The 70,281-nt window shown below is 46.3% G+C and overlaps 2 protein-coding genes across 4 annotated transcripts in view; one reads left to right on the top strand and one right to left on the bottom strand.

The window, feature by feature from the left end:
* SGSM3 (small G protein signaling modulator 3) overlaps positions 1-25,145 on the top strand; it is a 30,198-nt gene extending 5,053 nt beyond the window's left edge. For 2 of the 3 annotated variants that reach the window (XM_010564364.1, XM_010564442.1), the window contains 21 exons: positions 5,252-5,335; positions 6,634-6,719; positions 7,948-8,014; positions 9,439-9,647; positions 9,801-9,908; positions 10,887-11,030; positions 11,420-11,615; positions 11,849-11,994; positions 13,521-13,748; positions 14,696-14,750; positions 18,330-18,457; positions 18,764-18,919; positions 19,428-19,482; positions 19,920-19,969; positions 21,285-21,437; positions 21,537-21,607; positions 21,962-22,010; positions 22,347-22,432; positions 22,800-22,922; positions 24,550-24,610; positions 25,019-25,145. In XM_010564364.1, the coding sequence (XP_010562666.1) occupies positions 5,329-5,335; positions 6,634-6,719; positions 7,948-8,014; positions 9,439-9,647; positions 9,801-9,908; positions 10,887-11,030; positions 11,420-11,615; positions 11,849-11,994; positions 13,521-13,748; positions 14,696-14,750; positions 18,330-18,457; positions 18,764-18,919; positions 19,428-19,482; positions 19,920-19,969; positions 21,285-21,437; positions 21,537-21,607; positions 21,962-22,010; positions 22,347-22,432; positions 22,800-22,922; positions 24,550-24,610; positions 25,019-25,102 (2,262 nt within the window). In that variant the 5' untranslated portion in view covers positions 5,252-5,328 and the 3' untranslated portion in view covers positions 25,103-25,145. The remainder of the gene's footprint in view (positions 1-5,251; positions 5,336-6,633; positions 6,720-7,947; positions 8,015-9,438; positions 9,648-9,800; positions 9,909-10,886; positions 11,031-11,419; positions 11,616-11,848; positions 11,995-13,520; positions 13,749-14,695; positions 14,751-18,329; positions 18,458-18,763; positions 18,920-19,427; positions 19,483-19,919; positions 19,970-21,284; positions 21,438-21,536; positions 21,608-21,961; positions 22,011-22,346; positions 22,433-22,799; positions 22,923-24,549; positions 24,611-25,018) is intronic. The other variant, XM_010564530.1, reaches the window with a different exon arrangement.
* Positions 25,146-30,486: 5,341 nt separating this feature from the next.
* On the bottom strand, positions 30,487-58,478 carry MKL1 (megakaryoblastic leukemia (translocation) 1). Its single transcript, XM_010564237.1, has 13 exons — positions 58,267-58,478; positions 43,705-43,760; positions 41,442-41,517; positions 40,615-40,776; positions 38,981-39,156; positions 38,364-38,519; positions 37,607-37,857; positions 37,080-37,251; positions 35,687-36,802; positions 34,336-34,509; positions 31,976-32,149; positions 31,506-31,566; positions 30,487-31,084 (listed from the first exon to the last, which is right to left on the bottom strand). The coding sequence occupies exons 1-13, from the start codon at positions 58,271-58,273 to the stop codon at positions 30,585-30,587; spliced, it is 3,081 nt and encodes a 1,026-aa protein (XP_010562539.1). The 5' UTR covers positions 58,274-58,478; the 3' UTR covers positions 30,487-30,584.
* Positions 58,479-70,281: the final 11,803 nt, after the last annotated feature.

Raw genomic sequence — 70,281 nt, 5'->3', positions numbered from 1 at the left:
GTGTTGTGTAGGGGATTTTTAGAGGCAAGCTTGACATCTGTGGTCTGTCCAATGTGTAAGCAATAAGAAACAGGATTTTGCTTTTTCACATCCTCATTTTCAAAATGGAGATGAAGCAGATAGGAAACTGGAATTTACCTGTTCTGTTCCTGTTGTATAAACTGAAAATTGTTCAGCACCTTCAGCTCCATGGGCGCTCTCTGCCATGACAGCAGGCAGCCTTGCTGGACACTGATCAGTGCACGGAGCAGATCTGTTGCATGGAAATAGCTTTTAGTTACATTTCTGCACGGAATTACATTACATTTCCAATGTGGCCAGAGGCCTACAAGGTGCTTTGTGGCAGGAGACACAGATTTCCATCTTGCTTTTTGTTGTCTCTGTTATGTGTCACTCCAGTAGTGCCCCAGGGCAGTTGGGAGGAGGCACTTTGCCCAGTCATGCTCCTGCAGTCAGTATGTGATCCCAGTCGGTGACTGGGCAGAACTGGAGTCCTGAGCGATGCCTCTGCAGTCAGTGACATAACACTGTCAGCAGCTTGCCATCCCTCCTGTCTCTGTAAGTCCATCACCTTCGATGCTTTCCTGATCTCATGTCCCCCTTCCTAGGCCTGCCATAGGCTTTTATCTCTGGTGCACTTTCTCTGCTATGAGCAAGTGGGCTGAGGGCAGTTAAAGTCCCCCAGCTTTTCATTCCAGGTCATGCGGTAGAAAGCAAGCACGAAGGCTACCGCCTCAGCACCTCCCTCCTGCGTCTGTAGCGTGTTGCTCAACACCCAAAGCGTTGTGAGGCTGGTCGTGGTTTGTAAGCCTGAGCGGATGGTTCCTGGAATGACCCAGGTTCAGCAACACCATCTTGGCTCCTTAACCAGGAGTTGGCGCATGTTGGTGTCCGTGTGGGATTCTGCATCGCTTAAAAAGCCAGGGTGTCAGTGTGCGAGGGGCAGAAATGGTCTGCATCTTGTCCGCTCCTTGGTCAGGCGTGTGGCTGTGCGTTGTTCGCTTACCTACTTGTTCGTGGAGCTTGAGTTTTCTTCTGACTGTACACGTGCAAAGCAAATATTGACTCGTGGGACTAATGGCATTTGCAGCTCCAGGATATGCCTTTCCCTGACCTGAAGGAGAAACTGATGGGGGAAGGGAAGGCAAAGGGCTTCTTGCTGAGATCTCCCCTTGTGCATCTCATTGGGCAAGTCAGAATTGTAATTAGGAAAACAATGCTTTCCAGGTGTGAGGGGACAGAAAGGAACTGCCTGATTCAGTGCAGGGTCTGACTGGTGTCTGGTTTCTGAGAGAGGAAGAGTTGGTCCAAATGTTAAATTGGATGCAATCTACATGGGATTTGAAAAGCTGAGCTGGAAGAGGCTTCTAGAACTACACCTGAGTGCGTGGCCTCCAGATGAGTACTGTGGCTTTGCAATCGTTTTTCTCTCTTCCAAAATGTTTGGTTGTGTTTTTTGTGGGGTTTTGTTTTTCAAATAAAGGAAGAGAATAGAGAGCAGTGGAAACCAGCTGACAGCCCAGAGGTGGCAGTGGGATTTACTGCGTGCAATGCTGCTTCATGTTCAAATTAAGCATAATGGAAAGCAGAGTTTTTCCCCATGCTAGCTTACTGTCAGAGGAAGTGTTGTATATGCTGTTCCTATGACAGTGGACGAAAATCATTCTAGAAAGAATTGTTACGCTGCTTCTGGTCCTTCTGATGATGTTCACTGACAGCTCCTGCGTGGTTACTAGTTGTAATGTTTTCAGCATACAAAAAAATTGGTTTGTACAGTGTTTGTCTTCTGCACAGTCTGTCTGCTAGAGGTGTGTTGCTTTGTTGGTGGCTTTTTGGTGGATTCTTACTTTTTTTGTTGCTAAAATCAGCAGGGGAAGAACACTTCTAGGAAGGAGTTTCTGTCCCAAAATAAAGATCCTACTGAAAGGCTCCAGACAGCGTCATTTCATGCCTTGCACATCCAGGCACTACCACGCTGGGCTTAAATGGAGATCACATGGCAAAAGAGGCCAAGCAAGTAAAACATAGGCAGCAGGAGATTGTTATCTGGTGTTTGCAAGAAGCCAGGTAATTGAAATCTCTCCTATCACAGCTGTGTGGAAGAGCAAGTGTGTCCAGAGGAGGCTTGATATTGCCAAGTGGAAGTAAATTTGCAGGCCTCCTTCATGAGCATCAATTTCTAAAGGACACCTACACTGGAAAAGAAACTAATTGGATATAATCCTGCACGGTGTGTACTTGCAACTCCACCAAAGGTGTAGCAGCTGGAGTGCTTCAAGTAGCTGTACCTGATGCTGACTGCATCCTTTGCAGCCTTCTTTTTCAGGTACACACACTGTCATTATAGCTGTCTTCTAGCAGGCTGGAATCGGTGGTGGTGTGATTTGGTTTAGAGTCTGAACTCAAAAAGTAAAGCTGCAAATAGCAGGTACCATTTGCATTTTAAAAAAAAAAACATTTCTTTCAAAGTGTGAAGACTGCCTGTTGTATGACCAAAATTGCTTTGTATAGGAAACTTAAATTGCCTTTAAACATGGGACATGCTTCTTAATGCATCGGTGAAAACAGGTTTTAATTTTAGAGTTCTGAGGGTTTGGGAGTTGCCATTAATATTTGTTGGATCGGGTGGTTTTTTCCCTTTGTATCCCTTACTGTTACTAGTTTTCAGAAGTGTGTACTGTGCAAATAACACAGCTAAGTTAGCTGTAGCAATTTCACACTTGCAATTTCACAGGCTTCATGGGAGCCCCTTTGTTACTTGCCGTCCTCTGGCTAGGAGAGTTTGAGATTTGCTTTAGGTTTATATCCTTCAGTCCAAGGAAAGAACTTACTGTATCAAACGCATATGCCAGACATCCTCCTCCTGGCTTGCACTGGTGTGTGCCTGGCTGTGTCAGGGAACCTTCCTCCCAGTTCCTGTGATGCTCTACTGGAGGCAGAGCCGGAGGGGGCACAAAGCAGGGTGATGAAGACCTACCGGGCTGGCGCGGTGGCCTCAGCACCTTCTCTTGGAGACACTTGGCTCCCTGGGCAGTACCCAGTGCATCAGGACCTTGTGCCACAGCAGGAACCTTCTCTCCCCACCCTGCCCTTCCGCACAGCCCAGAGCCAGCAGCAGGGTGAGCCTCTCCTGTCCCAGATGGGTGCTTGCAGGAAGGTTTCTATAGGAACCAGGGGCAGGAAAAACCTGCCCACCGAGTTCAGTGCTCTCATGGCAGGGACAGGAGGGCAGGCAGCAGAGGCCAGCGTGTGATGACGTGGGCAAGGGAAGGTGTTCCCCTCTGGTATACCTCTGCTGGGACGATGAGGGACCTTCGGCCTCAGCACTCCCCTGCCCTGCTTCCCAAGCACCATGGTTAACTCTCTTGTTTTGGGGTCTTTTCTCATCTACGTGCCTAACACACTGGCCCCCTCCGTAGCAGGTTGGTTCAGCCGTGATTGTGCAAGCGATGAAGATTAATAACGACACTCACGTGCTTGAGGCACTGAGCAGGGATTCAGAGCACAGGTAACGAGAAGCATGGCAGAAGTACCACGTGGCTGAAACAGTGACTGCATTCCTAATAAAAGTTACTGGAAACAGGCTTAACTGGGCTGAAAGAGGGCAGGGGAGAAGGACATATGGCAGGCTCAGGAACAGAGCAGTTGTGGTACCAGGGCAATGATAAGCCTGAAAAAAAAGCATCAAAACACATTCACAGTGATGTTGAAAGGGGAATAAGTATTGTCAGCAGATTTACCTGCTTGGTGTGCATGCTGTGCATGTTCCCATCTAAAATGAGTGCTCAGGTGCTCATTTTGCAATTCTTCTTATATCTTCAGCTACTGAGGGAAAAGTTGGTGCTAAGAGAACAAGTGGGGCAAGAGTGATGGGAAGGGTGGAAGAGTGTTTACAGAACTCGAGGGTAAGCGACTAGCCATTGTGTGGACAACATTACTTCTCAGAAACAAAAGCTCAACTTTTTCTTGTTTGTTTTTTGTTTTGTTTTGTTTTTGCCCTGAGAGTTGGTGTCAGAAGATCAGAGTGCCTGTTCATCCATGTTGGCCTTTCTCATGCAGAGAGCTGTTTAAATCTGGAAGGACGAAGCCTTATCATTTGTGTTCTCAGACCCAGATGCTTTTTATGCTTTTGCAGTGTTTTACAGCTGTTTATCTTGGAGTGCTGTAGCAAGCCAATTCCAGGCTGTAAGTGCTCAGTGGAAAGCTTACTGAGATGCAAAGAGGATATAACCTTGTACCATTGAGCACTATGAACAACTTGGACAGGGCCTGCTCGTTGAATCCCTGGGGTTCCTTCTTTTAGTGGTTTGCAGTCATAAGTAGCTTTACTGAAAAGGGGAAGCTGGAAAACCCATCCCAAATGTGCAAATGTTAGTTTCTCCCAGGTTCTTTCCCAAGTAAGTGCGAGTGACTGATATATCCCAGCACTAGCTTTATCTGCTTGGTGGAGGTGGCTCTTGCTGTCTCACACACACAGTTATAAGGTTGATCTTAAAGTCCGAAGTATCTCTGATTACTGAACTATTCCATTGTTGTCCCGGAAAACCCCTATAAAAATCTGCTCTGAGCTGATATCGGGAACGTGAGGAGGGGAGCTGTGTGGGCTGTTTCATCATCTGAGCTCGATCACCAGATTTAGTTTAGAGGAGCCTGGCTCATTGCAGAGGTACTCGATTGCATATTGATCATATCCTAGTCCAGTTCATCACAGAAGACCCTTGTCAGAAGCTTTCCCAGCTCCCTTCAGGGAGCTGTATTCCACAGCCTAATACACTTTGCTCTTCTGATTCTACCCCTAAAATCTCTTTCAGGCTTATTGCATCTAATGATACCACCTTATACCGTTTTCACCATTCCAGTCCCTTCTCCATGGGAAGTCTGTCCAGAGAATGATGATGTATGGTGTGATTTTTTAGTATTCATAATTAAATATGGGACTCACAATATGTGATGGAAAAGGTGATGAAATTTGACTTGATTTTTGACATTTTTTCAGTCAGCAATGACGTTACCGTCACAAGGAATTTGGTAAATGACAGTGTGCTCTTTCTAGCTCATGGGTAGATATGAAACCAAGAGGAAATTCCAGTTTCTGGAATTTAATTTTCCTGCAGGGAACTTAAATACCAAGGGACTTGATTTTCCTGTGGGGAAGTTGTGCGAGGGGTCTGTCTGTCCCCCACCATGTTCTTAGATGCTAACTGAATTCTCACCAATTTTTTTGTTTGTTTGGGTTTTGTTTTTATAACAGGATAGTGACCTCTCACCTCTGAGAAGAGCATTTCTGCACCTGCTGACAGCCTCTGCTACTCAGCCTTACCTAGCACAATGTCAGGTGAGCAGACAAAAATGGACATGGTACCTTCTCGTTTGATTGCTTGTTCTTTCTTCAGCTGTAATGTAGTAAAAGAAAGCTACTAGTTCCAAGAGCTGTTCTTTACACTAATGTGTTGTCTGGTCAAATTAGGGGAGAAAAGATCACCCCACTCTTTGTGACCCAGCTGTCTTTTCACTTACAGTGAACTCAGTTCCTTCTTTTACCCTGTGCTGAAGCCTGCAGAACCTGCTTCAGCCATTGAACACAGAAGGAGGTTGAAATGTAGTCTGCTTTCCCCATTTTTCATAAGACTTGCTCAGTTCTGTTCTCCTCCCAAGACTCGCCCCAAAGTAGGTGGCTTGCTTATGATCTGAGAGATTTTTGTTGTAAAATGGTAGCTCTAGGGCAGGCAGAAGACTAAAGACTGGAGTTCAGCTGTGAGCTACTGATATACAAGCTTTACTAAAACTAGGTCCCCTCCAGCATGTCCACTCTTACAGTGGCCCACTCTCCCACCCCATATTTTTGTGTACACCTTCCTTCCCAGTCTAGCTGGTTATTTCAGGGTATATAACCCTGAGGGAGACTGTACTTCGAAGCCAAGTAAACCTTTTTGCAGCGGAAGAGCTGGGACATGCTTATCTGCTTCAATTGCAAAACTTGACATCTGCCATTATTACAGAGGAAGCTGTTCAAGGGAGCACTACCTGAGACTGGGAAGGTGCTTACCTTGAACACAAAAGACCATGCTGATAGGCATACTTTCATTGCTGCAGCTCTTTATGCATGGTCTGACAATCTTGCAGGGAGGGGCAGAAGTGTCCCAGTCCTTCTGCAGCAAAGGGAGGATCCTGCTGAGGGCTCTGATTTCCCATTTTGGTGCCTGGGTAAGAAAGTTTCAGGGAACTCTGGAGTGCTGCCGGTGCTGGAGTCAGTGTCTCTCTAGGAGGGGGTTTACTTCTCCATACTAATTTTTTTTTTAATGGTTCCCCTGGTGTGGCACTGACCACACAGCTTTTCCAAGCAGAAGAAAGATCACATGTTGCCGTGGAACTATTTCTCTTCCCTAAAAGTCTCTTTCTTAAAGAGAACTCCGATTGCCCTTTCTGCTTCTTTTGCTTGATGATAAGGGAGAAAACCATCTGAAATGACTTGCCTCCTTGGTGAAGTGGGAGCTGTCTCAATGTCTAGAGTGGCAGTAGTGACAAACTGCTGATAGAGTCCTTCTCTTGCTGGAACAGTCTGTATGGAGTGTGCATCTTCCAAGGGAGTCCTTCCAGGTTGTCACTGCTGTATGTTGATCTCTTTCTATTTAGGCCATCACACTCCCTCTGCCGGAGGTCCCTTCTCAGCACTCACTCCCAGCATTTGGCCTCAGGAGATCCTGGCAAAATACACACAGGTATGTGTGGGGCAGGGAGGGGGTGTTCTCTGGCTCTGCACAGAAGTAAAGGGACCCTGGTGACTTCTGGTGGTCTCTGAAAGCCACAGGGAAAAGGAGGGAGAGACGCACTCTTCCTCTGGTGGTTTGGTTGTGGATGCTTGTTTGCTACTTAAACTTCACGTGTTTTGCGGCTGCATCCTGGCTCTTGCAAGAGGATCTTGCAGAGCACGAAGAAACTTGTGTGAATTATTGCCCTGCTGTTTTGCAACTATTGCTCCACTGTAAAAATGTTGACATCCTGAGGGAGTCTCTGTCACCATCAAGCTACTCTGGATGGCTTGTGCACGGCAGGAAATGCTAGCCTCAAGACTTGTCACCAGGTGGGCAGAGCAGGAAGGAAGGAAGCAGACATGGAATTTCGTAACTTACCCGCAGTGTTTGCTGAAGGCAGCTGAGCCCAGTGAAGGTTAAAGCTTATTGTGGGGCTATGCTAGAAGCATGCTCCTTGGGTGCTGCCTGGGTGCGATGCTTGCAAGAGACCCCACGGGAAGGGCAGGTGGGCTTGCAGGAAAGAGGAGGTGTCTGTAGGTTTTCATTCCTTAAAAAAGCCTGGTTGTAACCTGCAGCGCCTACATCCCAATGCCAACCATGGGCACAGATGAGGCAAGTTGAGATTTGGGTCGTGGACCTTAATTTCCTTTGCCGTATAATTCGGGCTTGCTTGACAGGTGCAAATTCCAGTTTGGCCTGCTGTCTTGCAGAGAAAATCTGAAAGCAACAGGCAGGAGATGAAGCAATGCAGGGAGCTGAATTTGCAGTGTGTGTGGAGAGGTAACAGAGGACTGCTGTGTATTAGAGATGCAGACAGCAGAGACCACTTTAGCTGGTGTGTGTGTGGATTCCTCAGTCCATAAGGAGGGCTGCGTGCCCCTCCAAGTGGGAAGTTCTGATCTTGATATGATGCTGTGCTCAAGCCTGCTGGAAAATGGATTGCTGGGAAAATCTGTACAGGTGTGAAGGCAGGGCTTCACAACTTCCATGGAGAAGTCAAAATGGGAATGGCATGCAACACCTCCCCACCTGGGAACTGTGGTGGGAGGCATTGAAAATAAAAGGGCAAGGATTCTAGTTGCTCAGAGGGCACAGTGTGGACAGTGGTGGGATGGGGCAATATCCACATGTGTCTGTTCAGTTGTTCAGTGCTAAACTGGTGAAAGTGTCTGTTCTCCTTCCTCACATCTCCCAGAAAGAAGAATCCATCGAGCAGCCAGAGTTCCACTATGATGAATTTGGTTTCCGAGTTGATAAGGAAGGTAAAGTCAGTCCCATCCTTCCCCCTTCCATTGTGTCTTGTGTCCAGCCCTTCCCATGCTTCTAAGTATGGCAGGGTGATTTTGCAACTGTTCTGTGCTAGGTCTCGTCTGCCCAACTGTCATCATCTTTCTGTATCCTACCGTTGTAATCAAGTGCATTAGATGTGCTGGCCTTATGGGAGTCTGGAGCACAGACTATGCAGCAGAGTAATTTCCATCCCCTTATGCTTGTGCCATGGGTAAGAGAGAGAAAAGTTAAGAGGAAGTTACATTTCCTTCAGCAGCTGCATGCTGGGGAAGGGCAACTTTCCCAGTTCACAGTGGGGTCTCTGTCGTGTTCAGTAGCACTGTAAGCACTGATAGCAAGCACAGGGACATGTTCTGTCTGTTGAAAAACTTGTAGCCAAGGTGAGTGCCAGCAGTATGTGTTCTACCCATCCCAGCAGCTTGTCAAAGTGTAGGGCAAATGCTAGGGGCAAAACCCACATCCTAGTTTTTTCTGCAAGATATAGAGGCAGACGACCAAATAGAAGGAGGTGTGGAGAGCTATTGCAGCTGGGCATTGAACTACAACAACTGGCTGCCGTTGCAAAGAGGAAGAGAAGGGAGTGGGGGATGCAGGAATTGCTCTATGTGCTTTGAGAGAATGTTTCCAGGGCACAGGCCATACAGTGCAAGAGCAGAAGTTGTTTGCATGTGTGCCCTGAGACACCTTGAGTCATAGAGGATCCTCTTTGAAACAATGACCTGGAGATGAGGACAGGACACAGTGATTTTCTTCAGCCAGGACATTTGATAGACTTGTGCATTATAAAAATCAGCAGAAAGATTTGGATTGCATTGTTGGGATGCATGATATGATGAAAGACAGAGTGTCTTACGTCAAACCTGTACTTGTGCTAAAGTATCTATTTTAGAAAGCCAGCCTCAGGTTAAGGTGCTCCTTCATTATGAATTTGGAAGTGTCCTTACTAAAGCTTTTTTGGTGATTAAATATCCCCAAAGTTAACATTTTGCACCTCATTACTTGCATGAGCATATAGCTTCTGCTTGCCACCTCTGAGGCTTGCTACGCTTTTGTCAGCCTGATTTACAGATCCTCACAAAACCCAGCAGGATGACTGCTGCCAGGATCTTGTTTAATTCCAGCCACACTCTGCACTAAATCATGAGTAAGTAGAGACTAGAAGCCTGCCGACAGCTTCTTAGTTCTCAAGGCCCCAGTGCCTTTTGCTTATGACCATAAAATTTGCTGTATGGAGAAGACAGTTAGAAACAAAGCTTTGCCTTTCCATGCTCTGACTGGAAGACGTGTATGTTTTTAACGTGCTTTCTTCAGATGGCCTTCCTACTCCCCACCCTGCCCTATGTTTGTTCCCTCTCTCACTTGTCTTCATTTCGTTCTCCTCCCTTTGCTGAGGCAGATGGTGCTGAGCCAAACTCCAGCAAGTTTCTGGGGGTCCCACTGGTGGAGGAGCCACAGCAGAGGCTCAAGTGGCAGGCTCATCTGGAATTCACACACAACCATGACGTGGGCGACCTCACCTGGGACAAAATTGAGGTCACCCTACCGCATTCGGACAAGCTGCGCTCCCTGGTGCTAGCTGGCATCCCACACAGCATGAGGCCACAGGTGAGAGTGCTGCCTGTTGTAGGCAGGCTCTCCTGCCTGGACTAAGAAACAGTGGAGCGAGACTCCTTTCTCTTGGTTGAGAGGGTGCCAGATTATGGTTTTCTGTGGCTGTTTTAGTGACTCTTCCTATCTCTGTTCACCCTTTCCCCTCAGCTGTGGATGCGTCTGTCGGGGGCCTTGCAGAAGAAGAGGAATTCAGAGATGTCGTATCGGGATATCGTGAAAAACAGCTCTAACGATGAAACCATTGCTGCCAAACAGGTAGGAGATGCTGCCTAGTGCTGACTGGGCACAAGGGAGTGGGGAGAAGGGCAAGATTTGCTGCATGAGGAGGAAGGGGTGTCTGCCTAACACCTGCAGCAGGGACAGTTGAGAGGACATGTGTGGCTGAATCCTGCTAAAGCTTAATCCTGTTGGGCGTATTTCTCCTTTGTTTTGTTGGAATAGCAACTGTGCAGCTGCCTGCCTTCCTAGGACAGCAGGGAGGGGTTGGACCTGTGCTACCTGCAGGCTAGAAAACAGTGCTGCAGCTACATCTCAGCAAACATCCTGATAGTCGTTGAGGGAAGTGAAGGGTGAAAGGCTGACAGATGCACCTCTGTTGAGGTAGCGGCAGCTGCTTCCAGGGACTGTCTTTGTTGCCTCAAACACAAAGTCTCTGAACACCAGCAAGACCGTTACAGGGTGTTTTCCCTTTTCCTCTGACCTCTGCCTTTGTGGGAGGAGGCAAAGGCCATGGCAAAAGAAACTGAGCTCTGCACAGGTTCACCTCTCACTAAGAAGCTAGATTCAAGTGGTTGGAAGGAGGAACAACACCACCCAAGGGAGATCTGTGGGCTGTTCACCTCCAAGTTCCCTGTCACAGATGTGGCCAGGTTGTTGGTTTCTTTCTGGGGGAGGTTTGTTGGGAAGCCTTGCTTGAAATCCAAGCAGATGAAATTCCCAACCAGTATGCCTGCTATTCTCAGTGGTGAAGCTAGGGGCTGAGTCTAGGCAAGTATTTCTTGGGAGGCACCAAGTCACCATCTGCACTGACATTTTCCCACATGTCAGTGAAGGCTGTTAAAGGGACCCCAGGTGCTTGGACAGGGCCATCTTCTTTGGTGCCTAAGGACTTACGCATGAGTGTGGGGAAGCAGAGTTCCCTGAGGCAGCAGGCCATGGGGAAGTGCAGACAGCAGAAGGCAATTGTTCAGATGCTGCTAGCTGACCCTGTCCTTGCTTATGGCTGTCTCGCAGATTGAAAAGGACTTGCTCCGCACGATGCCCAGCAACGCCTGCTTCTCCAACATGAACAGTATCGGGGTGCCGCGGCTACGCAGGATACTACGGGGACTTGCCTGGCTCTACCCAGAGATTGGATATTGCCAAGGCACTGGCATGGTAACCTGCTTTCAGAGTGTCTTTATGATAGGGATCGTTTTGTCTGTGGTGGCTGTGCTGGGGCAAGTGATTTGAGGCAGTGCTACCAGACACTGTGGCCTCCAGATGAGCTGAAGGGAAATCCCTTCCACCTGGAACATTTTTTCTAGGGAAGGGAGAGCAGAGTAGCACCACGTGTCCAAAGATGTGGAAGAATTCAGTCCATCTGTTGGGGAGGGACAGGCATTACACTGAGGAGAAATCACTTCAGTGGGAGACTGCAGGAGGGCTGCTGCAGAGGAAGGAAGATGTTGGTCACCTAGATACTGGTCCGTCTCTCCATGTGAGGAAGTGACGAAAGAGATCTGCTCCTCTTAGGACATGCAGTTCTTCTTCCTTCAAAATCCTAGGTGGCTGCCTCTCTGCTGCTCTTCTTGGAGGAGGAAGATGCCTTCTGGATGATGTGCGCTATCATCGAGGAACTGGTTCCTGCCTCCTACTTCAGCACCACCCTGATGGGCGTGCAGACTGACCAGCGTGTCCTGCGACAGCTCATTGTGCAGTACTTGCCCCGCCTGGACAAGCTGCTCCAGGAGCATGACATAGGTAAAAGCGTGCCCTAGAAACCATAGCTTTTCTTGCCAGGGTGACCTGCAGACGAAAATTATTGTTCTTGTTTCACAAAGGGAGAGCAGCAGGGCTAGGTGCAAACCTCCTGGCCCTGGAGGCAGTGCGTGCATGGTCATCTTTGAGCTGGGAGGAGAACACTTAGGAGAGTCCATCTTCGCTGGTTGGTTGACTTCCCTTGTCATGTTTCTTTTCTGTGTCTTTGTTCACAGAGCTCTCCTTAATCACCTTGCACTGGTTCCTCACCTCTTTCGCTAGTGTTGTCCACATCAAGCTGCTGCTACGTATTTGGGACCTCTTCTTCTACCAGGGCTCCCTGGTGCTGTTCCAGCTCACTTTGGGCATGCTCAGTATGAAGGTAATTCCCACGTCCTCTTCCTACTTTATAGTACTTTGATGTTTAATTTTGAGTTTTAGGGGCAAGAAGGTTTTGTATCCACTTCCTGTATGTGGTTTGGGAATGTGCTCGGGAAGACGACTTCCTGCCTTCCTCAGAACAGAGGGCTGTGAAGAACTTCCAAGGCACTTCACGGGATTCAGGGATTGCTGTTTCCCCTGCCTGCCTCATTTGTTCCCTCATAATTAAACCCCATCAGCTGCCCCCCTCTATTCAGTCTAGATCCCAGCCTGGGAGTCCGTCTTACCTAAACCAAGATAGTTCTTGATTCTGCACCATCTCTGAGCAGAGACATTGTCGTGGTTTAACCCCAGTCAGCAGCTAAGCACCATGCAGCCACTCACTCACTTCCTTCCCACCCAGTGGGATGGGGGAGAAAATCGAGAAAAGAAGTAAAACTCATGGGTTGAGATAAGAACGGTTTAAGAGAATAGAAAAGAAGAAACTAATGATGATAATGATAACACTAATAAAATGACAACAGTAATAATAAAAGGATTGGAATACACAAATGATGCACAGTGCAGTTGCTCACCACCCACGGATCAATGCCCAGTTAGTCCCTGAGCGGCGATCCCCCCGCCCCCACTCCCCCCAGTTTATATACTAGATGTGACATCACATGTTATGGAATACCCTGTTGACCACTTTGGGTCAGCTGCCCTGGCTGTGTCCCATCCCAACTTCTTGTGCCCCTCCAGCTTTCTCGCTGGCTGGGCATGAGAAGCTGAAAAATCCTTGACTTTAGACTAAACACTACTTAGCAACAACTGAAAACATCAGTGCGTTATCAACATTCTTCGCATACTGAACTCAAAACATAGCACCATACCAGCTACTAGGAAGACAGTTAACTATCCCAGCTGAAACCAGGACAAGGTTGTGGTCATCTGGGTAGCTTTTGATGGCACTGTTGAATGCTCCAAGAGATTAGGCATTGTCCTGACAACATTTGATTTGGCTGGCTTACATTTAACCACCTGATCTTTTCCTTTTCATGCAAAATATAATTTTGTGGTTCAGCTTGCTGTGTGAAGGGCAAGGGTGAGTCTGCTGGGAGTAAGGTGAAGGTGGAGCATGGTTTGACATGGTAGGCACTCTGTAGTGTGTGAGACTGATGAGTTTCCATTCCCTTGTTCCCAGCAAGATCCCTGCTGTGCCCAGGCCTGGCAGTGGGTGCAGAATAGCTTCTGTTTTGTCCTTCCTTGCTGATTTGACTTCATTTTAGTGATGGATGCTGTGATTCAAAAACACACCAGCTAGAATTTTGGGGGCAGATCTCAGTGCAGTAGAGTAGTAAAAGATGCTGGTCCCCTCCCATAAGTAGCTTGCGCTCTTTGTACTGAAGTTTTTATGGAATTATGTAGTTGTACCTGCATTGTTTCTGGCCCAGGCTGTACACCAAATGTAAAATTGCATCTAGCAGCCCTAAGAGCATAGCTCTCGTGCTTACTGTTCTGAGTGGCAAAATGACTGCATCGTTGCAGGAGGATGAGCTAATCCAGTCCGAGAACTCTGCCTCAATCTTCAACACGCTCTCGGACATCCCAAGTCAGATTGAAGATGCAGATGTGTTGCTGCGGGAGGCCATGCGCGTGGCTGGCTCACTGACAGATGTGGCGGTGGAGACCCAGCGTCGCAAACACTTGGCCTACCTCATTGCTGATCAAGGGCAGCTGCTCAACTCCAGCACCACTGTCAACAATTTATCCAAAGTGAGTGCACAGAGTCCCATCTGCCTCTGCTGCTCCATTTTTACCATTCCCTTATGTGTTCCCTCCCAATTGCTCTTTGTGAGCAAGATGTCGTCTTGTCTGAGAGGGTTTTGGCTCCAGGATGACTGTGTCATCCAGTGGAGAGAAGGTATTCGGAAGTGAAGGGAAGGTCTGTACTAATGAAATGCTGCCAGATCTGTCCTCGTTGATAAATCCCAGGTGAAAGGGATATTGACATTGATTGTAATTATCGTTAATGAGAGTTATGATGGAGAGTGATGCATTTTATTAATGGAAACGAAAAGAAACAACATATGCTTCTGGCAGAATTTGCTTGGAGCATGCAGAGTAGGAACTGGAGTTAGTCCATTAGTGAGAAACTGATACACTAAAATAACTCTGGAAGGTAGAGTTAGGAAACAGCGTCAGCCTTTGAGAAGCTAAATAAAAAATTCTCCTGTGTTTAATCTTGGACTACAGTCTGCAGTTGCAGATGTAGTAGCTACTGTTTGTCGACGCTGCGTGGAAGGTATATTCTTGATGCTCGTCTAATCGCAAGACACTCCTGCAATTCTAGAATGTAGTAGGCATCCATTTAGAAATTTATATATAATTACGTGTAGAACTGGTTTTGGCAACAAGTAGATTAGAACTAAAATTATTCACTTGAATCATGGTTGATCTCTTGAACTTCAGTTATGCTTTCGTAATAATTGAGCTATAAATAACCTGTTGCACATGGAGCAGATCAAGCAGTAGAGCTGATTCATTGTGTTAGAACTAGAACAACTCCTGTCTAAAAATTGCTGGTTCACTTGCCTGCCCTTTCCAGTGGTAGCTGTCAGGACCCTTTGCCCAGAGCTGACCTGTGTGGAGGGTTGCTTTACTTTATTTCTGAAATCTGTCCTGATGTGTGCACTTTGCTCTCTCTCTTCCCTCTCCCTCAGATTGTGCGGCGCAGGACTCAGCGTAGGAAATCTGGCATCACCTCTTTGCTTTTCGGTAAGGACAATCCTGTACCTTTCATGTGGTGCTGATGAATATACCAGCCTACGAGGGAGGGGAGTGAGCAAAGCAGGGAAGCACTGGGATAGAGAAAGAGGAGAGAAGGGAGCCAGAACTGAAGGATGAGAGGGAAGAAGTGCAGTTTTCTACTTGCTTGTTTTGGTCTAAGCTCAGAAAGTGAATTTTAGGTTGGATGGTTAGTCCTTAAATGGTGACTAACAGCGGGCTGCAGCTCAGCCCAGCTGTAATGTCCTTCTTGCACTGACCAACAGGTCAAACACGTTTTCTGGCAGACCACATGCAGTCCACGAGCTGGATGTTGTACTCTCCTGATCTTACCCTGCTCAGTTCAGGAGCATCCCTGAAGATCTGTGACAGGGCAGGATGGTCCGGTGTGTCACTCATCCAAATTTATAAATGCAAACATCACTGCTGTTCCCCCTTACTCTGAGAGTTTGATGCTGTGAACTCTTTTGAGTCTTAATTTTCTTTGCTTATGAGCTAAGCCAGTGTATGTCCAGAAAGTACAGGGCCAGAATGGGTTTTGCACGGGTTTGGCAGTAACTTGCTTCTGTGACTCCATAATAAACCTTTCTATTGTAAGTCTCACTGTCATCACCTTCCTTGTGACTCGTTAGCTTTCTTCAAATTGCCACATCTCACCACAGAAATTGTTTTTCCGGCGGAAGACAACATACTGAATTTACAGGGTTCAAATAGTGTTCCTGTTGTGGTTGAAATGGCCTGAATAAATCTAAAACTGGGTTTTACTGGTCTTTTCAGAGAAGAGCTTTTCTGGTGTTCTCCAGGAAGCGGATATATTGTCACAGGCTTGCTATAAGCGCATACAGCATTACATATAGAAGTTATGGTAGAAGACCAATAAAGGTGTAAAGTCAAGCATGCAGAAGTGAAGAAATGCAGGAAAGTTGCTTGTGCAACCTAAACTCAGACCTCTTGTATGTAATGTTACCATACAGTCAGTACAAACTGAACTGGCAGGGAACTTAGCTGCCAAATGCATCTTTCTTGTGTCTCAGTCTCCTTGACCAAGTTTGAGTAGCTTTATGAAAGTGATAGCAAGTTATACCCACGCACAAAGACAAATTTAAAGTTGAAGCTTCAAAATGTATCAATGGTAGAACTGAGATGATAGTGTTTTCTCATGTTAGTGGGATTTCTGTGCAGTGACTGTCATGAGTTTTACCTAGTATTCTTAAAACATTGGTTAAAATAGAGAAGTTATCATCCTGCAGCAGACGACCAGAATGGAAAACTTCAGCCCAAGTGAGGGGAAGGAAAGCTTGGATGTGATAAATTCACCTTATACTGGGAACTGTCAAACAACCTTAACTGTAAAGTCTGCTTCCTGTGATAGTTACTGTGTAGAGCTGGTACATAACCCTTGTCTGGGTGGGAGTAAGAACTTATCCAGGACTTAATTCTTTTTCCTTAGAGCGAATGCAGATTTAGTAGTGACTTGGACAGGAGTCACAGGCGCACTGTTTGGAAAGGACCTCTAGATGTCTGTAGCACAACCTCACCTGCTCAAAGCCAGGCTCTTGCTAGATCAAGTCGGCCAAGGCCAAGGCTTTCTCTAGCTGAGATTTGAGGAGTTGGACCAGATTTCTAATGAAGGAAGAAACAGCAAAAGGCAGTTTGGCAGAGAATGAGATACGCGTGTTGCCTTTTTCCTGTTGGATGGGCATTGCAACAAGGAGAGGCAGGAGAGCTAGTCAGTCTTGGCAGGCCCAAAACAGAGCCTCCTCACGTGTGGCCGATCCTGCACCAGTTCCCTGTTTTGAAATGTCCATGCAGGCATGTTGGGTGCAGTGAGGTGAATCTGGTGGGAACCCCAGTTGCTTTCCTCTGTATGGTGTATATTCTAAGGTGGGAGGGTGTGGAACTTGCTTCCCATACCTCCTACTTGTGTTTGGGTGGGATTGATCTGAGTACAGAGGGAGGAGCACAGTATTTTGGCCAGAAGGGACTGAATTGATGACAGAGGGAATCAGTGATCTATGTAAATGAGGGCAGCCCATGGAGCTAGCGTGGCTGTGGTTGAGTAGTTTCTTCTTTAGTCATGTTCTGTTTTAGCAACGTGAATTTTCCGGGAATCCCCGCCATCTGCGTGACCACCTATCTATTTACAATCTTTGTATCTCTGAATCTGTAGTGAGACTTCTTACATGCTCTATTTCCTACCCCTGGCCAGTGAGGAGGAGGTTTTGTTAATTTTCATTGCTTGGACTGGGAGTAAGTATGCCCTACCATTTTTTCTAGTCCAGAAGCAAAGTTCAGTTTTCTCTTAAGCAATGTGTGTCTGATTCTCTAATTGTTTAATTTAGCAAATAGAAAACAATTATAAAAATAATTTTAAATCTAATTTTGTGCTTCTATTATGTTCTTAAAGTGTTGGTCTTTTTAATTAGGGTCACTTATGATTAAAAGATACTGTTAATCACTTCAATAAGCGGAAACTTCATATGTATATAGCTGTTGCAGCAGCTGTATAGCTCGGGCCACACTTTATTCATATTGGTTTCTGTAATGCTGTTAGAAGATAAGCAGAATACTATTTGCTAGCAAGTGATTTACTTGGGTCATGCATAAAAGCTGTGTTTGTATAAAAATTGGAGATGAGTGAAAAATACATTGTTTTAAATGTTGATTTTGCTAATCAAGCCACCACATCTTCAGTATATTACAGAGAGAGCAAAACCAGATGTATGAAAATACACTTTGAATTTAAAACAAACTGAATTTTTTTAGAAAAAGCAGCAAATGGTTCATTGTTCCCAACCGTCATGTACCCGATTTTTAAGGCATTCAGATACATTAACTGCCTAAAGAATCCATCCCACTAGTATCTTTCTGCATAAATTAATAGAGATAGGCTGTCAAAACTCCTGGGGGAATTGGTGACAGTTGAAAGATGCTTTGGTAACTTTTACTTTCTACTTATGACCATTTCTACACACCCAAAACCTTTGAAATCTGGCTCTTAGGGAGGTCAAGGTCTTAAGTAGAAGGCAGCTTTTGTGTCATGGCTCTGAATTCTAGACTGACAGAGGAAAGTGGGCTGTCTTGCTTTTTCAAGTCTTTTATAAGACTCAGTGAAGAAGATGCTCTCAGCCTGAGAGGTATGCAAAAATCAGAAGTAGTTCAACCAAAAGCTGTTTCAGTTTCAAGAGAATTTCAGTTGAAGAGAATTTTTGAAAGTTCCCTAGTTTTGTGTCCCACCATTCAGCCATCTATATACTGCATAGACACTTCTCTAAAGCAGTATGCAGTATTTTGGTATACTGAGTTGTCCAGACAGATCAAAGATGGCATCCTCCAGTTCCATATGTGGTTTGAAATACCAGCTCCTTAAAATTTGAGGCAGTCAAATTGGTATTGGTTATTTACATTATTGAATAGATTAGCAGTAAGTACCTGCTTTAGTGTAGGCACTTCTAATGTCAGGCTTTTCTGATTTCTGCAGAATCAATGATTTCTAATGTTAACAAAAATTAATACCTTATACTTGTTTTCCTTTCCTCACCTTCCTTCTGGCTGTGTGGGCTCCCCCAGGGGATGATGATCTTGAGGCACTGAAGGCCAAGAACATCAAGCAGACGGAGCTGGTGGCTGACCTGCGTGAGGCTATTCTCCAGGTGGCACGGCACTTCCAGTGTGTGGATCCCAAGAACTGCAGCATTGTGAGTGGGAACAGCTGGATCTGCACTGCTGTGTGCTCCAGGCATGAGTGTTGAGTGTCCACCGTAGGACAGAGCTGTTCAAATGCTCCTGGAGTGTGGACTTGAGAAAGAACACACTAGGTGTAATGGGTGGAGGATGAGGGTTGCTCAGCCCATCCCTGGTGGAGGAGGGCTGTGCTGGGAGGTTGTCCGCCTGCGAGGCGCAGGAATAGGGTTGGGAAGAGGGGCATGCAAGCTTTGGCAGGTCAGCTGGGAGTCATCTGTTGCTTGTCATTGCTCTCTGCTCTTCATCCACATGCATGCTAGGATCTGACTCCAGACTACAGCATGGAGAGCCACCAGCGGGACCACGAGAACTATGTGGCCTGTTCCCGCAACCGACGACGACGAGCAAAGGCACTACTGGACTTTGAGCGCCATGATGACGATGAGCTGGGCTTCCGCAAGAATGACATCATTACGGTGCGTCAGCCCATGAGACAGGGACCCGGGCAACCCACACACAGGGCACGCCCAACTTGTTTGGGACGCTGCACTGCCTCTTCTCCAGGGAAAGAAGGGAGATCAGCTCAGAGCCCAGTTAGGAGTCTAAGGGAAGCAGTTGGTGTTTCTCGGGGCTGCCTGGGGATGAGACAGTGTGTTCCTGTGAGTGTTGTCTTGTGGGTCATTCTCAGTGCAACCACCAAGTCCCTTTCCTGGCTGCCATACAGCTGAGCAAAAGGTTGATTTGGTCCAACCTGGGTCCCATGTTTTAGCTGTGGGGATCCCATCTGAAGTTGGGGGAAAACAGGGGTAACATTGTGTTTGCAGTAGCTTTTTGCCCTTGAAGGCCCTGGGCCATGTGAGAAGAGAATGTTGGCAAACAGTTGAGGAGAAAGCAGTTCCTCATTGTGTACACACAGCTGGGCAGCTGTAGCCCTCCTGGTGCTGCACTCTTTTCAACCAGTGTTTTCCAATCCCTGTTTTTCAGATCATTTCCCAGAAGGATGAGCACTGTTGGGTGGGAGAGCTGAATGGACTGAGAGGTGAGAGCAGGATGGGTTGTACTGGGGAGAGTGGGGCCAGATGCGGAGCATCCATTCATCCACAGCAACTGCTCTCCCACATTTGCAGCAAAGGCTCTGCCGGTTTCCCACAGCATCTGCCAGGGAAATGTTAAAGCAGGGTATGAGAGCAGTGATGCAGCTACCTGGTTACTTCTTGCAAACAGCAAGTTCAGGCTCCATCCTCCTGGCACAGGGTGGTTGGGTGCATGTCATCTCTGCTGCTTCTGGGCAGTGTTCTGTAATTGGCTTCCTCTTGCAGTTGCCCTAATTCTTGTGATTTTGAGGCTGCTCACTTCCTTCTTTGGGGTTGGACCCTATGAATGCTGATTTATTCTCAGCTTCCACTGGGCTGTGGTCTTGTCTGTGTTGTTTCTCAGTGTCTACATCAGGCTCACCTCTTTGTCCACTCTTTGTAGGTTGGTTTCCTGCAAAATTTGTGGAGATCTTGGATGAGCGGAGTAAAGAGGTAATTAAAAAAAACCCACAACAACAACAACAAAAAACAAGATAAAAAAAAGAGTTGTGTCATAACTGAAAAAACATAGTTGAAGAGAGCCATATATTTCCCCCTCTGAGTCTGTTTGCTCTCTCTGGCTATTGAGCGCTTAGTGATGTGATCAGGCAGCTTATCTTCCTAAGCCTGTTTGCTCTGCTTCCTCATGCTGACCGAGTGGAGAATGAGGGTCCCAGAGGGCTGCAGGGGGTAGCTGAGTGAGATGCCTGGGTTCGCAAGGACCCTAGAGACGAACCTTGGGAAAGCTGAGAAAGCAGCAAGCAGGTACGCGGCAGGATCCTGTGGGCAGTGTTTCTGCCGGCTCCCTGCCCTGCTCTTCCTCCTTTGAGGCTGTGCCTGTGGATCTCGCTCATGCTTTGCGGTCACCACAGTGAATTCTCCCCGAGCAGCTGTGCCCGAGGGAGCACTCTCTCAGTTCCTCTCGCAACTAGCAGTGGCGAGATGCCATCTATCTCGAGCAGATACCTCGATATGGCCCCAAGGCTGGGGTAGCGGGTAGGAGACAAACATCAGCAGCTGTTGGCCTAGGCAGTTTGCAGAGGAAGTGGAGAAGGCCCTGTTTTTCCTCTCCACCTCAGCATTTGGAGAGTAAGGAAGGGCTCAAAGGCTGATCTGAGACCCCTCAAGAGAAGCCCCTAGAGAGATGTCACTATTGACATCTTGCTTGCTTCCTCACCCTCTTCTCAGGGCTGGTGCCTTAGATGCAGATCACCTCTCTGAGTGTAAACGCAACCTGTACTGCTGAGCAGTTCTCCTCCCAACTGTGGGAGTAGAGAGGATCCCACTCATCCTAATTTTGGAACATCCTTCATGCTAACAGTGTGTCAGGGTGATACCTTGAAGTGGTGTACCAGCTGACTTGGGAATTCCTATCTATCCCCCTTTGTTTTGACTTTTAGCAGCTTACAAAGTCCCAGAGACCCTCAGTGCAAATCCCTCTCCTTAACTTAGCTCAGTCAGCATCGCACCAAACTGCAACAGTTCCTACATGCCGAGCTCAGCCAGGATGGTGCTGGGGTCACCCGTGTGGTCTGCTGGGCACCACCTAGGCACAAAGGTCCTGGTGTCCCACCAAATCCCTGGAGAGTAGCACTGAACGTGGTGCCTTATGCAAGAGCCAGCAAGAGTGTAAGGGGTTTAGGGAGGGGGGACTGGTGGGCACCTGGGAGTAGAAGAGGTCTGTGCAGAGAAGCTGTAGGTGAGTGGAACACCTCCATGCTCTGCCACCTCGGCAGTATGCTGAGAGCTGGCTCTTCATGTTCCTCAGTACTCTATTGCTGGAGATGACTCAGTCACAGAAGGGGTGACGGACTTGGTGCGAGGGACACTCTGTCCAGCCTTGAAGTCCATATTTGAACATGGACTGAAGAAGCCATCTCTGCTGGGGGGGCCCTGCCATCCCTGGCTGTTCATTGAAGAGGTGAGATGTCTCGGTTCCCTTCATGGGGCAGCGTTACCGGAGGGCTGGGGTGAGGGGGCTGTAGGGCAGAGTATGCTGACTGTCCCTCTGCCCTACTAGGCTGCAAGCCGGGAGGTGGAACGGGACTTTGACTCTGTGTATTCTCGCCTTGTGCTCTGCAAGACTTACAGGTAAGGCCGCTTTAGTCACACCAAGCGGCTGGGTCTCTGCCCTGCTCCTGCATGCTCATCAAACTGCTGCTGCTGCTCTCCACCTTGGGAAGGGACACAGTCTGCCCCATCCTCCTGTGGGTGTGCTGTCAGCATGCTGCTGTGCCTGTGCTGACTTGGGGCTGGCAGTGGCTCTTGTCCCCTTCCCCAGGCTCCTGTGTTTGCTTCTGGGTCTGTGTCTTCCTCTCTCATGGCTGCAGGATCACCTGTGGGCTCAGCAGTAGCGAGAGAGCTGTTGGGGTATGGAGGGGGAGAGGCCTGCATGTGCCCATGGTGGCCTCAGAGCTAGCTATGTCTCTGCTGTGATCTTTGCAGGCTTGATGAAGATGGCAAAGTCCTCACTCCGGAGGAGCTGCTTTACCGGGTGAGTGCTGCCCCCAGCCCAGCCAGAGCCCAGCTCCTAATGTGGGGAAGTTTCCCATGGAGGCTGCTGGAGGGTGAGGCTCATCTCTAGGGAGATGCTCGGGAGTCTCCCAGACCTTCCCTGATGGGAAGGAGTACAGACACCAGGTGCCTGGGGAAAGGCAGAAAGTGGAGCCATCAGGAGGCTTGGCCCCCCTGACGCTAGCAGGTGGCACTGGGTGAGGGTGGGGAGCTCCGCTCCGGGGAGGGCAGCATTTGGCTGTGTTGCCGAAACGGCTGCCCAGCTGTGCCTAAGGCTAAGCTGAGAAGGCGGTAACCCCATCTTCCCTCCCTGCAGGCGGTTCAGGCTGTGAACATGACACACAACGCTGCACATGCGCAGATGGACGTGAAGCTTCGTTCCCTCATCTGCGTTGGACTCAAGTGAGTCATCTGGTCCTGATACCCCTGGCATTACGGGTGCAAGGAGCTTGGGAGGGAGCAGAGTGGGCTCAAGGACAGCAGTTGTTTCAGTCTGCCTTAGGCCACAGGGTCTTTTTGCCCTCGCACTGCAGCCACTGAGTGCGACCTGCTCCTTTCTTGTTCATCGTGCTGGCCTGGTTCCCAGCTGGAAGAAGTAGCTCTTATTGCGTGGAGTGGGTCACACAAGTTTACTGAGTTATCCTGTTCCTACGGGGGACAAGACTGGGGGTTGGGGTCAAGGCTTGGGCCGAAAATAGACTATCCCAAAGGGACAGGGCTTCTTTCCCTGGCTTCAGCCAAATAACATGCCTCTACCCCATCGCTGCAGCGAGCAGGTGCTGCATTTGTGGCTGGAGGTGCTGTGCTCAAGCCTGCAGACCGTGGAGAAGTGGTTCCACCCCTGGTCATTCCTGCGCAGTCCCGGCTGGGTACAGATCAAATGTGAGCTTAGGTGAGTGTCCCCATGGGCCTTGCAAGGGTCTGGAATGGATTTCCTCCTCCTCTGCAGGAGGTGGCCCTCCCTATGGCTGGCCTTGGGCCCTCTCCAGTGAGGAGCAGTGTGGGCTGCCCAGATATCCCCACTGCAGAGACTTCTGTGTGCTGAGGCAGCAGCAACTGTCTAGACTGCTTAATGTGATGCACTGTGCCTGCCTGATCCAAGAGCAGAGCTTGGCTCCTGGCGAGCTGTCGTGACAAGCAGGCAGCCTCTGCCTGCCAGCAACCTCCTGCTGTGCCCTGCACCTACTCTGATGGAGAGGCTGCCTTTTCCACCCCCATGTTCTCCAGGTCCTCTGCCAGCCACCATGAGGCCAAGCAGGGAACAGGGAATGTGCTAGAGAGACAGCCTGACTGTCCCTGGCTGGGAAGGAGTCAGTCGCTGGCTGACTCCTGGTTAAGTGAGGGAGCGATGTCAGAGGCTGAACGTGGCTTTAGTGCCTGAGCTCGCACAAAGCACATCGCTTGGACCCCAGAGCACACATCCACGCTGCATGCTCCTGGCCCTCCTGCACTCCGCAAAGCCACATCCAGTCCCAGGGAGCTGTAGAGCAAACCTCCCGCCACCACCACCACTACCACTCCAGCCCTGTTGCTGCTGCTGTTCTGCGGGAACTGGTTTTTCTCCATGCCACCCGGTTGCCTCTGGCCCCAGTGCGGAGTCTGGGAGCATCCGTAGCCAGGAGCAGGCCTGTATGTACACACCTCGGGGTGCCCTGTTCTCCTTGTGCTGCTGCGGAAGGGGAGGAAGGGAGTCCATTCCACCTCTCTGCTGCCTGTGTCCTGTGGGGCAGCGCTAGTTCAGCACAGCCAAAGGACCAAGCGCGACTGGTTCATGGCTGGGGCCAGGTTTATGTGGAGCAGGAGTGGAGGCTTATGCCGTATTTCTCCTAGCCAGCTTCCTGTGGAGGGCTCAGCAACCTCACTGCAGCAGGAATCGGAGGAGATACCCACACAGGAGTTTCCCCTGAGCCTGAAAGATTGACGAGCTTGTTGCCAGGAGGTCTGAGCTGTGTGTCTCTGTCCTAGGGACAGGGTTGAGGCTGTGCCTGCACCCCCTGCTTAGAGCCGGGTCTGATGAGGGAGCTCCAAGTGCCATCCCCATGCGGCAGTTGTCCATGGGGGTCAGGACACTTCTCTTACTCCAGGGAGAGAGAGGGGGGAATGCAGAAACTCTGAGGTGCTACTGGCAGGGGTCTGCTTTCTAGAGAGGAACCTGCAACTCCCCCCATTGCCGCTGCTTGCAGTCCTCAGCCATGTGTGTCTGCCGTCTGCCCGTGCCTCCCTGCGCTGCTGTGTCAGGCTCTGTAGGGGTTGCACTTGAGTCACATCTTCAGGCTTCTCTTTCCAGCCTGAGCCTGGCAGGGTGTGAAGCCCAAAGAGGAGGGGGAAAGAGGGGATGAGTGGCTGGTGCTGCCCTTTCAACAGCAACAAACAAGTAATTTCATCCTTGTAAGCTTTGTGGCGTGCCGGGCCAAGCTGAGGAGCCGGTGCAATTGTGTGCCTGGGGCGCAGCAGTTGTGGGCACAGGCTGGGAGTTGTGGTCTGGGGGGGTGTGCTACCATCTCTCTCTTCCATTGCAGAGTCCTCTGCAAATTTGCCTTCAGCCTCTCTCAGGACTGGGAGCTGCCAATAAAGAGGGAGGTGAGTAGGTGGCATCTCTCATTCTCTCCCTCAGCCGGGGGCTTCCCTCTCCCATCTTTGTGCTCCAGCCCATCCTCTGCCTCCTCTTGAGCCGGCACCGGAGGCTGTGGATGGGGCTGCTTTCCCTGCCAGGGCAGGCCGTGCCCGGGAGCTGCGTGCCAGTGCTGGCAGGGGCTGCTGCCTGCCCCTGCCCAGCTGGGGCAGAGGGAAATGGCGGCCCGTCCCTTCCCCGGTGCTCTCCAAACCGCAGGGCCTCTCCCTGTTTCAGCTGCGCGGAGGTGGGGAGCGCAGAGGGCTGCTCTGTCCAGGCGCCGGAGACCTCGGTGCGCTTTGGGGCTCTGCCCGCAGACGCGACCTCCCTTTTTCTGGGTGCGGTGCACTGACCCGGCTCTCTGTGTCGTCCTGCAGGAGAAGGAGAAGAAGCCGCTGAAGGAAGGGGTGCAGGACATGCTGGTGAAGCACCATCTCTTCAGCTGGGACATAGATGGGTGACCCCCACCCCGCCCCATCCTTGGGGAACCTTCTCAGTGGCGCACACTCCTCTCCCCCACCCCCATCATGTCTCACCCCCTGCCCTCCCCCCCCTCCCCCACTCGTATCTGTGACAAAATCCCCCTCGGGGGGGCTGCCAGGCCACCCGGGACAGACGGCGGCAGCGCCAAGAGGCCGAGCTGCAGACCTGCGAGGGAGGTGATGGTGGAGGGTGATGCTGCAAAAGGGACAAGCGTGTTCTGGCCACAAAAACAAGTTGCCCCCTCCCAGCCTTCCCCAGCTCTGCCACCCCCACCTCCTGCCTGCCTCTACCCTGTCTCCCCCCTCCCCGTGCCTGGGGGAGCTGCCTGGCCCGCAGCCCCTCACGCGCAGCCCCATGGGCCAGCGGATGTGTGGGTGCGTGAGCGTGTCTGCTGCCGTCGCTGTGGGGAAGAGGCAGCCCGTGCGGGGTGGCTTTGATCCGTGAAAGCTGGTGCCATTGGCGGGTGGCACCACGGGTGCGAGTGGAATCGGGCTGGTGAGAGGCTTGTAGGGATAGCACATCTCCCCGCCCCGGGCCAGCCAAGGGCTCGCCTCTGCCTGGGAGAGGGATGGCAAAACCTGAAGCACTTGGGAAAGTTCCTCTGACCTGGAGCAGGGACTGAGAAGAGGGAACTGGCATCGGCCTTATCCCACCTCCCTGGCACTGGTGTGTGGGGTGTTGACAAGAGGTGCCCGACCCTAGGGGATGGGCCTTGTCTCCTCTGGGAGCAGACAAAAACCCCTTCTCCCCTAAACAAGAGTGTTTCATGCTGTCATTTTAGTCTCTAGATGATTTTTACTGTTAACCAAAAAGCTGTAAATTAACTCCAGGAACGTGTATATTTTGGCACTGTTGTAGCTCAGGACGGGGTTCAGGTTGGAGCTGGCTCAGGGAGACTAACTCGTCCTCCTCACCCTGCGGCGGTGGCAGGGATGCAGGTCAGGAGTGGAGAATTGCTGCTTTGTGGTGGTGGCTCTGGATATGGAGTCTGTGACTTTCTACTGAAAGCGCTTGTCTGTGAGCACAAACTACTCATGAAATGACACTAGATTCTTACTTTCCTTTATTCGGTGGGTTTGTAAATAAACTGGATCTTGGGAGAGTGCCGGGCTTTGGCTTTGTTTTTTTTGACAGGGCCAGGTCTAGATTTAATTCTTAATTTCTGCCGGTTGATTATTACGATCCCGTTTCTCCGCTGGCATCAAGCTGAGGTCTCCTCCCCTCGGGCTCCTCACTGGCCTCCCACCGGGGCAGGAGCAGTTGTGCCGCCAGCACTGGCAGCCCTGCCTTGCCTCTCTGCTGCCAGCCCTCCCCCAAGTGCAGCTCCGCAGCAGAGCCCCAGAAAAGCAAGAAATACTCAAAAACGAGGGGGTGTGGGGACACTGCAGGAGGAGGGCCCTTAGCAAAGGGAGCGGGGCTGGCAGAAAGCAGGGCTGGGTGGTGGTGGATAGCAGCGTTGTCCGTACAACAAGCAGCTTTTCCAGAAAAAAAAAGGTGGAGTCTTGGCTGCAAAGCGGGACAGGAACAGGGCACAGGCCTGGGAAGAACCCTGTTCAGAAGCCCAAGGTCGTGGGAGGGTGGGAGTTACAGCGTATTTATTGATGTGAAAAATGAGTGGTTTCAGTCAAAGTAATTCCAGTTTGGCATCTGGCTGGGGAAGGCTGCAGTGTCACCTCACCACTGTAACGAACGGCTGCAGTCCAGAGCAGCCTGCAGGGCTGGGGGAGGCTGTAAAAGCTGCCTGTGCTTCTCCCACCATAAGACCTACTTCTGGCTGCAGGGTAGGTAATTTCCATACACAGAGGGAATCTCCCTGCAGCTGAGACGAGATGAGGCACCACCACTCAAGCTTCTTTTTTTTCTGGTTTGAGAAAGACCCAGAGGGATCACCCACCCTTAGCTGGAAAAGGCAGAGTGGCCCCAAGCCCTCCCACCAGCATAGCAGAGAAGTTTTTGAGCACGTGGCTGTTTGTTTGGAATTTTTTTAATAAAATGGATTTTTTTTTTCAAATATTTGTAACTGAAAAAATAATTCAATTTAAAGATCCATTCTCTCCCCCGTTAACTTGTCACTTTTATCCTTTTCCAGTTGAATACTCGCTCTAGATCCGATGCCCCAACACCATCTGTCTCCAGTGGTGCTGGTCACCCCTCACTGTTTGCTGCATAGTGGAAGGGAGAGTGCGTACTAGTCAAATACACATTACAAACAAGTAGTGGTTACAGCAGAAAGATTCAGGATTACATTCAAGGTAGAGGCAGAACATCAGACTTCGTTTTTCCCAGTGGGTGCAAAAATGTACGTCCAGGGGAATACCTCTTCCGACAAAGAACTATTGAACTATTATTCAAACAAATAATAGTAAGAAAGCAGAGAACTGGGCTAGCCTGCTCTGGGCACTGCTTGGGGAAAAGACTTCCTACTATTTCCAGGGATGAGGCACCATCTTCCCCTCTGCCCATGGGCGCTGGGTTATGGCTCGCTCTCCTGGCAGAGGGGCTCTGGCAGGTTAGCTGCTTTCCTCAGGAGGTGAGGCTCTTGGTTCTGTATCGTCTGGACTCCTTGAGGGCTCTTGAGCCCATCAGCCAATTTCAAGTATGTTGTTGGGCAGATATAACATACTTAAATTAATTCCTACAAAGTTTCACAAATGAAGGTGGGTGGGTAAAGGTGAAAGGGAGCAGCTGTGAGCTCAGCCTTTCACCCTCAACCCTGGGGAAGGGCTATATTGGTAATGGGCATTGGCAGCTCTCTGCCAGCAAAGACAGGGGTGCCTGGCCCAGCGTGAGGAACCGTGGCTGGGTCAGGCCGGGAGTGCTCCCACCTTCCTCGAGGAGCTCATTGCACTTCGGTAATTTCATTCTTTGTTTACTGTTTGCAGCTTTGTAATTATTTGTATAAAAGATATCACACAGCTGGTTTTCGTGGGGGCTACTGCTCACTGTGGGCTAAAAGCAGCTGATTTTGCTTCAGTTTGACAAATAGGTACCCTCACTTTTTCCCTGTAGCAGTTGAAAGATCCTCCCCTTGCCCCCCATCCTTTCCTCCTAAGAAAGCACTTGCCTCCTGCACCCACCTGGTCCCATGGCTGGGCAGCTGCCCCGGGGGAGCTCTGTAAGGCAATTAATTACTAATGCACTCTCTGCTCCCAGTGAGCACCAGGGCTGCACCAGGAGAGAACTAGGGAGGGGCGGGGGGGTCAAAGAGGGTGTCCATCAGTCCCAGTTATTCTGATTTTTAGGACATGATACTGTAGTTTGGGCAACAGAAAGTGGGTGCCAGGGGGGAAGGGGGTATCCCTCTCCAACCCAGACACTGAAGGAAGCAGATAAGAGGCTCTGACTTGCTTACAACTGGGGGGGAAGAAGGGGGCAGAAAGGAAGGAAGCTGCCAGCAGGCTTCACCTCCAACTGATTAAGTGGCTCCCCATGCAGTTAACAAGCAAATAGGGCTCAGGAAAGCAGGATTTTCTCCCAGCTGCAAAACAGGCATGACCCCCCCAGCTGCCAGTTTGGTGGCTGACGGAGAGCACAGTGTGCAGGGCTGGCAGTCACCTGCCCTGGAGCAGGGGTACCTGCCCCCCCCTGCAGCAAGGCCCCCCCAAGAAGAGCGCTGGGTACCAAAGGGGAAGGGGAGCACCATGTGCCCCTCCCCAGCAGGCAGCACTGCAGCCCGGCGTGGGGCAAAGGTGAGGACAGCATCCTCAAGGAGATACTAAAAAGGATGGCAGTTTTTTTCCTTCCAGTGCCTGAGCAGGGTCAGCACCTCGGTCTGTACGATTTCAAAAGCCACTGCCTCCAGCCCTGCCCTTGGGAACTGCCACCCCACAGCCTGGACCCAGCTCAAGGCCAAAGCAGGGACAGCTGTGTGGCCAGGCAGTTGCATGGAGCACAGCAAGGCTACGGCTCACCAGGTAAATAATATGGCGGTGAGCTACTACTAACAAATACAGGAATTTAAAAGTGACGGGAGTAACAGCACAGGAGAGAGCCACAGGCCTGGGTTTCCAACGCAAAACCCTGCACAAGTAATAGCATCATCATGGCTGGGGGGGGGGCGCTTGGGGGACTCGTGCGCCTGCTCATCAGTCAGCAGCCCCAGGCCCTTTGTGGCCACAGCTGGCTGGACACAGGGCAGCAGCTCCCAGTAAGCAGCCATTTGCTTTTGCCTTTTACCCCGTGGGCCTGGAGGGAAGGAAGAGCGGAGGTCAGCTGCCCGTTACTTGCTTTCAGGCTCCCACTTGTCCCAGAAAGCGGCCCTCACAGTCGCACTCCTGAGCTAGGACCTGCGTTGAGCCTCACAACACCCTTTTTGCAGTGCCGCTTCCCCTTCCTTGCCTGTTGGGCTGCTGCTTTCTGCTGGGGCACCTGCTACAGGGAGGCAACAGCACAGCTGAAGGCGAGAGACAGATTGCACATGGCCCCTAATGATATGTTGCTCATCGCTAGCTGTGCCCCCCACACGCTCCCCAGGACACACGGACAATTTCTTGTCCCTAACCCCCACCACAGACTGACTGCCCTGCTCACCTGGGGATGTCACCAGCGCTGTGGCAGCTGGGGGGGACAGGGGTGTGCCTTAAGGCTAGCTTCCAGGCACAACCAGAGGTCTGGGGCAGCGAAGGACAGATTTTAACATATAAGGACCTGGATTTTAGCACCTTAAAAATCTGTTTTGCAGCCCAAAGCGAGTGAAGCAAGCAGGCAGGCCTCTGCCAAGCTCAGCAATATTTGGGAAACCAGCTGAGACATTACCAGGTTGGGGTGGGGGGAACCCTGGTTCCCTTTGGCTACGTTTGGAAAAGGTGCCTGTTCTGCCCAGCTCCTCGCAGCCCTGCGGCAGAACAGGCCCTCCCCTGACAGACAGGAGGGGGTGCAGAGGGCAGCCGTGCCCCCAGCCGACACTCCCGCCTTTTGTGTCCTGCTCCGGAGGTAGAATCCCCTTCTGCAACCGTTAAACCTCCTTTATTTGCCAATCCCAGCGAGGCGTGGGGTGCCGCTTCTGGAAACGGCTCGGGCCCGGTCACGCTATGCCCCTCTGCGAGGCGTGAGGGAATTCGTGCCTGCCTCCCATGCGCTGCCATCGCTGTTCCCGCCTGGAGGAAGAGGGGCGTCCGGCTCCACTCGCACCCGAGCTGGGTCAGGCTGCACTGAGGGGGCAGGAGACCACCAGCCCCGGAGCTCCTGCAGCCGCTTCTTCCCCCAGCAGCCGTTCTCCCTGCCCTGGCCCGGCCCAGGCAGCAGCGACTCGAGCTGCGGGTCTGCCTTTGCTACCACTGCCGGCTTCGTGCAGGAAGGACACTGTTGGGGGAGGAGTACAAATACTAGGAGCTCGTCTCTTTTTTTTTTTTTTTTTTTTTTTTTTTTTTTTTTTTTTTTTTTTTTTTGGTTGACTGGCCTCTCCCCCCCTGCATGCCTGCGCCCTCCCACTCCCATTCCCTTCAGTCTCTGCTCACAGAGTTACAAGCAAGAATCCCAGTGCAGCTGCAGATCGTGTCCATCAAGGAAGTCTGTGGAAAAGAGGCTGGGAGCCGCAGTGCTGAGGGGAGCCAGGCTCATGACGGGCCCCCCCGGCAGCTCCAGCCAGTCCATGCTGTCCAAGTTAGCCTCAGCCAGATCCAGGGCTATGCCCCCGGACGGCTCATGAGCAAAGTGCAATTCCGAGGTGTCCATAGGTGAAGGCGGGTGGTCCAGGATGGCCGAGCTGCTCAGCATCTCACTGTGGAGGTCATCAATCAGGGACAGGGGCTCCGGCCCGTCATGGCCTGCTGTCAGCAGCGGGAGGCCGGTGCTGCTCTCCAGGAAGTCCTCCAGCCGGCCCACGGGCACCGGCTGCCCCAAGGACACCGGCACCGCCAGCTCTGAGGAATGGTGGCTGCTGGGCGGTGGGGAGCAGGCTGGGGCCACGGGCGGTTCTTTCCCAGCTGGGGACGACTGATCCTTGAAGTCAGCAGAAATCTCTGTACAGGGAACAAACAGTCAGGCCAGGGGGAGGAAAAGCTTGGCCGAACACCAGAAGGACCCACCACTGACCAGCCAGACCGAGCCACCACCAACCACCAACTGGGATAAGGAAACTCATCCGCTGCCCGCACTTGGCTTGCTATGGGGAGTTTTCAGCCCACCTCCGGGGAATTCCAGCTCTGTCCAGTATCACAGAAGAGATGTGCCCAGGTCTGATGCAGCAGAGCCACCGAGAAGCTTTCTGTCATACTAATGCCTGACTGACATCTCCCTCGGTGCCTTAATGACTCCTGCCAATGCTAAAGGCACTGGCAGGGCCGCAGGAGCAAAGACCTGAGCCATGACAGACTCTCCACTCAGTGCCCTATAAATCCCCAGGCTCAAACCCAAAGAATGGGAAATGCTTTGTCTCCTTACCTCCACTTTCGATGAGAATGTCAAACAGGTCATCCATCTGCTGGCTGGAACAGCCATTCTCCTGGGGAGAGCGAGCACAGGATTAGCTTCCTATTTACCAGGGGAGCTTCCACCTCCAGCAACACCCTTGGCCGCTGGCTCTCCTCCCTCGCCCCAGGGATGGGGCTGTTATCTAAGCAAGAATGAGCACACGGAGGCATGGCACCAGAATCCTCCATAACCCTTGGCTGTTACTGGAGGGGAAGGTATAGTCAGCAACTGCTGTACCAACAGTCATCAGGCAGCGACTGGCTTGGGATCTCTACCTGTGGTTTGGGGTCTGCCCCAAACCCCCCAGAAGGAATTCAGCTAGGAAAGCACAGTTGTGTCTCCATTCTCTATTAGTGGCCCAGATCAGGAATCTAAGCAATTTTACAATGGCAACATTTCACCTGCTCTCCAAGAAAACCTGGGAGAAGAACTGCTCTCACCTGGGCCTTTGGCTGTTGCTTCATGGCCTCTTCATAGCCTGGTGGCTCTTTCATTGGGACCGAGGGAACAGGGAGAGGAGGTGGAGGAGTTCCAAAAAGCGACGTGTGCTGTTGCTGCTCCAGGTCCATCTGGGATGGGGAAGGGGCAGCAGGAGAGCCGGGCTGCGATGAGGGCTGTTTAGAATGAAGGCAGAAGGTGTGACTGGGGAAAGTCTGCATCAACTCTGGTCTGACAACTGCTTTGAGACACCACCACCCCCTCCCTTGGTGAGTACTGCACAGAGGTCTGCACTGCTCTGCTGCCAGCAGCCTGGCTTCTCCCGTGTACTCTGTGCACTATGCCCTGGCTGCAGGGGAGGAAGACAGATTTCCCCTCCAACTCAGAGCTGGAAATCTTTTGCTGATTTTTCTAACGCTAAAGCAACCATGCCACAAACCGCCACCGGGCTGCTTGTGGATGGGGAGAGCCTCATCTGTCCAAGTGGGGGATTCCTCTAGTGCTTTGGAGAGAGAGGGCACTTCCCTTGTTGCATTCAGCCTACTCTGCACAATATATCCAGGATCTCTCTCTTACCCACCTCCCTCTGCAGTGCCTGCTTTGGGGACACAATCAAGCTTCACTAGCAGCAAGTTTCACAGCCTGATGGTGGGCGGAGAGCACCAGAGCATTCAGCAGCACAGAGACCTCCAAAGGAAACCCCAAGTGTTGCAGGAAGTAGTGCTCGTGACTCAGCTTTACCAGATGAATCAGCACTGAAACTGCTCATAAGAAAAGTTAAAACATGGATCAGGTCTTTGCCTCTGCAGCAGTTACACATGATCCACACTGAAGCTTGCTCCCCTGGAGCAGTGATCCCCGGGAAGTAGCTGAATGCCAGTTCCAACACTTGTACGTGTTGGTGCTCTTCCCCATCCTGTTTTCCCTGGAAAGCTGTTCTTCTGTTCTGTGACCTGCAGGTAGAGGAGCGACCCTGGGCCCCGGCCAACAGAGCTACTCTGGGGTCCACTCTCTTCCTGAGAGGGGCTGGAAACTGGCGTTGTGGCACAGGCCACTGGGATGTGCTGGGAGGGTACCTTTTTTGATAAACTGGGTGAGCCAGCTTTGCCAGGAGCACCAATATTCAGGGACCTGTTGTGGAAACTGTTGGGGAAGAAGGGCTGCAGGTTTGGAGGTGCTGAGAGAGACAATATGATGTGGGGCAGCTGCCCCTTGACCACCTGCAGACCTGGCTTCTGACCCTACAGGGAGGCAAAAGGATTAGGAGAGTCACTACAGATGCCTCCACAGCACATGAGCTAAGGGAGTCTGAGGGAAAATGTGCCTTCGTTTAACTTCTGCATTTCCTCAAAGGTCTCCAAGCAAACTAAGGCACTGACCCTTTGCAAAGTGGATATCCCACTCCGACTACACTAGAAATGACTCCTGTCTTCACATCCTTTCCAGGATCTGACTTGGAAGTGATCCTCCAAGCTCTAAAAACTCTTCATAATCTTTCTGTATCTTAATTACATGTTAGAGAGAAAGCTAAGTGGGCTAGAAAGGGAGGAGATGCACAGCAGAGCCTCTTTACAGCCATCACCTGGAGAACGGGTAAAGCCAGAGGTGCTCTCTTTTCTGAACAGGCATTGCACTTCACAAAGAGATGATTAACGGGTATGCTCAAAGGCACGGGAATGGAAATCACAGCGTGTTCATCAGTACCAGAGAGTAAAAGGTCACATCCTTTTGCCCCTCTCAGAACTTATATGCCACCTTCAGTAGCAGACATACTGCCTACACCACCCTCTCTCCATGTAGTAGCCACCTTTTCAGTTCAGCAGCACTCCTTCAAGAATCAGGGACACCACTGTGAACCAAGGCTGCCCACTCTGGCCTCTCATCTTTTTTAACTGATAGACAATGCTTTTTTAAAACACCAGCTGGTATTCTGCCCAGAAGCTAGTAGGCAGAAGGGCAGAAGAAGCAGAAGGGCAGAAGCTAGCAAATTGTCAGGGTTTAGCCCCAAGCTCTTTGCTGTAAAGCCTCCACATCACTTCCAAGCGTGCCCATAGGGGAAGACCTCATGGACACTTAGCGCTCCTGAAACCTCATGCCTGATGGGCTCTCCATCACAGCTAGTTCAGCAGGAGGCAGGGGAATGGAGAGGCTATGCCAGGCACCCCTTCTGCTGCCACATTCAAGCTGAAAACCAAACACTCCGTGCAGCTGCAAGCTGTGGCAGAAGCTGCTGTGAGATCTCACTTGCTGCGATGATGGTCCCTGACCAGGATTGTGCGTGTGTCCCCTTCCCATCGCTGCTACAAACCCCAGCAGCAGGCAAAGAAAAACAAGGAAGAAAAGTGAGCAGGCAGTAAGCTACCTTTCTGACAGATTTGTTTAGTCCTCTGGGCTGCTGCTGCTGCAGGGGCTGCTGCTGCTGCTGCTGCTTCTGCGTGGGCTGCTGCTTCTGCTGCTGTGTGGGCTGCTGAGGGGTGCTTGCAGGTAGCTGACACGGTGGTTGGCTGGAAGTTTTAGCGGGCGATGATTGTACTCTCTGGAAACAAAAGGCTATCCATGAGAAGTTATTCCCCAGACACAACATGGAGAAAGGCTTGTGTTTCTTAAAGGATTTATGAAGTTTGTTCTTCCCCACTCTTTATTCTTTAGGAAATTGAGTCAATCATTCTGTTTCACCAAGCAGAGAAACCAGACTGGGGTGGGATTCAGAGTCCTAAAAGAGGAGGTAATACCAGTCTAAATCCCTGGGCTACCCATGACATCCCTTGAGGGCTGGCAGACCTGACACAGGATTTGTCCCCTTCTGGAGCAGCGGCTGGAGCTCAGGTAAGGTACCCTGCAGTATCAAGGGTGACACTGGATGCTGATACTTAGACAGCTGCCTAGCATCTCACCTGCTACACAGCAAATGCAGCCTGCTCAGTGCCTGTCCCTGACGGTAGGCACTGCCACTTGCTCTGCAGAAGGTGCAAGAAATGTAGCAGCAGAGAATGAAAATCTTCTCTGATGCCATGGAAGATGCTGGGGTTTGACTTATGCTATAAAACCTGGGGATTATTTATCCCTTCCTGGAAGAAACACTCAGAACACTTCGGTTAAGTGCTGAGCTCATGCCAACAGGGGAATAGTAGATCATCTCCGACGAAAGACTCTGTTAACACTGAAATAGTGACATGCATTAAAACAAAGAGCAGTCAAAAGGCAAAAAGCCTGCTCCCAGAGTCTGATTTCAGCTCTTGGTAGATAAGGTGACCTATCTATCACTCTGACTATGCTTTCTCCAGTAAAGTACAAGAGGTGAAATACACTCTGCTTTTTTACTACCACAGGCATAGTTGTTCTTTCAAAAACTAGTGAAATGTGGAAGCAAACCCTCGTCCTCCAAGCCTGAGATCCTGCCTGACAAAAGGCAGAACCATGGGTTTGGAAGAATGCTGAACAGCCTGTGATGCACACAGTCAATCACGCATTGCTGTACGCAGTTCATCATTGTCAAATTCCAGTCTTTTTGCTGAAGATCTGCTTACACTGCTCTGTTTTACAAAGCCATGATCTACCAGCCATCGTAGCAAGCAACTCAGCCATTTTAGTATTTACTGCGTTGAATTTCCACCGTGTTAAGTCATCCTACGGTAACCTGAACCACAGGAGCGGGAAGAGGGAGAGAGGAACCCAACTGCCTGCAGCAGGGATGTGATCTAACCCTTGCCTACCTGCAAGGCCGGGCAGCTACTCCCTGCCTTCCCGTGGGGCGAGAGGCCCTGCCTCTCGGCGCTCTGCTTGGTCACGGTGAGGACGATGTGGGTCCCTGTGGAGTCGGTGATGAGGGTGGGGGGAGGGCTGCCCTTGATGAGGTCGCTCAGGGCGCTCCCTTGCTGGCCAAGGAAAAGCCGCGGGCTGTGGGACTGGCACAGCGGCTCTGCTTCCGCAGCTGGCACCTCCTGCTTCACCATCACGGCTTTCTTTGGCACTGGGCTTGGATTCAAAGTGTCCATTTGGCTAGCGGTTGGTGCAGGGCTGAATTGGTCTGTTTGGCCACTGGATTGCTTTGCAGACTGGCAGCTCAGGAAACCGTTTTCACTCTTGACCTGGGTGCCAAATGCTACTGGGTTAGAGGCAAGGGCTGTTCCTTCTCCTGCAGCTGCTGGGGCCGGTAGTGACTGCTGAGAGCGCTTCTCCTGCTCTAGCTGTAGCCTAAGCATCTCAACCAGCTGCTGCTTCTGCTTCAGCATGCGGGTGAGTTCCTCGATCTGCTTGTCCTTCTCCTGCAGCATCTGGTCTTTGTCCCTAACTTCTGCATCTCTGCTGTTACCAGTGCTACACCGCTCTGACCTGGGTGCTGCATTTACGCTGCAGGAGGCAGACTTGGAGTTTTCTTCCTTCACCAGGAACTGCACTGGAGATGCCTGCAAGGTGAGCTGGGTCAGGGGTGAAGTCACCATCTCTCCAAAGGTGTCTCCGGTGGCCGAGTTCTCATCCCCTGTGCTCATTTGTGAGCGCTCAGAAGGAGTTGGAGAAACAGGAGGAGTCGAGCCTGTGCTGCCAAACTTCATCACGCCGCCACCGGTGACTGTGGCCACAACTACTTCTGCTGGTGCAATGCCAGTGGTGACCAGGGCTGGCCCTGTGCTCAGCCTGGCAGCTGGGAAGGCTACCACCACTTCGGCAGCTTTTGGGAGGATGGCTGCTGTGCTGGGCTTGGGAGTGGGGGTTGCTTGGCCAGCTGCACCGTTCTGCTCTTGGTAAACTCGGAGACGCTCGATCAGGTCCGTCTTTGTGCCCGAGACAGGCAAGGCCCTCAACTTCAGCTCTTGCTTCAGCTCTGCTACCTGGTATGTGGAAAAACAGAGGGCAGCATTAAGAGAACATACACTGTAACCACAACAACTATTAACAGCTACTAGAGCCATGGGGCAAAGGACTAAACTGACACTCCTGCAGGCCAACAAACCTGCACCTCAGGTACAGACTGCAGGGTAGCAATACCAGCTGCTATCACTAACTCCTGTCAGTCCACCTCAGCCCTGCTCTGGGGCAGCAACATCGTTCAGTAGTGCCCTCTGAGAATGGCAAAAAAGGGGCTGTGCAGCTTCACAAGACATTTACCTTCATCTCATCTAGGTTGGCAGGGAGAGGGCCAGGCTTGCCCACTGCAGCATTACTGTTTTGTCGCATCAGCCCACTGGAACCAGAGGATACTGAAGATGTGCTGCTGACTGTGGTGGAGAGATTGCGTACAGCAGGGGCACTGGCACCACTCTGCTGCTCTCCTGGAGGCCTGCAGGGAATGAAAAAACACAGGCATCAAAACCAAGGTGGAAAGGCACCGGAGGCCCTCAGTGTCAACAATCATATACGTTCAGAAACGTCTGGGTCACTAGCGTCACCGTAGACATTGAAGCACACCAATGCCTTTGACTATATCCATGCCCTTTACTCTGCCAACCAACTCACTTCAGCTGCTTTTGTCTGATCCATCTGACACCGGCCCTTTCTGAGGCCCGCTGTAATCTAACAAGATTGAGTGCGTTACACCCAGTCACGACACCTCACAGCCAGAACACAATCTCTCTGATAACAGTAGTGGGGAAGCGAGTGCTTCCTAAGAGAGAGCTGCCATTTAGGACCCATACTTTGGTGGGGCTGGCAGGATGGTCTGATAGTTGTAGTGCTGCTGCTGCTGGTTGAGGATCTGAAGCTGGAGAAAGAGCTGCTGCTGCTGCAGTATTTTGGCATAGGATGAATCCATGGGAGGAGCTCCCTTGTCCTGCTTTTGGTCCGGGGGAATATACTGATGATATTTAAGCTTCTTGACTTTCGGCTTCAACTCCTTGGCTTTTTTACTGCGCTGAGACTTCTCACTAGCAGACTTGGGCTGGCTTTGCTATTTAGAAGAAAAGGAGGAAGCAAGTGAGAATGGAAACACTGAAATAACGTAACACCTCATGTAAACCAGAACACACACTGGGATTTTCATTTCAAAATTCTCCAGATTTGACCTCAGGGTCTTTCCATGCTTCTCTAACTCAGGCAACAGTATAGTCACAGCACCCGCAGCAGCTTACACTGCACCATAATGCAGGTCACCTTTCCCAGCACACCAGATCACTTGCTCATCCAGTGCAGACTCACTGAGTCTAATTATGGATAACGCTGATTGTTTCAAAACATTCTGCATTCAGGATCCATTTTATAGAAGATGAATACATCATGGAACAGAAAAACCTATTAAATATGTTACAACTAGTGTTAGAGGAAGACACTAGTGAGAAATAAGCTTTCCTTCCTTTGCATCTGTTAACACAATACTTTCAACTCTAAACCTTCTTCAGGGTAACCATCTTATCTTCCTTCAGACTACAACGACAAAGAAATTACCCAAAATAGTACCTTAATGAGTGTTGGTGGGGGCTTGGCAGCAGTAAGAGCCGCTCCATTGGTAAGACTAGGGGGCAGAAGAGGAGGAGGTGGCAGAGGCGGGGGTGGCTGTTCAGGTAGGAAAAGTGTTTCACTGGAGTCTGCACTAATCTGCAGTTGGGATGTACCCTGCAGGGACAGAAAAAGGCATAATGAATACACATACGAGGAGGGGAACAGTTTAACAGAGTGCAGGAAGTGTCCACTTACAGGGAAGCAGCACAGGTTTCGAGTCATTAATTAGACTCCTTTAACCCACTGCTTCAGTTGTCCCTGAGAAGCAGCACTTCTCAGGGCAGAAAAGGAATCAAAATCCCACACCTGTATTACCCAGCTTTGCCCGCCAGAATCAGTCACACACAGGCTGTATCACCAAGTAATGACTGCCCCCTTCCCCACATGGCACCACTATGGGGGCTTTTGAATAACCAGAGGACTTCACCAACACCACACAGAGCTAAGACCCCTTGTGAAATCTCACAGACTATACCTTTTAAGGATCCCTCGGTCTCACATTTTAGGATCCTCTGCCACAAATCAGCAGTAGCTGTGAAGCTCCAAGGCACTGCAGGAGGCCACCACATTCTCACCTGAGCTAGTGATGGGCCAGTGGTGCTAGGGAGAGGCTCACAAATCCGGGAGTCCATCGGCGATGGGACAGACCCCTGGGACTCATGGCTGGCTGGCTGTTCTGGGGAGAGGGCATCACTGCTGTCCTCATCAAAGGAGGAATTGTCTGCAACCTTTGGGTAGTTCACCTGTCCAACTGAAAACACAAAACATCAACTGTGGTCTTTAAAGTGGAATAAGAAATTATTTCACTTGACACTAGATGTTTCACAAAGATAATGAAGGCATGGAGATAGCTGTGTCTGAGTTGTGCTTAAAACACCAACTAAAAATGAGAGAACAGAGCCCAAACTGGATCAGTTTTAAGTGTTTACATTCATCTCTGCTGTCAGTAGAATAAAATGATGCAGACTGGGGTGAGCCATTTCCCTTGCTTCTTAGCCAGACAGGATCAGGAAGTATAACAATTGCTATTTAACTCTCCCCAAACCCAGATCTGTGGCATGGCTTATTTGATTATCATCTGGCACCGAGGAAGAAGGTGGTTAGACAGTGTAAGGTTGAGTCATGGTTCCTTTGGTGTTCATCCTGTGTGGTGGAAGGTAGATCCCTCTTCAAGACAGAATCCCAGATTGTCCTCTGGTCTTACAAGCAACGAGGGCTATGAATTAAGTGGTGGTCCTGACTGCTATTAGCATTTCTGTCTATCTACATGTCCAGTAGATAAATTCATGTGAGTGTATATTTGTAACGTACTAATGTTTTTTAGATTACATTATCTCAAATTAATCCTGGTAAGCAGGAAAATACTATCATTTGCACCTAACATAAAAGCCACAGAAATCCAGAGAGATGTACTTCGCTCAGTCAGAAGGCAGCCACATCTCTAATGCTCCAGTTCACAAGTTCACTCTTTCTCTTCCTCAACCACTTCTTGTGCAATAGTGAAGCCAGGCTCTCCCACAACACTGTCCTTTTCCTTCTTCTTGAAAGTATTCTGTCTTGCTCACAGTTGTGTCCCATTTGTCTTTAAAGTAGCTGTGTATGTTTCAGGGGATGAATAACCACAGACGCACACAGACAGCTCAGTCTGGGGAGACGGGAAAAGAGCACTGCTGAGGCAGTGGGAAGGCTATTTCTCAGCATTCCTTTCAGCCCTTGGAATGGCACTGGCATGATTTACATCTGTTCTGGTTTATATTTAAAGGGGTTGAATCCTCTGAAGTTTTTAAGTTCACAGACAGCTTTTGTTTCATCACACCTGTTTATATTCTGTCTCCTCTCCCTGATCTGAGTAAGTCAGTGGGTTCTCCCTGACCAAGGTTGCTGACATGTTATACCAAGAGAGGGATTTTTAAGGAGAGAATCTAGAGAATGCAATCTTCAACAGTCTTTCAAGTCTTTAGGGTATGCAATTGCTTTCACATTATTCTGGGATGTCCATACTCCCTAGAATTTAATGTCTCCATAGCACTATCTGGGCCAGAGGGAGTTCTGCTTTTCAGAATCCTTGGGGCTGAAAGCTTGTGATTCTGAGACAGGAAAACAAGACCAACCAGGGGATTGCACTCTCTTAGACAGGCAGGTGAATTGATATGAAATCACAGCCACCTGTGGGAAATGCCCTCAACATTAGATCCTCCTCTGGCCTTACCAATAATGGCTTCCTTCAGGCTCGATTCCACAGGCAAGATGTTCTTCTCCACCAGCTCCATGGGACCTGGCCTCTGCGCTATCTTCTCATTGAGGTCATCTGCCAGTCTGGCTCTCTTTAGCTTCAGCTGCTTAGCCTGCAAGGAGGGTTCAGCTGAGGTCTCTGTTTGGGGGGAAGTAAATAATATGGCATCAATCCAGCAGTGGTCAACCTATGCACTTCAGCAGTATTTTACTTCTATTCAGAAAGGTAACTGTAGATAACAGTAGGTAACTGTACAGAAAAATAGTTGCAGATAACAATAGGTAACTATGCACTATAAAGATATTATTTATATTTAAGTTATAGAGATAACTACAGTAGCCCTTGTGACTCTAGAATAGGACAAATTCACTGTTCTCAAACTGATGTCACCCAATTCTCCTTCACCTTTTCGCTTTCAGTTGTGTCGAAAGATGCGGTGCTCAGCAGCAGCGCAGTACTCCCTCTCTGAAACTGAGGTGCTTACTAATTAGATCAAATCTGCCTCACTCCCTCCTGGATATTTTACAGTGTCTTCCCTTAGTAGAAGAGCAATCCATGGTCACCCTGTTTCATTGTTGCTCAGCTACACAAAACTGCACAATTTGAGTTCACGTAACAGATTCTTCTGAGAATCTCCATGCATGCAGTTGAATCCCTCCCACAAAATCATGCAACAGGCATGATCTTCTGCCCACTCCAACTGAAAGAAAGATTTAGGGTTCAGAGGCAAAATAGAAAGCTGTTAAGTAAGTAATTACGATAAAGTTTATTGTTGGTGTTTTCCTGTTTAGCATGTGCCATACCTTCCAGAATGTGCATCCTAACCAGCTCTGATCTCTCTGGCCGGGACCGGATTTTCCGTTTCAGATAGTCCTCTGTCTGCAGCAAAAATAAGACAAGCAAGAACCAATTTCATTTGATCAGACACAGGAGCAAGGTAATCTTGGACAGCACAAACAAGAGAAACAACCATCTTTGGTTGTTACTGAGATCTAAATAAACACAGAGCAGAGAAGGGGCATATCTTCTGTCCCAGAGCACTCAGAGAATGAGCTTATGCTAAAGATGACCTTCTACTGTAATTGCCTCAGTCTAACTGTGCACTACTGCCCCACAGAACAGAAACTGGAAAGGACTTCCTCAAGAGCTGAAGCCCTCTCTTCTCCTTTTATGCAACACCACTAACTTGTGTCATGGTGAAATGCAAGACATTTCTTTTTACATTGAAGATAAATGCACTGGTTCCATTGTTAACAGCAAATACTTTCATATACTGTTGGCATTCAGGGCTGACTTGTGGTTTGGGCATATTTTATTTGTTTAAAGTTATGTTATTTGTTAAGCTGAAGACCCCATGTAGTCCCTTGGCAGGCAGAATCTAAATGCTATGACAAGACTCATTTCATTTCCAGAGCTGCTTTTAGCTCTGTCTTTGGAGAATGCGCTACAGACCAATGTAGAGAGATGACCCTGTCGGGGCTGAGCACATTACCCTTTACACAGCCCAGGAATGGGAATCTGGGAACAGTGGCTAACAGACTGGTAAGTATTGGTCATCAGGATGGGCCTTCAGAGAAAATAAAGTCAATTAGAAAACTGCACCATACTTGCTCAATTGCCCACACTAGAATATTAACTTAATAATAAGGTTTTTTAAAAAAAAAGAGGAGGAAAAAGCAAAAGCCTTTAGGACATTGGTCTTGCAAAGTCCACTGTTCCAATCCTTCCACAGTTTAAAGTGCTAACACTCCCTTACAGGTTTTAATCACAGCTGTTATTTTTTTACTTATGTTGCTTTCACTTGTAAAACAAAACTTAGCCCAGCAGTCACAACAGATTTTATTCCCCTGTAGGCTAATCAGAAAAAAAAAATATCCCCAGAGACCTTCTGAGGAACAGAAATCATCAAGAAACCCCCCCAGTTAGCAAAGGTGCTGCAAGAATTGTGATGCTTGGCTTCCTCTTTCTATAGAGCCAGAAGTCTGTGTGATTTCAGTGTTACAAGATTTGGGGGAGGATCCTCTCTATTGAATTTTCAATTTCTAATGTACTGGATAATCGAGTCCACATGCAGGTAACAGAGAAACCATACACTTTCGTCGAAGGTGGCATGAGCTCCACATGTGTCCTGGTTTCAGCTGGGACAGAGTTAATTTTCTTTCTAGTAGCTGGTATAGTGTTGCGTTTTGGATTCAGTATGAGAAGAATGTTGATAACACACTGATGTTTTCAGTTGTTGCTAAGTAGTGTTTAGACTAAGTCAAGGATTTTTCAGCTTCTGATGCCCAGCCAGCAAGAAGGCTGGAGGGGCACAAGAAGCTGGGAGGGAGCATGGCTAGGATGTCTGACCCAAACTGGCCAAAGGGATATTCCATACCATGTGACGTCATGCCCAGTATATAAACTGGGGGGAGTTGGCCTGGGAGGGGATTGCTGCTCGGGAACTAACTGGGCATCAGTCGGTGAGTGGTGAGCAACTGCATTGTGCATCATTTGTTTTGTATATTCCAATCCTATTATTATTATTGTCATTTTATTATTGTTATTATTATCATTATTAGTTTCTTCCTTACTGTTCTATTAAACTGTTCTTATCTCAACCCACAAGTTTTGTTGGGTTTTTTTTCCCGATTCTCTCCCCCATCCCACTGGGTGGGGGGGAAGTCAGCGAGCGGCTGCACGGTGCTTAGTTGCTGGCTGGGGTTAAACCACAACAACATGATAGGAGCATTTAAGGGCAAAACAGACACCACAAAAATAAAAATGTAAAGTATATGGACAGTGGGGAAGAAGAATATCAGTGACTTCCAGAAATAAGTTTCCAGGGGAAATCCAGGCACCACATTCAATAGTTTTTAGGTACAACTAGTTCACTCAGGGTTAACTACCACCACATACAAGCTAAACAACACCCCATCCAGTACATCTCTGACTACACAGCGCTGTATTACATGCAGAATCTGAATGATTCCCTTCTGCATCTCATTAACAGCTACAGGATGCCCAGAACATAAGACATACTACTCCTGACTTCCCCAAAACATTAAAGACAATATTGCATCTTACCCTGGCCCGCTCCAAACTCCTTCTTTGTTCATGAAATGCAGCTGGACTTTTCAGAGCTGTTGAGAGGAAAACATGTAGAGAATGAATTAGGATGAAGTTCTCTCGCTGCACATCCCTTCAGGCCAACTAAGTTAACAGCAACTGCCTCCTGCATCTTTCAGCACACTGGACCAGATCTCCAGCTGGTGTAAAGCAATGTGAATTGCCATACTCCATTTGACAGCACAGGAGCTACAGGAACTGACCTGGACTTTTTGTGGGCCACTGGGAAGACTAATATGGGTACACTTCTAGTGGAACTTACCACTATTCACAAAGTTGGGTCCAAGAACATGAGTCAAAAACAGCCCCCCAACAAATGTCTTTTACAAGCTTCAACATAGAGGAAGATATCCAGGACCCTTAAGTAAGGGAATGGCACTGAAACATTGAAGAGATACATTAAATGGTTGGAAGGATGGGGGAGGATCCTAATGAACTGTAAATCCTCTTTACTACCTTTTAATGTCAAAGGAAGCTGCAAGTCTTTCCTTAATCTGCACCTGTGTTTTGTGTACATGCAAGGGCTGGTTGCAAATTCTGCAGGTCCACAGGACGTATATATTGCTCCATGTAAGAGAAACTATCATAAGAACAGGAAAGTACATCTGTCTGTTGACAGAAAACCAAGACTTGTGGAATTAACAGCAGTTCTCCATATAACAGACCTCCTCGCCCCCTCGGGCCCAGTCTAAAACCAGAGCCAAAACGGATCGTGTTTTAAGAAACTGATCCTCTGCTGTCCAGGACCGTACTAACCCTGGAGGAATCTCTCACTCTGCCTGGCTCCTCTGGAGCACACAAAGCTCACGTCCCACAGTAAAACTGGAGAAAGAGGGTGACAACAGTAAGTGTCACTAGCTCCTCACAGTTTTCCCGAATCCACAAGTAGCTTGTTTTTTAAAACAATCACATTGTGGCTTGTATTCAGAAGGGAAGGGAACATGATAATTTCTTTTTTTATTTCTGAAATACTCATATTTAAAACTGCCTGGTGAAGTTTCTGAATTACCATCAAGCTAAACGGCAAAGTTAAAAAACTTCAGCTTTAAAGATAAGTTGCAAGTCTTTTGAAGACAGAAAGCTAAACTTGTACAGTTAGTAACTGCAACGCATTGCATCTAGGTCCTATGAAATATAGTCTCCTCATATTATTTTTCACTTAAGGCCAATGATTAAATATTTCTCAAATGTAACTTCACAATGAAATCTCAAAAGACTGTTAAAAAATAAAAGCCCTTGCGTAAATGCAATGTGAGAAACCACTTCTAATGCATGAGTAGACTTCTAAACTCTTTCCTACAGAATAAAATGGAGTAGCCAAAGACAAAGTGTCAAGGCAGATACATGTTCCGCAAAATATAGATGGAGTCCCTCTAGGTTCACATCAATGAGGTAAAAAGTAGAATTTAGTCTGTATGCCAGGAATTCTGAACACACCAGGGCATCATAGATGGGATTCAGACTATGGAAGTGAATGAAGAATGATTGTAGAATAAATTAACAATAATTGAAAACTAACCATAGAGAGTGAGTATACAGACCCCTGCAACGATGGGGCAAATAGTTCCCGTTGAGATTAAAAATAGTTTTATACAATCTGGTTATGGAGAGAAATCACCAGAGAAAGTTATGTAAGCTGTGAAATGCGAGTGCACTGATTGCACTTTGGAATATGCCAAAGTAAGGGTAGAGAGATATGCTTTTGCAATAACTGCAAAAATAATACAAAAAACTTCACTGGCTAGCTGAGACATCAACTCCTGGTCAGTCTGACCATCACACATTGATGAAGAGCAAGCAACAAATAACACTGGGAAATACTCTTTTCAAGCCACATGAACTGCTTGTGAAATATGCACATGCCTGAACTTAAACATGCATTTCTTTCATTGTAGGCATATCACAGAAAAGTAAAATAAAAGTTCAGGTACACCTGGGCAAAGCTACCATGCAATATATAAGTCAGTATAAAAATCTACCCTGGAGACAAGCGAAGCAAGCCTCACTCGAGTCTTCAAAAGCTCTCTTCCACTGGAATGTGCAGGCACAGCAGTAATTCTTTACTCTCCCCTTCCTGCCTACCTCTGCTGTCAGTAAGAGGCAGCACATGAACTTTAAGTGACATTTCCCTGACCATAGCAAATGGTCAGGAAAGTCAACTGCAGGAGTTCAGTTGATGTCACAGGTAGTCCAGGAAAATTCTTGCATACAGAAGAACAAAGCAAGAAAAGAATCCCTGAGCAAAAAAAAAAAAGAAAAACCCTCCCCTCAAACACATAGACATTAAATAGTAAGTAATGCAAAACTGCCACAGGAAGAATCTTATAAAGAACAATTTCAGTCTCTCATGACTAGTCCTCTGGAAACAAGCACCGGGTTGTAGCTCTCTGGGCTGGCAACACGACAGAGAACTTCATATTCGACCTCTGAAAATGTCAAGAGGGCACAAATCCTTCACTGCTTCCCTCAGCAATCTAGGATGGGGCTGACATGTCAGAGGAGAGTATCCATTGTAAAATCATACTGCATTCCAAGCTAACTAAGCCTTGCACATTTTTCTGGCTTTGAAATGACTACATAGCCCAGAGCTGTGGAGAAACTCTGTTAACCTTACTATAGCAAATGAAAAAAAAAAAAAAAAAAAATCCTGTGAAGAACTCTGAAGCAGTAAGGCTCTGGGCGAGCTCTATAGGAGACCCACAGTGCAGATATGCTTTTTCCAGCTCCTACCATTGCCCTTCCCAGCCACTTGGCACTGACCCCTGCAAAACTATTCCTGCCCCCGTACCCTTCTGGCTTGCTCACCCAAGTGCTGCTTTATCCATTCCACTCAAAATTACCCATATTGACAAAGCTCTACTGTTCTCAGCCATATCAGCTATTCTGGCTCATTCTGACGATGCACACAAATGAACAGCTTGGCTGGTGGAGCAGAAGCAGTGGTAACCAGGTAGGCATGGGGCAGCACTTCTATCACTGACACAGGATTCATGTCCACAGCCCTTTGTACCTGAAGCAGCAGATATAACCACAGAAAACAGGGATGAAGAAACTCCAATCACCTAATGCTTTCTGACTGCTCTGGCTGGATAAAATATACTAAACTATTCCTTACAGTAGTTTGTCTAACCTGTTCTTGAAGACCTCTCATGAAAAAATGCAGTATTATTGCAGAGAAATTATCCCAGTGCATAGAAGTCCTTACTGTTTAAAAAACTTTCTGAATGTCTAACTTACATTTCCTTTCCTATAATTTATACTCATTATTCCCTGCCTTACCTGCAGTCACTACAGAGAACAATTTATTCTCTTCCTCTTTGCATCTATCCCCATATATTTGAAAACTTTGGTTTTCCTCCAGTCTTCTGTTATATAAAATGACCAAAGCCAGTTGGTTCAACCTTTCTTTATAGATAACATTTTCCAGACCTTTGCTTTTTTACTCTCTTTTGGACTCCTTCCATTTGATCTGCATTTTTCTTTAAGTATAGTGTCTGAAATTGGGTATATATTCCAGCCTAGGCTTTATCAGCTTTTAAAGAGCTAAACGATTATTAAATAACACTTCTCAGTTTTATGTCCCAGCCGCTTCGCCTTTTTTGTGTACATAAAATGCATAACATGTTCACTTGTGCTTAGCTCACAAACCATGAAAGGTCTCCAGTCCTCTTCTGCAGAGCTGCTATATAGCCAGCCATTCTCCATCCCCAATTCATGCCACTGACTAGACATACCAAAACGTAGAAACTCTGCATTTTCCTTTGGTTTTGTCCTGTACTTCTCAGGTTCTCCAAATACTGTCAGTTCCAATCCTGTCCTTCTCCCAGCCTACTAACCTGCAAGCTTAATAAATATGCACAGTTCCCTTGTTTACATCAAATTACTGAAAATACTGAATAGTATCAGACACTGACCTTCTCTGTCCCCACCCCACCCAAAAGCCCTGCTCAACACAGCCTCCCAATCTGACACCAAGCCTTTATTCCAATACCGTTCTCTCACCAGTTGCATATGCAGCTTCAAGTAGTCCCAGCTTGCTTACAAAAACGTCAGGCGAGCACATGTCAAGCACCTTACTAAACCCAGTAAGTGCAAAAAGGCATTTAACATCCTGACTTCCTGGGGAGGCAGTTCAACAATTATTTAGTCTGGTGGTAGGTCCAGCTTAAGTAATGACCTCTTTTTCCCCCTTCCCCACGTCCCACACATTTCTGCCTTGCCATTGATGCTCCAATTGTATTTGTACTGCACAGGGAGCTGTACTAGGGAACTGTCACCATAAAGTAACTCCAGCACCTCCCCATGGCACTTGCCCCTCCCCAAAAAGAGGTACTAGTTAACTCAGTTCAAATCCTTGATCTAGCTAACTGTGTGGCCAGCTTCACTAGCTTTGCCAGCAAAACTTTGGGTAAGCCCATGATGAGAATAGAGTGTTGCCAGAGAAAAAAACAAAACTTGCCAAAATACAACAGTAGCATTAGCTGTTGAGAGTTTTTGTTTTCCACTGTATGCAGAAAAAAAATCCTTTCTATTTCTCTTCTACTGAGATATTTGAGAATGCAGCAGTAACTTCTGCAATGCCCAATTTCAGTTAGGTACACCTTTTGCCTACCTTTCTGATTTTGTTTCTACATTATATGTGCATGTATTTTCATCATCAATAAAGTGCAGTTACACTTTCTGCCCTCACTCTTGTACCTAGGCCTGGAACAAAGCATGTTAGCCCTCAGTTATGCTGACAAAACTGTTTGTGGATTCAGATCACAGTTGTTTTGAAAGAGTTATTTTAACCTGGATTGGTATGCTAGTTTACAGCACGGCCTCACAAATAATGGTGTCAGCAAAACTGAGCAAAAACTGCCCTGCCAGACAAAGTCAGAAACGAGAGGCTGGGTTTAAGGCCAGCACTGCAGCAGGAGCCCCCACGCTGCTGAACCGCTGCCCCTGTGTCTTAAGATTGCCCCATCCACCTTGGGAAAACAGCCTGATGTTACAAATGGCCAAACGAGCACTAAAGATGGCTTAGTGATAGAAGGGACAACGGCATCACCAGCAAGGTTTGGCACAGCACAGTCCAGCAGGTGCCCTTCACGGGGCTGCACGTCCTCTTGTCCCACGCGGACAACCACCTCAACCATCCGGCAATTTGCAACATCTACGGTTAGGAGGATGAGCTTTACCCCTCACCTTTAGATGACTGACAGCAGGATGTGATTTTCCTACCACAGATCGGCTGGCTAGCAAGGATCTCATGAAATTCCTACCACATACATCCTAGTTTTTTAGTCTCTCTGCTACTTGTTGTGGAGAATTTTGATGCTTCATCACCAGAATTCCTGAAGCATTAGTATCTTTGTGGCCACACCCTTAGCTACCACAAGAAATCTCCCTGGAGATCAATGATGCAACCACTTTGTGCCTCCACCCTGCTTCAAAAATGTTTGCAGCTATACATTGCAACTACTGTCCTTCCATCTGACCCACCAAAGCTAAGCAGCAGCACACAGGACCATCTACAATGATGCACACCTTTCCATACAAAGCACAGACATGGAAGTTACTAATCTTCGCTTCAAAGCAATGTATTAATTCCTATGAAACAGGGTCCAAAACTGCAATGCACGAGTTCAGTGTTCCCTCAGTCCAAGCCACATTTTGAAGACAGCAATGCGTGAAGGAAGGGAGATATTGCTGCAAAGCATCAAACTGGTGCTGCTATAAACAGACTGAATCAAGGCCCAAAACCCAAGCCCAAATCTCCAATAGAACAGCAGAGACAAAAAACTGGGCAAAATGGTTCAAACATTTCTGTTCAGGTTTTACCCTGCAGTGTACAAAAGCAAATTTTAGCCTTCCAAAGCTTTCAAAGATATTCATATGCAGATCTTCAAGTTCCTGTTACCTAGTGTGAGAAGTAAGTGGAATCAGAACCAAATTCAGTCACTCTAAGAATGAAACATAGCAGGGGAAGGGGACTGACCCAACTGCTGAGAAAAAGAGATCAAAATATCTGTACACCCTGCTTTTGCTTATGCAGCTGACAGAAGACACCAAGGTTTGCAAGGAACCAAATAAAGGGAAGAAAGAAAGGCAAAAGGGTCTTCACAGGTCCTCACAGCTCAAGTGTCTAGGGGGGAGGAGAGGCTGCAAAACCTTCTGCAGTCGGTAGGATTGGAGGCTATCAGACATGTAGGCTGACAGAGGAGAGATGGCACATGAGCTTTCCTTGGCCCTAGTATCTAGCTCATTGTAGACACAAGGTGACATTTGAACTGCACATCAGCTGGTCAGACAACATGCAATATTTGTAGGAAGGCTACAGCTAAATTCAAAAAACCTGAGTCAAGTATTCTGCTCTTCAGTTAGATCAGTTCCTGAGGGAAAAGTAAAATCTTCCTTTGCTATGACAGAGAGAAGCTCATGTCATGTCCAAACCCGACCTCAGATATGCTGACTTATTGCAGAACGGCAGAAGGCCTTCTGCTGCAGCTATTCACCCCTGCTCGCAACCAAATTCTAGTTTCTCTCTCTTGTTTACTATGCTTTCGTAAAAAGATGAGATAAAGTGCTGCAAATAGGCTCGATGACTTCCTCTGTCAGTTCAGGGTGGGGCTCCCACCCCATAGCATTTGGTGTGTAGCATCTGGTAAGAAACATAAAACTTGAACCACAGAGCAAGGCAGCTGGCAATTTCTTCCTCCCTTCATCTTCACTCCACTTCCAAAAAATATTTCTCACAGCATGGAAGAAAAAAGTATTCAAAAACTGGGTTCCTCCCCACGTTGTTACTGTTGCCAGCACTGCCAAAGCATGACATTACAGTTACAGTGCTACAGCTTTACCGAGTCTTCTGTATTACCGAGCTATTCCAATCAATAGAGAAACGGCATGGAAGGTGGCAGCCGAATAAAGGCCATGTTAGCTAGACTATTTGGTGAGGCTCAGGCTGTTATGGAAGCCAGAGCCGAAGAAGTCCTGCCTCACTGACACCCTACCTCACAGAGCCACCCCTTCTCCTGCATCAACACTCAGGAGCCTGCACAGCTCACGGAGCTGTTGCTCCCCCAAAAAGCCACTTTCCAGCTCCCTGAACTGGGCATCTCTACAGGTGGGACTGCGGTACCCTGCCTCAGATCAGCTCAGCTCACCCCGGAGCCACGCACCAGCCGAGCTGCTTCCAACGCCTGAACCAAGCAAGCACCTCTCCAGAGCCCACATCCACAACTCAGCAAAACTGTCAGTAACTTTATTACAGCAGTACCTCCCTTACAAAACAGCTGAAGTTTAAGATTTTCGCTAGTTTTAACTGTGCAAAAGCCTGAAGAATAGGTTTGTCACAGCAAACAGGCAAAATTATTGACAGAAAGGGCTAAGATTTTTCAACTGAGTTAATTTAAACTCTAACAGATATGTGTAATTTCTCAGAAAGTTCATCCTCATGAGGAGCAAAATGGAAATTGTCACCCATGGTAACAGTTATCAGATCTATGGGTGACTGTGGCTACAGCTTTGTGTCAAAGAACATTTATAGCAAATACAGATAATGTATAACCAACTCCGTCCATTGCCATTAACTCTTGGCATTCAAAAGACATTGCCTAAATCCTGAAATGAAAAATAAAGACAACAAAGCTTCATTACAATTAGGATTATGCCACCTCCAAACTGAAGAGGAAAAGGGAGACAAGGAACTTCTACTGGGAACCCTTCGATCTGTGCATTCCTACACCAGACTTCATGCCTGCTTCTTGGATGGACAATCGCCCTTTGCAAAGTCTTCTGACAACTTTATGGAGTGCCCAGGCTGGGGGAGGCATGGGGCCATGAGAAGAAAAAGGAGAGACCATTCCCAGCCAACAAGTAAGAATGAACCCAAGACAAACATGTTTTACTCTCCTGAATTATTACATTTCTCTTGCAACTGGCAGAGTTAGATCTTTTATCATTGCAGGGATGAAGGACTAAACGCAACCTATCAAACCCCTGAGCACGGCCTTTTCTTTCTACAACCTCAGAAAGGGCAAACAGCACATTTCCATTACGAACACAATGAACTTTCCTACTCCAACCATGTCTTATTAATCACGGATGATATAAACACATGGAAAACAAACACAGACAGCTATCTAAAAATATAAACAAACCAGGTGCAGCTATTAGGCCCCTGACAATGAGGCGCTCAGCTTAAATGTACAGACTCCTTCTCCACACAAAGCCTCAAGGCTTTGAAATTGTGCTTCAAGAGAAGAGATCAAAGTCACAAGAACCAGCAAATAATTCCTGGGAGACAAGTTACAGGTAGATGATCAAATTCAAATAAAACCAGTTACAGATTTCTGTGTTACGTGCCACAAACAGAAATACAGCTGCAAGCATCCTCTAAAGTTTTATTTGTCTTATGATACCTGCTTAGTGCTCCAGTCTTACTCTCAGAGCATGACATCGAGTCTATCAAAAGTCTCACTGCAGCCTCTGTATTTGAGGTCCTATTCTGTACACAATGAACCAGGAAATAGCAAGGTTTCAGAGGTTAAATCGAGCGTTAAAAAACGTTGTTATTATTTTAAGATCTTAAAGACTTTACGGGTTTGAACATTTTATTAAACAAGTCTGGGAGTAACGATATTTACAGTCCATATGTTTGTTTTTAACTCCTTATCCTAAATGAAAGTACAGTTTCAGCTTGTTTTATGGAAAAAAGCTATGAAAGTGAAGCAGTCACCAATGGGCAGAACAGCAGACACTAGATGGCAGGGAAGTAAAAATTTGTATTTTTGTTTTGTTACTATAAATATATTCCAAAAACTATAGGGAACGTCACTACAAAGACCTGATGTGTAAAGCAGTGAGAGAATGACAGGAACACGTTACGCAGCAGAGATAGGTAAAGCAGGAAGAGCTCTTTTGGGGTGTTAAAGCAATTGGTTTAATCTGCAGTTCAAACATAACACACAACAATCCTGAAATGTCGACTGTGTAGCTACACTGCAACACTTCCAAATCAGTAAAACTCCACACAGGCATAGCAGTTCATCTTCTACCCTAGCCTTAAAATACTGTTGAGGCATTAAGAATTGCACCTGAAGTCATCAGCATGATTGCAGAACAGTTCCTGCCATGAAAAATACTACACATGTAGATAACTGTGTATGTTCCAACAGCTTACTGTCTCTCCTTTCTTTGACATACATCAAAAGATGCTATTTCGCAATCAACAGTTAAACAATTCATAAAGCTAGGTTTTTTGTTTTCTTTTGTTTCTGACAACACTTAATATATTTTGCTGTAGCTATTGTTTCTAACAGGAACCTGAAGTTGACTATATCCTCAAAGGACAGGTCTCCTTCAACTACTGCCCCATATACTATATTGGCAAGTTTCAGGTTTAAAACTGGCAGCTTCATAAGAAAATATGAACATGAATAAAATATTAAACATACAGCTATGCAATAAAGTTGGAAGTGCATAATTTTCATCAACCAAATTACTTTTTTTTAAATTGAGAAGTGGTTAGACTATCAGGTAAAGACTAAAGCAGCAGTATCATTTTTAGCTACCCTACACAAACACAAGTGTGGATGTATGGCCAAATTTGGGGGCTGAGATGTTAAAGTCTAGAGAGATGGTTTAACTTTAGAAATTCACAGGTAGCAAGCATTTTGCCTCCTGAAATCAATAACTCAAAGATCCTTGTTTTCTTGTGATGGTAGCTGTGCTGGATGCGGAAGACCAGTTACAAGCTTTGCCTCAATGATGATCAACACTGATATGCCAAAGCATAACCTGTGCTCTGTATCCTTAAATCACTAAGTGTCCCCAGTAAATGCCAATTCCTTTAGAATTAATTCTAAGCAATGTCTCACAGCTCCCTAAAAAGCAAATACTCTATTTTAGTTATACAACAAATATTAAATTTTCTCCATTAACCTTATGGGTACAAAAAAAATGCAGCTAGTGATATGAGAGGCCTAATGAGATTATAATCATTAGACTGCCTGCTGTATTACAATCATTCCTAATCGCGTGACATGTTGCGACTGAACTATGGCACGCTCTCCATGTGTAGTCTGGAGATAAAATACACTCTCCTCAGGAGAGTTTGAAACCCAGCAGCACAAGATTCACAAATCTTGCATTCTAAAATATGCTCAAGCAACAAACAGGCTGCAAGTCCAAGCAGAAAACTGCATCAGAGCATTGGTAATGCAGACTTACAGCATGGAAACACCTCAGCACCTGTAAAAACAGTCCCATTAGAAAAACAGCACAAATTCCATCATTTTTGGATTCTACATAGATTCATGCATTCTGCATATACTGCATCCTGGAATACAGTCAGAGTAGTTGGATGTGGGCACAAAAACTAGCAAACATCAGATACAGAGAAATGAAAAAGAAGCTCCTGGAAATTCTCTGCCTGTACTACAGCCACCCTCCTTCTAAGCTCTCGGTCCAGACGATGCCCTTTTCAAAGGCTGCCTGTGTCATCTTTCAGATATTCACAAAGCAGTGCTATAGAGCAACACAAGGCACATTCCCAGAAACTATCTTCTACTTCTGTTTCGCCTGCTTAGGTGAATCTGATGGTCGCAACAGCTTTCCTACAGGATTGTGCCACATGACAACCTTGCGCGCTCGCCTGTATTTTGTGTTTGCAGCCAGAAGCCAAACATCACAATCCTGATGGGTAAAACAATGGGCATGTGAAGCTTTAAACCTTGCAAAAGAGAAAAAGTGCGACATATTTTGCAAAGCAGAGTATTGCTACATTTGGCAAACGTCTTTCCCCTAAAATTTTTTGCTGGTTTAGTTGAAGATACTTTCCACATGTCATTCTACTCAGATGCACATTATCTACTGTTTTAAACATTCTTTTCAAGGGTGGAAAACTGGGTGTTTAATACTCCCCCAAAAAACCTTACAATAGCTGTAACCTTTGAATTCAATACTGTAGAAACTGACAGCATCTGACTGTTCTTCTACAGCATGACAGAGTTCAAAGTGTTGAGCACAGACAGCAGATTTTGTTTAGTTTGCATTTTATGAGGACGAGCAGATGAAAATCCCTTCTGCATAGCTACAAAAAAATGCAAATAGCAAAACAGCTTGTCCATTTGCACTATCAGAAAATAGGCCAAAACCTGAATAAATACAAACACTCAGCTCTCCTTGTTTCTAGATACAGTCCTTCTGGCTCAAATAACAGGTGTGTCAGATGCAGATGAAGACTTGCTTCCCACCTCTTTTCTATGGGCAATTGAGAATTTTAATCTTCCACTGATAAATCCTGCTACTAGTAAAAGGTTACACAAAGTCATAACAGAAAAGCAAGAAGAATTAATGAAGCATAATACCCAATTATTTTGAATCCTCTGTCACTGCTTATAAACGCTTTATTTCTTACTACAATACACTAATCTTTTAGTGAAGCGTAGCCCTACTGTAGGTGGCTGGTGGGTTGGAAAGGTTATTCAAGCGAGATTAAGTGTACTTGGTAAAAAAATGTTGAAACATTTGCCTTTCCTCTCTACTATATAAACAAAATTCCACATGGGAACAAAGTAAGCAATTCCCAGCTCTGTTCTGAACAAGCAAGCAGGAATGGTGTAACTCTCACTTCAATGTGACACAAACGTGTCTTCTCCCACTTCCCAGGTTTACAGTGTCCAAAAACCTTGTGTTGATGGAAGCCTTGAAATAAAATTTCTCTTTTAGGGCACCAAGCTGAATCTAAACACCACATAAGACTCAATATTGCAGTCAGGAGAACCAAAGGTACCAAAGTGAGTTTGCACAGTAGATAGCTTTTAATGTAAGACAAAAACTTTTAACTTCTCCCACACTTGGTTCATGGATTTTTGCACATCTGTTTGGCTACAAGTTCCAGGAACTGATCTGTATTAAAGGCTAATCTAAATGAACATATAGGATAGCCTAGTAAGACCAAATCTGCACAGAAAAACAGTTGATGCTGAGGAACTGACATCCACACTCTATACATGAAGGTGAAATGGGAGGTGTGGTGCCAGACAAGTTACAGCCTGGTCCCATGGACTGAATGCATATTAGCTGTAGGCAGAATAGTTTCCAGTTCACTTTCAACCCAATTTAATCCAACTCTCAAACTTCATTTCATGGTGCAAAGCAAGGCACAGTAGGCAGGTGCAATCAGGGGCTTCGCTTCAAAAGCACCTTCCTGACACAATGCTAATGTAGATACAACCACAACTACCACAATTCTTTCAAGAGTGTTAAGGCTCTCCAGATGGAAAATAAAGGCTGGAAGCCAAGCAGTATTTCACATGGAAAGAGTGCTCCAGCTCATTTAATTCAGCACCAAACCATCCTCTGGATTCCATCACAAAGGGCTGTGTCGGGCTTGGTTCCTGACTAACGAACTCATGAGGGAGACATGGGGCCCAGTATAGCCATGTTCAGTAGCAGATGACAGAGGAACAAGATTAAGTACCTAAATGTTTTCACAGACGGGGCAGAGACATGAAAGAATACAGTATACCTGCACATTCCCAGTAGTAAGTAAAAATGTCTGTTCTGAACTGCTGAAAGTAGAAGCAAAGCTGTCATGGCTCTGAGATGCCTTCAGGAGGAACATGGCCCCTAGTCATCCTCTGTATTTCTCGGGTTAAAAATGGGACTTCTGCTTGAAGTATCACAATTTATCTCACATCTGATCTTCTCATTAAAAATGGCCCAGGCAAATAATGTTTTAAACATTTCCCTATGTGTGATTATTTCCAGTTGGCGGGTATGGGTAAATGATACCATGACTTGGAGGGAACTAGTTTCAAATCATGTTTAGAACGGATCTGCTAAAGTAGTTTTTCTCCATTGCAGAAAGGACCTTTTCATGTGTCGCCAATATTTTCACAATGATATTTCACCAACATTCTTCTTTGGTCCGTCATAAAACTCACATGTAAGAGACATAAATGAAGCAACAAAGAGCACAAGTCTACAAAGACTACTTATTTAGGCTGTATTTTAAGCAAATTTTAGACTGACTAACTACCCTGGGTGCCTTACTTGAATTACTTGCAAGGGCCTCATTTTCAAAGGGCCCATAAAACAGACCCCTCTCAGGAATCACAAGTTTGGCCAGCCACACTTTGAAGAAAGCCAGTACTGAACGTAAGTTAATACAGTATTTGCATACATATCCACCTAAAGCAGGAGACCACAAAGAAGTCAGGAACATTTTCTTCTGGGAAGCATTAGCAAAAGGCCACAGTCACTGGGACGCTCATCTTTCATCCAAAAGCAAGTAAGTGTATTCTGTAGAAGCACGTGTATATGAGTTTCCCGGGTAAAAATAAGAGGACAGGCATGATGTACTATATCCAGACAGGACAATCTTTTCTTTTTGATTTGGTAATAGAATTTTAAGTAGGAGTCCCAAGAAACATCTTAAGCATGTCACTGCCTTCCAGTAAGCCACTTCAGCCGACAGAGTGCTGCTGACAGGTTCTCTTCATTCAGAGAGAGAGCTGACAGCCTAACCTTAACGCCTTTAGCAAAGTCTAAGTCACATCACTGTGTTGTATTACAGCATGCACCCCAGAAATAGAAGGAATGAGAAACTCCTCATTACTACAGTGCCTTCAGGTAAGGCTTGTGAAATGGGGAAGAGGGAAAGTTTTTGAAAGAAGAAAACATATACCTGATCCATTGCCTTTTACTAAAGCTGTTAAGTGAAACTGAGAGGACCTCAAAAATAAAACATTTGCTCTTTGGTCTTGCTTCAGGTTGTTACCTATATGTCATCTAGTTTGGAGGTACCAAAGCATGACAAAACTATTTGTCAGGTATCTTTTTGCATTTTGTGGGGAAGGAAGGGAAAATATACCTTCTCCAACACTAGCTTGACAGTGAATTTACTAAAGCTTGGCATTAGGCTATATCCTATGTGTCCACCCAGAAAAGTAAAAGCTCTCCAGCTCTGCAGATTGTGCCTTCCCCTGCAGGAAGGGGAATGGCTGATGCCCATATGGCTCTTTCTAGCTATGTTTTCTAGCTACAAACATAAAACAGGGTGGTGAACACCTTGTTTGCGCTGCCTGTTTTTCATGGGTTTATGGAATATGTACATACAAAGTTACAACTGCCTCAGAGGTCGGAGGAGCTGACAAACAAGAACAGAAACTGCAGCAGCAGGAAGCCTGTTAGAAGAGTGATTACCAGCATGCGTCCAGTATACAAGGCACTTCTAACATAGTATGTTCTCCAGAAGACTCTTATGCACTGTGATCAAATACAAACATTGTTTTGGAGTACAGTTACACTTGGAGCCATTACTCTCTTCCTCAGTACCGGAGGTGGCCCCGTACCTAGTGTACCAACACTTCAGAAGGACCAAGTTGGGTGGGACAGGGTGGGGCTCTTCATATATGATGTTTTTCATGCAGAAACAGAGAATCTGATCTTTCGAACCGTAGGTGAAACCATTCTCCACTCAAAAACATGCATAAAAATACCAAGACAAAGAGTTTAAGTGATACTTACGCGGCATGATCCCTTGGCTCACCAGCTCCTCCCGCGTGCGTCGCTGCTGGAGCTTCAACTGCAGCACTGCACGACAGCAGAGAGAGGGAAGAGAAGGAAACCCATCAGTGCAAGAAACAACTGAAGAGACATTTTCAAACGCATCTTGTTTTCTTCTTTGGATGCCAAGGCACTAGCGAGCAGCAGAACAAAAAGACCCCCCTCCCACCCTGCTCCCCTGCCCCACTGCAATTGCAGAAGTGGCCTCCAGCAGTCAGGTTTCCGTATTCTGCTGCGGGCAACAAGGAGAGGAAGTTGCGCAGGGTCTTGGCAGGGTGATAAAAATCCGCAAAGCCAGCCCCATTTCTCAATTCTTTCTAGAGCACCAACTTCTTTCCAAACCATTAATATTAAAAAACAAACAAAGAGAAACACCAGCTGACAGTCCTCCAATAAACAGAGTGACACCCAGCTGCTAATGACTCCTGAAGATTCTAATTACCATGTGCAGATTAAACTGATATGACAAAATTATTGGTCATTACTCTAAATTACAAGGCTGATTTCCTTCCTCAACTCAGAAATTCACCTTCGGAAACATCTCACAAAGTGAAATATCATGGATTTGTCTAGATGTGTCCTTGTTCCATGGCAAAAGGAATCCCTTATCACTAGAATTTTTCATATTTATTTCAGCATAAGAGAACATACATATGACCGTGTGAAATGCAATTATCTATTTTTTTTCTAATGCAAATCTCTGGAATAGCCATAATTTCAACACTTAGCTTATAACAGTAGTTTCTCTTTAAACTACACAATCAAAGCAACATTCTAGAGATTGTTCTTATGGTCAAAGACAGCTTCCATATGAAAGGGACCTTTCAAAACTGAAGAAAAAAAAATCACATGCATGTGTGGACACACACACATGTGTCAATTTAGGACAACCCGAGTGAGCATCAATAGATAGATACTGAATCCTATCTGCAATCAAGCCTAAGCTCCTAAGAATACTCAACGTAAAATATTACAAAATGAATGGCATGGCATCTTCCCTGTTTTAATTTCTATTTCTATGTCAAGCTTATATATGTTGTGTAGTCCATGTAAGAGAAATCCACACAAATGTAGTGGAACCACCAGAGAGCAAAACTGCTCTAGTGTCTAACTATACAATCTCATTATAACCCTTATGCTTCCTTTCTCAAGTACTTCGTTTGTCCCATACATTCATTTCATACATTATATCCAAATTTGTACCGTACACTCCCTAAAGTAGGGATCAAAAATTTTAAGGAGAAGATGCCACTTCGTCTGCTTACACACATCATCCCATTTTACCTGTTTCTTTCAACCTCCTATTTGCAGTTTGCATTTGACTAAGATACATCTTCCAGTAAGGGTTCTGGTCTTCATATGAAGTTAACAAGAGATCCATCTCTTCCTTGGTTGTTTGCACAGCAGCTAATCACCCTCACTTAAATGCACACTTAAATTTTCACTTGGATTTGTCTAGCTTCCACTTCCATTGGCTCTTGATGTACCTTTCTTTGAAAGGTTTATGACAGTAAGAATATATCTCCTACCTGTGAAGGTACTTCTGTGCGCAGTGTGCAACCAAGTTACCTCTCTTCTGTTTCTTAAGCCAAACTAGGATTTCTTAATATATGCATCCTGGGCAGAAAACAACTTCCTTTAGTATGGGGAAGGGAGAGAGGGAGGGAGGGTGTACAGAGCACCATGCTAATTCTGTGTGGGATCAGCCCAGAGCCAGAGCGAGGAGGAGGGAACACAGAGGGGAAGGAACAGGACCTTCATTTGGCCGTGAAACTGCAAACAGAAGTGGTAGTCCCAGACTCTTCCTCCCACCCAGCATGCGATCACACTCCTACTTCTATGCTAGCGTGAGGGCTAATACAGTCTCACAGCCGGCCTGTTCACAGAGCCCTTCATTTGCCGGATTCGTCTTGAGGTGATCAAAACCCGAATCAGGTTGATGACACATCTACACGAGCACTCGATCTACACAGCTTGCTGCGACAGAGGCAACTCTCTCACTCCCCACATCATCTCTCATGTTCCCCTGACTGGTGGCTGGACTCACTGACACGACAGAGACCACAGCCCAGTCAAAACAGGGAATAGTTTTCTGTCTCATTAGTGAGTTGAAGAGGACGACTGTATAGCCAGGTATTTGCTAACACTAACATAAGGTGGGAGTGAGACTTCATCCTTCCAGCAGCAGTGTGCCACTAAGTGATTTCAGCCCTCTTAGGTAACGGCACATTAAAACTCTTACTGTATGGCTTTATTTCCACTAGTGAGGCATTTCAGGGACTCATTTCCATACCCTAAAAACTAGCACATCTCACTAAATGTATATAGACAAGGCACAGACCTACAGCATCAGGTCCATCTCCCCAGCTTTAAGTGCAGATAATCTCATTATTACTCATGTCTTCCCATTTACACATCTAGCAATGTATGTTAGCCCTTTTTGCCACTTTGCTATTTACTTGCTAGGACCATCTACTTTCCCTCCCATTTCCAACTACACCTACTATTTACCTTTCACCTCCCAGAGACAGGGATTTTCAGTGAAAAACTCCCTCACGCAGGTGTGGCTGGCATTTTTTGCTCCTTCGTGCATAACTCTGCCCTCATCTGTATTTATGCACATTTTGCCCACCTGTCTCAGTTTGCCTAAATGATCTAAACCATTTTTTTAATGTCATTATTCATGCCTCCACTAATCTTTGTTCCATCCACACCGTTACCATCTTGCATTTGTTTCCAGACCACACCAGGCTGATCCCAACTAGAAATGCCTTTCTGATTTCTTTGATTACAGTCAGTTCTTAATCCACTTAAGCAGTACTTCATTAAATTCCAAGATACTTTTTAAAACCAAAATATACCACACTACTAAGTTAAAGACATTATAAAAGTCTATTACACCCAGACAAAACCCCTAGCAACCAAATTTCATGTATCCAAACAACAAAATTGTATTTAAGCAGACCTGTTTTCACAAATTGAAAAGCTGAATAGCGTGATTATGCTGCTATTCTTATACCATCTAAATTCTTTATCAAATTTTCCATAATTTTTTTCCTGGAACTGATGGCAGATTAGCCACTCTTTACTCACTCACCCTTTTTCAGTAGTAATGCAAAATGTTACTGGTCTTTCACTCTTCTGAAGTCTCCCGGTGGTTCCCAGATTTATTAGAAATCAGCCAGACAGCTAGAGACTTCATCAAATGACTTAAAATTCCCTTCCTGACTTCAGCTTCCCTTATGAATTTTATAAATATAACTTATTTCTGTACCAGTTACCATCTACTACCCTTTTTCTCTACCCATTATATGCACCTTTTATTTTTAAACACTATGTCCCTTCACAGCAAGAAACCAGCAACTGTCAAGAGGACTAAACTGGAGAATAGGACAAAGGTCATTTTCAGGATACTTTTAATAAGCACTAATTCATTCCTGGGATTTATGAATGTATATGCATACATATAAAGCACAAGTTATAATCAGCACATAATGCACTTTTTTTCCATTACAGCTTATTTTTGTGGCAAGGAAGAAGGCAAAAAGGATTACTTCAGTTCACTCCTGAATTCATTTTGGCTTAAATAAGTACTTGGAGTTCCCAACGCCATTTCATATATTTAGGAGATCACCTGTTTACGTGTGCAAGTGTGTGAATCCTATATATAGATTAACAGATGTCCCAAGAGCCAATCCAAGGCTGTTGTACATGGAGCTCAGCCAAATGTCTAGAATGACCAGAGAAATTCAAAGTTACTCAAAGATAGTAGACTGGAGTGTCTGTCTTTCAATCACAAACCAACAATCTTCTGTTTCCTTTAGCCCTGTACTTAACCTTTAAATTAATTTTCAACTTAAGAATAAATCAGGTCATATAAAGGAGAGTATATATCTGCTGGCTAGAAAATAAGTTCCATACTGGTACCCTTCTACTCACCTCTTTCATTCAACTTGTGTCACAGTCTGTGCAACATTTTGTGGGCTTCGTACGTTTGTCTGGTTTTCCCACTCGAAATTGGGCATAATTTATTTCACAAGCATGAAAAATTCTGAAATATAGTTAAAGTTTGAACAAGGTTTTTGTATTTCTAATGAACTGTTCCAAGAATTAGTAAAACATTCCAGAGAAATCTGGGAGCTGGTATAGAGGACTGCTGCCAGCAGTTTAAGAGGAAGGGTAGAGAAGAATTGAGGGGGGGATTCTAAGAGACAAATAACGTTGTGATACAGCTACTATAAACAGAGTCATACTGTTAGTGAAATACAGCAAGTCATGATTATTTTTTGTTCGTCTTATCATAAAACTGCCTTAACAGGGAACCCACAGGCATATTCGAAGACCAGAGCTTACTTCTGCCTACTAATGGCTGGTGGCAGCTCAGAGCAGTATTTGCTTAATATACAGAGGCTGCATCCATATGGATGCTTTCAGGACACTTGCAACTCTAGTTGTAGTACAGGGGTGCATTAGTAGTAAGCAGTAGCAAGACCAAGCATTTACGATGAGCTAAGTTGTTTTTTGCAGCTCGTCATCTAAATCTGAAAGAGCGTGCCTGCCCTTACACACACATATCTGAAAGCCCTCCTATTTCTAAACCACACTTCATGTTTAATAGTGTGACTAGAACTACTACAGAAACTAGTCTTCTGCCTTGCATCTCAGCATCTCAAGAGAAAAAAAAAAATCTCATCTTAGAGACTATGTCACATATCAGGAGAGGTTTATGACAACAAATTGAAAAAATATCCTGCATTTCCTGTTTTTTGAAAACTAGCAGAGAAGCACACAGCTCTGAACTGCAGCTTGTGGTGAGGCCCTGTGCATGTTATATTGAATACAGACTTACTGCCAAAGGGAGCCTGTGTTCACATTTCCACAAAAATCTTTTCTTCTAAGGAATCCCAAGTGATACTCAAGATCGCCCAACCAAGGTAATGATTAAGCACAGCCATATGGTGGATTATAACAGAGACGGCATGAGCAGCAGTGCAGAACGGGAAGGGAGGAAGGCTGCTATCGCCAAACGAAACGGTGTAGAGGTGCTGAGGGCGGCAGAACTCCCTAGAACTTGGGCTGGGATACCCATGCAAAAAGGAAGAGTGCAAGACATAAATTGCATATTAACTAGATAGGCTGTATGCTCACAGACGTGATTTATCGATTTTGTAAATTCAGTTAAAGCAGTCTGCCTGATAGCAAAATTCATCCTTGCAACCCAATCAATAAGCCATGTGATTAGAAAGAGAAACTACCAAAGAACAAGTGAAATTAGCCTAACTTCATTATCTAAGCTGAGGAAAGTGCAAGCGTAAGTAAAAGCAGTAAAAAGCAAACTATGCACTTCAGTGCTTATAAGGGTTCACATCATTTATTTGTATGCTGTTCAGCACCTCTGCACACCCCATCTGAAAGCCCTGTGCTACAGCATCCACTTAACTCACAAGAAAACATTAATACAGCACAAGCTGGGATAGAAACCTGCCAGTTAGTTCATCAACACCTCTACCTTTCAGTAGCGACAAAGATTTTTTTAGAATTTTCACTGGCCTAGCACTGGCTAGGTCTGACCGGGTTTACTTTGTGAAGGTCAAAGACCACAGCCTAAGGAAACGTGGCACTAGGCCACCATTTGCAGCCCACACATATTTTTCAATTTTTCAGTACAATGTGTATAACACCGTTAGATTAAACCAACAGCCAATATCCAACCAACTTAACTATAATATGCGACCATAAAAGACAACTTTGGCAACATGGGATATTTGTTGAACAAAATCATCACAGCTGTTTGTGCAGAACTGGGGCCTCTAACTTAAATATCACAGTGCCATGTAACTACTGCTTTGAAGGGTGAAATCACCTTTCCATTTTACCACTCAGCCAGTAGCAGCCTTTCTAATTACATTGAGAAGCGAACTTTTCTCCTAGTTTCTGGTTAGTTGCATTTGACCAGTAGCCAATGCCAAATTCAGCTTTGGAATATGCAGCCAATCAGCCGTTGTTTTCAGTGGAGGTTATATCCTACATGTATGACTGAATTCAGTCCCTTGGAGATGTGGTGAGAAAACCTTTCCCTCACACCGAAAATGGTCTCTGAGCATTTTTCAGCTGTGCCTGCTTACAAAACAAATGTTGACTCGCATTAGCCCTTTCATGCTTCAACGGGAAGCCAGATTAGATTCTGGTTCATACACCACCAAGAGCAGCATCTGCTAAGCTCCAGTTGCAACACCTTTCTGTACAGAAGCAGCAAGGGGAGGTTAGTATTACCAAATTTTTTGTAGTGTCCACAAGAAGCTATAAGAAAAATTCAGCTATGATAGTTTGTGATCAGTGAGTGAGTATACAATACTCAAAATTAATTTTGAAAAGAACTCAAATTGCTGAGGTGGACGTCTTTTTTTTTTTTTTTCAGAGCTGCGTTTTTCTGGCACTGGCGACAACCCCCCCCACATCACACAGAATGTGCTAGAATGGGTGTTACCAACAAAGAAAAGCCAACTTTTCGGGCCTTTTTTAAAGGCAATTTTCTGAGCCTAACAGCATTTTAATCCACTAACTGCTGATGGGGAATACATGCTGGCTTTGCATTTAAGCCAACTGTGCAGTTAACAGAGAAGCATTTAAGTGAAGCAGACTGTAAATGACACCCAAACTGCAGGGATTATATGACAGTTTGCTACCCTGGGAAGGGGATGCCAAAAATTCATGTCCCTCTGTGGGGTGAAGGAGAAGCAGCAGATACACCACTGATCCTCACAATTTGCAAGCATCCACTGTTGTTGGGAATAGCAGCCATACGGTTCTATTCATCAAAATGCATTTTAAAGAATAGCTTGGAGCAAGCCTGGGCAAAGGGACAGTTAAGCAGAAGTTTATTTCTTTATTATTTGAGACTATCTCACATTCCACTACCTCTTTTCTCTCCTGCAGCAACAACGGCTGCTATTAAAATGCAGGCAGTTTCCTCATCTCTTCCTTAGCAACCATACTACAGAGAAAATGGAGTTTGGGAGCGTAAAGAATAGAAAGAGGATTTGTTTTGGTCTCTTAAACTGTTACAAGAACCTTTCACACTAGAGGCAAAAGCCACTTATTAATATTCATGCTGTGGTCTTCCCTTTGTGAGAAGCAAGATTGGGATCTCTCTCCCTACACCCAAAGAGGAGGTCTGTGAAGCAGATCCTGAACAAGAAACAAAACCAGGATCAGGACTGGTTCCCTACTGCAGGTCACATGGATGATGAAAGTGGATATCTCAGCAGCACTGCAGAAATCAGCATGTTCTACCGCAATACGCTTAGATGGGCAGGTGTCTCATATCAGTTTGGGGAACACTGATAAACTCCTTACCCAGCTGTGCTTGTCCAACAGAGACGATTGTAGGCACAAAGCCAAACAGGAGCTTTAACCAAGAAAGCCATACAGCTGCTTCAAAGGCCAATCTAGTATAGAGGACTTGAAACTTTTTCACAACCACCTCTTCTTTCTTATCCTCTTAGTAAGCTTTTGAGAACAGGAGTACTCTTGTGCCTGATGTAGACCTAAAGCCTCTATCAAGAGATTCTTAAAAAACAGAACAGATCCTTCACCTCCAAAGCAACAACTTTCAAAATATTTTATGGTAGTACTAATCCAAGGATGTAATATGGGTCACATAACACTAGGGTTGCTTTTTTCCACCCAGCACTTCTAAAAGCCTTCAGGCTCTCAAATGCCCAGAAGCTTTTAAAAGCAGCTGAAAAGTACTGAAAAAGGAGAGACTGGTCATTTAAGAACACAAAAAGAGGAGGAAGAGAGAAAATTAACTGACTCTCACCCTCAGGACAAGAAAGGCTTGTTTCTTGATAAAATCACACTCTTCAAAGCTTCTACAGCTCAAAATGTTCTCGAGTCACATAAAATCATTCACATGACAAGCAGCTTATACATGCCTGTTGTTATATTTGATGCATTGTCTATATGACTGTGTTCCAGAAGACTAGTTTTGGCTACTAGGAATAAAAAAACAGGTACAGGGCAGTAGTCTCTTTTTGTTGTGAGGATGCTGTTGAAAGAGAAATATGAAATGAGAATAATTTAAAAAAAAGTCTTCAAAGGATGATGAAATAGTTGCATGTAGTATCTTTTAATGAGTCAATGTTATGAGGCATTAAATAGCTCTCTTAGCGGAGACAGACAAATACAGATTCATTGATATGGTTAATTTAGCAGAATCAAAGATCCCAACCTACAGAAGAAACTGGTCCCCAAAGAACATGGAATCTGAAGCATATACACAATCGAAAGCAAAAAGATCTATTTACATCCTCACATATTACCACAAGGTAGCTGACTCACACTGTGAGCACAAAACAACAAGCTACCTCAGCAGGTCATTTTTGAGACTTCATACCAAATTTGATACAATGTAGAAATCAAAGTAATGTTAAGTAAAAACTGTATTTAGAAGATAAAACCACCGTTTACAACAATTTTAGCTTTGTTAGGACATAGCATTACAAAACAAACAAAAGCAGTAGCGTGGTCCAAGTATCTCGATATAGCATGATCTAACCTCCAGACAGGACAGAATAGTTACTCCTGTCAGTGGTTCTCAAAGGCTCAAGTCAGCACTGGCATTCTGGGGTGGTAAAATGTGCAGATAGAAAAAGAAGAACCAGGTCATAGTCTTAGAAGTTAACAGTCTCAGTCCTCAATATTGCACACAATTGAACATGTTTATTTCACAGGTGCTACTTAGGTATATTACTCTAAATATATGCAGATTTGATTATTACTGTGAAAGTTATGCTGAATTTTGCAGGTTTTTTTAATCTTTATTTAAAATAAAGACTAGCAGTTGCTGTGTATTTTACAGCATTTGCCTTTACATTCTTCCTTCATGATTTAACTTCTGCCATTTCCATAAAACATGTAAAATTTAGGGGCTTTTACTGCCATTTTAATCGTTGTTACTTTTTAATGCAATGCCAGCTCTGTTTTCTTTAATACTAAAATTTTAAAATCAGATAAATGTATTAGTATCAGTACATAAGTCTTTCTATTGCACGCATAGAAGCCCACTCTTGCATAAAATGTTGGTACACCTAATAGTCCATTTCAGCACTCGCTGAAACTGTTAAAATAGGACTTTAAGAAATTAACCTGAAATACATGTAACCTGGTATATTTAGCAAGATATGCAACATGTAATAATGTGCAACAAGCTTGCCAACAGGAAAAGTTGGTTTGCTTTCTGTGCAGGATGCTGATTCTTATAAAATCATTTCATCCCAGTAATACTGGTTAGGTGAAAACTAAGCGTGTGAATAACTAAGCACATATCCATATCTATGGAATCTGGCTACCATGCATGATTCAACAAGATGACCTGTAACAAAATACCTAGGTGGAAAGGTCTACCTAAAATTGACACACCAGTATCATAAGACAGTAAATATTATCTGTAATCAGTGCTTGTTGATGCCATCTATATATCCATTGTTACTATTTATAGCTGGAAGAGAAGCCTTGAGGGAGGAAAAAACAGAGAATTTCCCAAAACCCCGTGTAAACTTGAGTCACGGTCTATACTGATTTACATGTTTCCATGAAACAACAAACAAGGAGGAACTAACATTGCCCTTAACCACCTTGCAAAGAAGACCCTAGAAAGAAATTCTCCAAGATAATTTGATGTGGCAGACGGGGACAAATGAAGGAAAAAGAAGGAATGGGTAGATATATCCTGACAATCAGATCTACAGCTGTCTGCTAATGTGACAGCACAAAAGGCAAGCTACACAAGGGAAAAACAAGTTTGAACCCTTTTCATTTTTTTTCTTGTAAAGATAGAGGTATCTGCTTATAAGAAGAAAGAGCTACAACCTTTTTATTTTCCTCAAAGATGAGACATGAGAGTTGTTAATATTTTTCCTGAAAAATTATACAGAAGAAAAGCAAAAAACCATGTTGTTTGGAGATACATCAGAATCTGAACAATTTTTCATTTTATTTAAAACTCTGGGTTCAAGGGATAATATGTTTTTGTGTGTTTCTAATAAGAGGAAAAAAAAATCAAGTCTTGAGACAGTGCCAAGACACACCCATAAAACACAAGATTGACTAGACATGTACTAAAATTGATGACGAAATCCTTCCATGCCACTTTCAGCAATAAGAGGCATGGTCTAATATTTTTCCTTCATAGCTCACCTCCCATACTGCAATTTCTGCTACAGCACAGCACTCCAGTGTACTAATAGAGTCTCAGATCAAGGCCAAAAACTTCCTCAAACATTTCTCGGAGATTGTGGTGTTGGCCCAATGATTCACCCTTCCTTCTGCCTTGGGGCACCCTCTACAGATAGAAGTTAAAAGCTCCCTTCACAGTAATCTTCTAATGGTCAAGATACCGCAGAACTTCTGTGGCAACAGCTGGGACACCTTGACATTATGAGCTGTGGTTTTGGGTTTTCCACTTAAACATGGAATAATTACGTATTTCCTAGACATTTCAGATTCTTAACTACCTAAAGACGTTTGGTTTACTGAAACCAAATACAAATGAGAGCAAACGTGTTTTTCCACAAGTGGTAGAAAAAAGGACTTAAAAGTATGCAAATTTAAATACAAAACCAGCAGTTCTTTAGAAGAAGTAATTAACTGGTTATATAGGAAACTCAGAAAGCTGGCCCTTCTAATTTTAAATTAGCTAGCTTGAGCATCTCCCAGCTTCAGTTGGTTGATTATGCTGACAGTTATTTCACAGGACATGGAACAAAAGTGGGTTTTGCCCAACATGCATATTACACGCAAAATGAAGACTCGGAGCATTCCCTATCTGGTTAGCATTCCTGCCACCAGCTTTTGTCCAAGCCCCAGCATCCTCTCTTAGCAAGAATTTCAGGTGGATGCTACAAGGAGTTACCGTATTTCTTTAATTCACGGTAGTGAGAAACATCTTTGCTGTTTTCTCAAAGACTGCAAAGAACACAGGCCACAATCATGGGATCTGAGGTTCAAATAAAGATCCCAGCCTTTCTACTGCAACAGCCTGACTCCTTCTTTATAGTTTAAGTACAAATTCTATTACAGTTCTGTTTCTACTTGTAAAAAAGTTACAAGATTCAGCTATGGCCATCATATCCCTCTACATCAGAAATCAGTTCCTTCATAGCAGCCCAGTATGGAAGCTGATCCCCAGAATTTGCATTACACATAAAAAGCACATCAAATTCCCTCAAACTCTTTAAACTGTGATCATGTAACATCTATCTACTACTTTTTACTTCCCCTCTCTTTGGATATTTACTTTCTTTCAAAACTCTGGACTACAGATCTCCAGGACAGACTTTCTTGAGTTTTTTCAAGAGGAAAGATCCACAGCATTGAAAACAAATCCAGCTATGAGGCTTAATGTGGTTCTTAAGTGCTATCATAGCTATAAATATCTAAATAATATAATTCTGTGTAACAGGTCAATCAGCAAACTAAAAAAACCCAGCAGTCCAGAACAGCCTGCATGACCACTGACTTCAGACTGGTGGACAAATTCTGCAGATGTTTAAAGTGTTACTGCTGGCTCAGTCCCCTCCTGAAGGGCAGAGAGGAGACTGCTGGCAGCAGCAGGTACTCCCACACTCGTTGCACACAGCGGAAGATTCTCTCCAACTGCTAATTGAGGTGGGCTTTCGCTAATATACTGAACAAAAGCAAGTGAAGGGCAGACACGTTTCCTTTCTGTTGCTCCCTCCAGCAAAGAGGCAGGGGAGATAGCTCCGTGGTGACAGTGTTTGCAGCCGCTGTAGTTAAGATTCACAGTCACATGTCAGTCCTGAAGATACAATCCTCATTCTAAACTGCCTGCAGTCAATGTGACACCTATTATTAGCAGCAGTAAAACAGACTCTCAGTGAGGCACAAAGGTACTACTAGTTTACCATCTACTTCTAAAATGTTGTCTTCCACTTCCGAAAGGGGAGAATTTGA

This window comes from Haliaeetus leucocephalus, unplaced genomic scaffold (assembly GCF_000737465.1).
Source record: "Haliaeetus leucocephalus isolate CR32 unplaced genomic scaffold, Haliaeetus_leucocephalus-4.0 Scaffold0, whole genome shotgun sequence".
In the NCBI taxonomy this organism is placed as follows: domain Eukaryota; kingdom Metazoa; phylum Chordata; class Aves; order Accipitriformes; family Accipitridae; genus Haliaeetus; species Haliaeetus leucocephalus.
The sequence above is the reverse complement of the archived record's forward strand: the minus strand, read 5'-3'. Positions and strand labels throughout refer to the sequence as shown.

Coding starts and splice junctions, on each gene's coding strand:
- MKL1 (XM_010564237.1), bottom strand. Junction 32,150..34,335: donor TAAACAAATCTGTCAGAAAG/GTAGCTTACTGC, acceptor CATTCTAAACAG/CCCTCATCGCAGCCCGGCTC. Junction 31,567..31,975: donor AGCAACAGCCAAAGGCCCAG/GTGAGAGCAGTT, acceptor CGCTCTCCCCAG/GAGAATGGCTGTTCCAGCCA.